Genomic DNA, 72,089 nt, shown 5'->3' on the forward strand with positions numbered 1-72,089 from the left:
ATCTTGTGGTCTATTATATAATTGGAAATGATTGATTATGATAAACTAATGAACTCACCAACATTTTAGTTGACACTTTAAAGCATGTTTATTCTCAGGTATTAAAGAAATCTTTCGCTGTGCATTAGCTCATTTTAAAGATATTACTTGGAGTCATTTATGGCATATTTCGAAAGACGTTGTATTCGAGTCGTTGAGTTCATCAAGATTATTATTTAGTCAATTATAGTTGGATGTATTATGAAATGGTATGCATGCCGTCAACGTAAAGAAAGCTTGTCTTTGAAAAACTAATGCAATGTTTGTAGAATGTATCATATAGAGGTCAAATACCTCGCGATTTAACCATATGTTATTGTATTCATCCTTATGGATTAGAACGGGTCGCTTCAGTATTCATATTTAATGTAGCGTTGTGTATTTACAGAGGGGAAAACGGACCGTGTGTTAAGCACCGTTGTAAGTGTCTTCATCTTCAGTGTTTTTTAAAAAGTATCCGTTTCGAACGTAGTTAGTTTCTTTTTGTTGATAAAATTATTTCGAGTCTAACAGTGCTGTCAGAAAAATTTAACTCGCGTCGAGGAGGAAGATACGGGTTGTCGTTGTGTTTAACGTTTTTTAAAAAGTGCCCGTTTCGAACGTGGTTAGTTTCGTTTTGTTCATAAAATTATTTCGAGTCTGACGCTGCCATCGAAAAAATTTAACACGTGCCGAGTGGGAAGATACGGGTTGTCGTTGTGTTTAGCGTTTTTTCGAGAAGTGTCCGTTTCGCGTATAGTTAGTCCCGTTGGGTTCGAAAGATTTTTCCGAGTTGAACGGTGGTCTCTGAAAATTTTAACTCGCACCCAGCGAAAAGATAGGGCCCGTTATAAATTTGGGTGGAATTAGTTTCTTATATTTTAATTAAATTATATATTTACACTTTTTACTTCTAAAAAGTGTAAAGTTGAAGGGCTGTTGTTGGAATTGAGGCGAAGTTGAGGGGCCGGTTGTAATGTGAACTTAAAGTCAAAACTACACTCAAATATAACTAAAACTACAACATTTCTAATCACTTTTAGTATATAAGGTTAAACTTTTAGTATATAAGGTTAATAATTAATTAATAATTAATACTCAATAATCGTTATCTTTATATATATATATATATATATATATATATATATATATATATATATATATATATATATATATATATATATATATATATATATATATATATATATATATATATATATATATATATATATATATATATATATATATATTACCATCAATTCCTTTTAATATATCAATTTAATATATTTTAATTTTCAAACTTTTTTTTTTTTTTTGAAAGGCAAGGTATAAAATGATATTCTAGGGTATATACCTGATTTTTGGAGTGATTCCGGAAACATTTTACCAACCCGTATTTCAGGATTTCGGGATGGTTTAAGGATCAGGTCCATGTAATGCGATTCGACTTTTTGCCCGAAAGCGTGTGTGAGCGTGGAAAATAATTAGGTGGGTGGTTATTTTCTCGTTAATTATTTCAAATACTTGTTTTTCAAAACAAAAAAGACAAAAAAAAAAAAAAAAAAAAAAAAAAAAAAAAAAAACACAGATGTACATCAGTTAAATTTATTTTTTTAATTTACCAAATAAACTTTTATTTTACTTTAATGTAAACTGTAAAAAGAAAATATAATGAAAATCATACTCCGTATGCAGTAACGATATGTGATGACATTATGGTTATTGTTATAATTCAGTACGCTTATAACTACCTTTAGTGGTTTGATTCTTGATGTTATAATTCAGTAGGCTAATAACTACCTTTAGTGGTTTGATTCTTGATTAAGAATGCTAATAATGAAGTGTAAGAACAAAGATGATAATGGAGAGAAATAAAGAAACACTTTGTAAGTGTGAGAAAATGGTGCAAGTTTAATGCTTGCATTCATGGCTATTTATAGCAAAAATATCACAAGTTTAGGTAATACAATAATATTACTTTTGTGTATCAATAATTGACTATCCATTTATATATATATATTTATATATTATAACACTCCCCCTTGGATAGCAATTTTGTTTGTTGAAGATCAACTGTAAGTTACTGCCTCGTTAAAAACCATGCTAAAGAAAACCCAGTGGGAAAAAAACTTTAGCTAAGGGAAAAAGAGTGCAGCATGGAGTTGACTCCCCCTCAAGTAGACATCACTTCAGTTGTTACATCTTTTGAACATGTCTCATGCCAATGTTATGAACATGTGTTCTGAAAATAGCAGTTGGAAGTGCTTTCGTGAAAAGATCAGCAGAGTTTTTGCTGGATTGAACATATCTCATTTCAATCTCGTTGTCCTTAATGAGATTTTGAGTGTATGAGAAGAATCTAGGAGTTATGTGTTTGGTTCGGTCACTTTTGATATACCCTTCTTTCATCTGTGCTATGCAAGCTGCATTATCTTCATAGATAATTGTTGGACTTTTATCGCGTTCTAGTCTACAAGAATCAGTAATGATTTGTGTCATTGATCTCAACCAAAAACATTCCCGAGTAGCTTCATGTAATGCAATCACTTCGGCATGATTTGATGATGTAGCAACAAGTGTTTATTTTTAAGAACGCCATGATATTGCAGTACCTCCATTTAGGAATACATATCTAGTTTGAGATTTAGCTTTATGTGGATCAGATAAATAACCTGCATCAGCATAACCAACCAAATCTTGTTTTGATTCGTTAGAATAAAATAATCCTAAATCAGTAGTTCCTCGAAGGTATCAAAATATGTGTTTGATCTCATTCCAGTGTCTTTTGGTAGGAGCAGAGCTGAACCTTGCCAACAAATTAACTGCAAAAGAAATGTCAGGTCTTGTACAATTTGTAAGATACATAAGAGCTCCAATTGCACTAAGATATGGTACTTCTGGTCCAAGAATATCTTCATGATCTTCACATGGATGAAATGGATCAGTTTCAACATTGAGTGATCTAACAACCATAGGAGTACTTAATGGTTTTGCCTTGTCCATATTGAAATGTTTCAGAATCTTTTCAGTATATGTTGTTTGATGTACAAGTAAACCATTAGGCATATGCTCAATTTGTAAACCAAGGCAATACTTGGTTTTTCCGAGATCTTTCATTTCAAATTCTTTCTTTAGAAGTTGAATGGCTTCATGGATCTCTTTATTTGTACCTATGATGTTAAGATCATCAACATAAACAGCTATGATCACATATCCGGATGTTGTTTTCTTAATGAAAACACAAGGACAAGTAAGGTTATTTGTATACCCTTTGCTTATCAAGTAATCACTTAATCGGTTATACCACATACGTCCCGATTGTTTTAACCCATATAAAGATCTTTGTAATTTAATCGAATGCATTTCTTTGGGTTTTGCATTTGATGCTTCTGGTACCTTAAATCCTTCTGGTATCTTCATATATATATCACTATCAAGTGATCCATATAGATAAGCAGTCACAACATCCATGAGATGCATTTCTAAATTTTTAGAAACTGCCAAGTTGATTAAGTATCTAAAAGTAATTGCATCCATAACAGGGGAATAAGTTTCTTCATAATCAATTCCCGGTCTTTGAGAAAAACCTTGAGCTACAAGTCTAGCTTTATACCTTGTAACTTCATTTTTCTCATTTCTTTTTCGGACAAAAATCCATCTGTATCCTAGGTTTCACATCTTTAGGAGTGAGAATGATGGATCCGAAAACTTTTCTTTTATCGAGTGATTCTAATTCAGCTTGTATTGCTTCTTACCATTGAGCCCAATCATGTCTATTTTGACATTCAACCATAGATGTTGGTTCTGGATCATCATCATTATTCATGATGTCATATGCAACATTAAATGAAAATTTCTCATCAAGATTTTTCATTTCATTTCGGTTCCATAATATTTTTGAATGTGCATAATTGATTGCAATTTCTGTATTGACATCATCAATTTCCTCTGCAGTAGGAGTACTGATTTGTGGTTCTTCTTGAACACTTTCTTTTACCTTATTATCAGCTAATTTTCTTTTTCGAGGATTTTTATCTTTGGAACCAACTGGTCTCCCACGTTTCAGACGTGGCATAGATTCTTGAGTGACTACATTATCAGTTTTCCGATTTGGAATCTCAACTCGAGCTGGAGTATTAACTGCTGGTATATATGATTTAGTCACCCTTTTTGTATCTGTGAATGCATCAGGCATTTGATTTGCAAGTTCTTGTATATGCATTATCTTTTGAACTTCTGTCTCGCATTCTTTTGTGCGAGGATCAAGATACTTTAATTGAGGTTCACACCATGAAACATCATTTTCTTTATTTTTTATTTCTCCCCCTAATCTAGGAAACAATGTTTCATTAAAATGACAATCAGCAAAACGTGCTGTAAAAACATCACCTGTCATAGGTTCAATATACCTTATGATTGAAGATGTTTCATATCCAACATATATTCCCAACCTCCTTTGAGGACCCATTTTTGTACGTTGTGGTGGCGCAATTGGAACATATACTGCACAACCAAATGTTCTAAGGTGGGAAATATTTGGCTCTTGACCAAAAGCAAGTTGTAGGGGGGAATATTTATGACTTGCACTTGGTCTGATGCGAATCAATGCAGCAGCATGTAAAATTGCATGACCCCATATAGATACAGGGAGTTTTGTTCTCATTATCAATGGTCTAGCGATTAACTGTAAACGTTTAATCAATGACTCGGCTAAACCATTTTGTGTATGCACATGAGCAACAGAATGTTCAACAACAATTCCTATAGACATGCAATAGTCATTAAATGCTTGAGATGTAAATTCACCAGCATTATCAAGTATCACCCTTTTAATGGTGTAATCAGGAAAATGAGCTCTCAATTTAATAATTTGGGCAAGAAATTTTGCAAATGCCACATTACGGCTTAATAACAGACAAACATGAGACCATCTGCTAGATGCGTCTATTAGAACCATGAAATATCTAAATGGTCCACATGGTGGATGAATTGGTCCACATATATCACCTTGAATTCTTTCAAGAAACATTGGTGATTCTTTCTCAACCTTAAGTGGTGCGGGTCTAGTTATCAATTTTCCAAGAGAGCAAGATGTATATGGAACCATTGTATCATGATGGATTTTTCTATCCTTTAGTGGATGTCCATGAGTACATTCAATAATCCTTTTCATTATTGTTGATCCTGGATGGCCTAATCTGTTATGCCATAAACTGAATACACCAGGATCAATATATTTTTCGTTAACTACCATATGTATTTCTGGTACATTTATATGTGTATAATGTAATCCAGAACTAAGTCTTGGCAGTTTTTCAACCACATGACTCTTGTCAGTGATACTTAAATATTTCTCATTTTCTGTTGTCACTGACTGATAATCATACCCGTTAAGGTATATGTCGAAGAAACTCAATAAATTTCTGCTTGACTTGGGAGAAAATAAGGCATCATTTATTAAAAATTTTGTACCATTTGGTAGTATGAAATTTGCCTTTCCTATCCCTTTTATCAAGTTAGCAGGTCCTGATATTGTATGTATAGTTCCTTCCGTTGGTTTTAGATCAATAAAATATTTCTCGAATTTAAGTATAGTGTGTGTAGTTCCACTGTCTGCTATACAGAGATCTCCACCACTTGATTGATGTTGTATTCCAGTAAAATTCATATTGAACTTCATATATAAGAAATAAATAGTGAGTACATTAATATTACACAATATTTTACACGCAAATAGATAGTACTGAAACATTTAGCAAACATAATGACAAAGACAGACGATATTAAATCGTTTATTTTTCGAAAGACACACAACTTAAACATTCAAGAAATCTTCATATAAATCAGATGGTTTCTCAGTGACTGTTGGATCGACGTTATCCACAAAGTTTACTTCCTTTTCTTTATCTTTCAGCGAATCCTGATACATATTAACAAGATGTTTAGATGTTCGGCAAGTATTAGCCCAGTGGCCCATTCTACCACATATGTAGCAAGATTCTTCAGAATTTTTAGAAGAATTTTCTTCAACATCTTGTTTAGTGGGCTTGTTTTGTGGTTGATATTTATATTTTCGTGGATTATTATTTCTTTGACCACCACGGCCACGACCACGACCACGTCCTCGCCCATTACCATTACCATAAGGATGGTTTCTACCATAGTTATGGCTTTTGGCATGATGATGGTGATGGTTATTATAACCACGACCTTGCCCGCGTCCTTGTCCCTGTTTATAATTATTTGCAGTATTTGCTTCAGGGATTGCAAGTGTACCAGTAGGACGGGATTGCTGATTTTTCATTAATTGCTCATCATTTTGCTCTGCAACTAAGAGATATGAATTAAGTTCAGGATATGTTTTGAACTTTAGCATTCTCAAATTTCTTTGCACTGTGATGTTTGCAGCATTCATTGTGGAGAAAGTTTTCTCCATCATGTCTGCATCACTTATTTCATGTCTACAGAATTTAAGTTGTGAACATGTATTATACAGAGCTGAGCTATATTCATTTACTTTCTTAAAGTCTTGGAACCTTAATGTTCTCCATTGTTCCATAGCAGCTGGAAGTAAAATTTCTCTTTGATTATTGAATCTGCTTTTGAGACCTTCCCATAAAACATGGGGATCTTCTACAGTCACATAATTATTTTGTAAGCATTCATCAATATGTTGATGAATAAAGCAACATGTCATTGCTTGTTCTTTTTCAGAACAAGTGTTGTTTTCATTTATGGCTTTAAGAATGCCCATTGATTTAAGATGCATTTTTACTTTTATAACCCATGGCATGTAGTTGTTCTAAAGGAGTAAATTTAAGCTTTTTCAGATTCGACATTTTCTATTAAAACAAACAACATGATAAATTATAGTCACTTTATATTCATAAGTATATAAACATTAAACATAAATTTAATATAACATAAATGATAAGTAGGTGACAGTGTCGACCATATGTAAGCAATCATTAATAAATGTTATATAACATAAATATAAATATTAGTAAACATAAATGATAATTAGGCGACAGTGTCGGTCATATAAATGTTAGATAATAGAAATATAAATGTTAGTAACATAAATGATAATTAAGCGACAGTGTCGGCCATATAAATGTTAGATAATTGAAATATAAATGTTAGTAACATAAATGATAATTAGAAGACAGTGTCGACCATATATTATTCAGGTGGTATAACCGACCATATATCTTTTAGGTGGCAGAGCTAACCATAATTAGTATTAAGATTATCGTGCTGATAACGTGTTATAATTCAGTAGGCTTATAACTACCTTTAGTGGTTTGATTCTTGATGTTATAATTCAGTAGGCTTATAACTACCTTTAGTGGTTTGATTCTTGATTAAGAATGCTAATAATGAAGTGTAAGAACAAAGATGATAATGGAGAGAAAGAAAGAAACACTTTGTAAGTGTGAGAAAATGGTGCAAGTTTATGCTTGCATTCATGGCTATTTATAGCAAAAATATCACAAGTTTAGGTAATACAATAATATTACTTTTGTGTATCAATAATTGACTATCCATTTATATATATATTTATATATTATAACAGTTATTAGATTTAAATTTATTAATTGGGCAGGGCTAGGGAGGGTATGAAGGGATTAAGCCTTGTGTAATAAGTTTTCTTGATATAATTTAAAAAGGATATTTTTTTTTTTTAAAGCAAGCAATTTTATTAATAATCAAATGAAAGACTACACGAAGAGTACATAATTACAAAACAATAAGAAATCTCGATAAAGGTTGCAAAGAGAGCAACCGTAAAGCTAAAACTAACACGAGAGATAGACGCTCGGACTACTTAGCAAAGTAAGCCAATCGAACTTTTTTCCTTTAGCTCTAAGGGAAATCCATTCAAAAGACTCGAAACATTAAAGTGCTTATAGTATTTGGAGATCTCGAAACATTAAAATAATAATAATAATAATAATATAATATAATAATAAATATACAATAATAATATAATATTAATAATAAATATACAATAATAATTAATAAAATAAGTCTAATAATAATAATAATAATAATAATAATAATAATAATAATATATAATATTAATAAATATATAATAATAATTAATAAAATAAATAATATACTCCTTCCGTCTCAATTTAGTAGTCGCTAGAGAAAAAACACGCATTAAATACCACTAACTTCATTTTTCCACTAATAAAATATCTTCTCCTCACAATAACCTAGTCCTAATTGATTGAAATAAAAAGTAGAGTATTAAATTGGGACATCTAGAAATATGACATATTAAATTGGGAAGGTGATCCTCACACAGTCACACATCACTTTTTGATCCATATACACCTAATTACCTATTTTATCCCTAATTATATTATATTTATAATAATAATATACGTTCAACTCGCTAGAGACATAATTGTGATTTTATGAGCCAAAAGTATACATGGATCAAAAAATAATATATCTCGTTAAATTGAGACTCTGTACCCAAAAATATATATATATATATATATATATATATATATATATATATATATATATATATATATATATATAATAGTAGTAATAACTAATAACTATAACTATAACTAATAAGAAAACGAAAAAAATACGGAGTGAATAAAATTGGAAGCGCTAAAATGGCGGTTGTCCTCTCCTTTCAAACAATATGAGATGAGATATGAGATTGAGATCGGGATCGAGAACAGTGTCATCAATCATCATCACTTCACTTGTAGTTAATCAATCAGCTTTAATTTATCATTCATATATTGTCCTTATCCTACTACTGATAATAATTGTTTAATTAATTGAACCAACAAAGTATATTAGTATATACTATCAATGACTCGAAGCAGAAGCGACCACTCTTACCATGTGGAAGACATAGAAAGTGGCGTCGTGATCACAGAAGATGATGATGATGTAGATGGCTTTGATGATCCTTTTGACATCACAACTACTAAGAATGCCTCTACTCAAAGCCTTAGACGCTGGAGGGTATCTTTTATTTTGAATTTTGTTTTCTTATCAAAATCGGAAACTACCCTTGATAAGCGGCTAAACGGGTGGGTTATCCGTGACCGCTGTGAGATGTTTGAACCTGAGACCTCTAATGATAGAAATTAGAAGCTTATTTTCTATTTACTATTATGTAAAATGTAAAATGTAAAATTGTTGACCGAATTAATGATGGAGCATGTCGTCCTTTACAGCAAGCTGCCCTTGTGCTTAATGCTTCCCGCCGCTTCAGATACACTTTAGACTTGAGAAAGAATGCAGAGCAAGAAAAACGGAGAAGGATCATCAGGTCGCAATCTCAAGTCATAAGGGTAACTTTGCTTATACATATCTGTATATATCTCTGTTTGTGTGTGTGTGTTTGTATATTTGTGCTCATTTGATTTGACCTGACTATATATGTATCAAATCAATTTTTTGTTACTATATGTTTGTGTTCTAGGCTGCATTGCTATTCAAATTGGCTGGGGAACGACCACTTGGTAAGTCCCCTTCTGGCGTTATGATATATTCTAATTCAATAGTATTCCTTTAAATTAACAAGTTACTCTAATTAATTTGTATGTAACACAAGGCATGCAAGTGTTTACATAAATACATAAAAAAAAAAATTCTATGATTTGTTGATAGGGACCACAATTGCTCCTCCGACTCCAAGTGGTGGTTATGGTATTGCTGCTGAACAACTTGTTTCAATGACAAGGGATCATAATATAACTGCTCTTCATCAATATGGCGGGGCAAGTTACTTTTGTCCCTACTATAACTACAACACTATATGTATGTTCCTCCGGCTATTTCATTTTTGGGTTTGGTTGTATAACCAGCCCTATATATCTTGTTATATTTCAGGTGAAAGGATTATCTGAGATGTTGAACACTGACCTAGACAAGGGAATACCAGCTGGGGATGATACCGAGTTAACAAACCGGAGGAATACCTTTGGATCGAATACCTATCCTGTCAAACAAGGACGAAGCTTCTTGGTACCTATATATACATCTCTACTGCAACCTAGCTAGTTAGCTATTTACTACTGTATTATTTGCTCATATAGCTTCATTTAGTTGAAATAATATATGGTTAATTTACTCGCAGAGGTTCCTTTGGGAAGCTTGGCAAGATTTGACCCTTATTATATTAATTATAGCTGCTGCAGTATCACTTGTGTTAGGGATAATGACTGAGGTAAGTTAATTAGTTTTAACAGTTAGCTTCTAATGGCTTCACTTATTTACGTTGTTGTGTAGGGGAATTTATTATGTATTGATTAATAATATTCTGTTTGAATTGTTGTGCTTTTCTGTGTAGGGTTTAGAAGAAGGATGGTTAGACGGAGGAAGCATTACATTTGCTGTTCTTCTAGTTATATTTGTGACTGGTAATTAAGGCATCTGACGTTTTCTCCCACATTTTAGACTGTACTTGTAGATAGACTGACTCACTCTCTTAAGATATATATTGTCTCCGCAAATACAAATGGTTCTGTGTGAACTTCGACAGCAACCAGTGATTATAAACAATCCCTACAGTTTCAGAATCTAAATGCAGAAAAGCGAAATATACAGTTAGAGGTTTGTGTGCTAATAATGAATCAACATTTAAGTTGTTCTACTTCTAGTTGTGTTTTTTTTCTACTTTACTGTCTTGTATACAAATTCAATCAGGTAACAAGAGATGGTAGAAGAGAGAAGGTTTCAATATATGATGTTGTTGTAGGTGATGTAATACCTCTTAATATAGGGGATCAGGTAGCTTTTCATTAAACTTATATTTTCGTACTTTGAGTTGTTTTTATTTATTTGCTACTAGTTACTGTCTTTAATTGCTCGATTTTATTGGTATGCCTTATATAGGTTCCTGCTGATGGTCTCCTTATAAAGGGTCACTCTCTGGCCATTGATGAGTCTAGCATGACTGGGGAAAGCAAAATTGTAAGCTGGATACACCCGGCCACTTGATAAGCAATTTTACATTAGATTAAATTGTTTTGTTAAAATTAAATATGAATTCACTTCTTAGGTGCGCAAAGATCAAAAAACACCCTTTCTGATGTCCGGCTGTAAGGTAGCAGATGGTGCTGGAACTATGCTGGTACTAATAAACATGATATATTACTTTCTTGATGATATATGTTATACTTTCAAATATCTTTTATGTTATGTAGATTATTATTATTATGACAAATGGTGGGATCCGTTCACTACGTTTCCTGCCAACTTCACCCTATTCTTTTTTAGTTTTAATTTCCAGCACGGGTCTTTAATCTATATATCATGATACTTTAGTTTTTTTTTTTTTTTTTAACTCTGGTTACAATATATCGGTTACATTTTCTGAACGAAGCTCAATAAGATCAAATAAGGTTGCATTGATGATTAATGATTCTTCTTCTTAAAAGTAGCTTGAACATGCATGTAGTAGGAGAATTGAATCTGAACTAAGTACTCAACTAATTGTTGTATTTGAACAGTATGTTTCTGAAATTATCTTTTAGAGAACTATAACCTTTACACATTACTTATATATATCATCTTTAATTCTTTCGATTGTTAGGTGACTAGTGTGGGAATAAATACCGAATGGGGATTGTTGATGGCAAGCATATCTGAAGATACTGGTGAAGAAACCCCCTTGCAGGTTTATGGTCTCACTTCATCACGTACATCATTATTATTCATACTATAATTATATATATTGTCACTCATTTCAGATATGATATGGTGGATATATAGGTACGCTTGAATGGTATTGCAACATTTATAGGTGTAGTTGGGCTCTCAGTTGCATTACTTGTGCTGGTTGTCCTTCTGATTAGGTAATTTATGTTTTGCAACACCAGTTATTGTGATTTTCAAAATTAATAGACTTATAACTTACATATATTTCTATTTGATGTGGAGTGATATAGGTTTTTCACCGGTAACTCAAAAAACCCTGATGGAACTATCCAATATGTCCGTGGAACGACAAGTGCGAGTGAAGCAATTAATGATGTCATTAAGATTTTCACTGCTGCTGTAATTATCTTATCTCAATTGCCTCCATTATTGGTTTTGTTTTCCTAAACTAATGACTCAACTTTTTAGGTCACAATTGTAGTTGTTGCAGTTCCTGAAGGGCTTCCATTGGCTGTAACACTGACGTGAGTATAACATAACGTTTAAAATATTTTAGAAACCGGCCTATGTTTGAATTTAAAGTTTTCAAACTTGTACAGATTAGCATACTCGATGAAGAAGATGATGGCAGACAAAGCTCTGGTACATATTTTTCTTGTTGTCCCAAGTTTTAACTTGATAATTCTTTAAACAATTACTCCGTATAATGTTGTCAACTGTAGGTTCGTAGACTTTCAGCTTGTGAAACCATGGGGTCGGCAACTACTATCTGCAGTGATAAAACAGGAACTTTAACTCTGAATCAGGTTGGTTTTATGTTATTTAGGTAGTTTCCACGTATACTTTTTTCTTTTTTGTATGAGTAACGTTAGAATTAGACGTGACTTGTGACAGATGACTGTTGTTGAGGCCTATATTGGGCAAAAGAAAGTTGACCCCTGTGAAGATGGGTTGCAATATCATACAACAGTTGCCTCTTTGTTAAATGAAGGAATTGCAAACAACACAGCAGGAAGTGTTTTTTCTTCCAAGGTACTCTTTCTATCTCTAATGGAGGGGTTAATTGTATTTGAGGATTTCTGTTACTATTGACACTCTAGTTACACAAATTATTATGTACCTTTGAAGGAAGGGTCTTTAATCTCAACATATTCAAAAGTTTAGGATGATCTTTTGGTGGAAATTAAGGATGTAAATGTTATTTTCTTTTGGACTCTCGGGCTTAAATTAGTTAGCAGATATATTTATTTATAAAGATGTATGTATGTATGTGCTATTTTTCATTCTTTAATTACAGTTACCATCATGTATATGTGGATAGGATGGTGCATGCATAGAGCTTTCTGGATCTCCAACCGAAAAAGCCATTCTTCAATGGGGTCTCAAGGTCCATCATTTAATTAAAATTTCACCTTTTTCCTTCAGTTTTATTTGTGTTTTTCTTATGTTGATCAAAATTACCGACAATATAAAGCAGATTGGGATGAACTTTGATGTTGTGAGATCACAGTCAACCCTGCTACACGTCTCTCCTTTTAACTCTTCAAAGAAGCGAGGTGGCGTTGCGTTACGAGGGGTAATAACCTAGTTACATACATAGGTTTTTTTGTTACTCATCGGCAGGCACTTCATTCAAATTCACACAGCTAACTTAAGGGGTTGGTGTATCTTGCTTCGTAAACTAGGCGGTGGTTATCAAAGTATGGCTTATTACAATTTCCTAGAGCAACCATGATGATTACTCTGGGTTTATAACAGTATTATTTGACGTTGCAATCAAAAATTTATATGTTTACATCTGGTTTTGTTTAAAATGGCTCGCTTTTAATTATACCATGCAAACAGGTCAGGTTGGGTCGGTTTGGGTAACTGGTCAAAACGGTTTTGGGTCGAAATGGTTCATGGGTCAAACCGGTAAAAATTTTAAACGGGTCCAAGTCGGTTTGGGTAACAGGTCGAAACGGGTAATGAGTCGAATACGTCCAAACAGGCCATATACTTTTACATTCGATTTTTTACATTTATTATATTGTTTTAGTTGTTATTAATTATTATTAATATTTATTATATATATAAGAAATATTAATATACATAATAATTGATATAGCCATTAATGCTTTCATAAATGATTGACAGATGAAACTTGTTATGCTCGACTCATTTGACCCATTAGACCCTTGCCTATTTATTGAACTTTAGAATTTGATACCCAATTGACCGGTTCTTTTATATTTTGTATAAGACCTAATAGGTTGGAGAAAAACTCATTGGACCTTTTTTTTAACTTTTGGTTTACATTGTGAGGCCTAATTTTTTTCAAGACCCAATTGACCCCAAAGCTTGACCCATTTGACCCAAAATTGAGAGTATGCGTCTCAATTGCCTGGTATACTTTTAAATAAGTAAAAATATATATAACTTGTAACTTGTAGTCATTAATGGCAGGGTGATTCTCAAGTTCGAATACATTGGAAGGGAGCAGCTGAAATAATGTTAGCTTCTTGTAAAGAATATATTGATGTCGATGGTTCCTTACTGCCCATTCACAAGGATATGGTCAGTAAGTAGTTTGACTATTTGCACAATGGAATATCTACTTGCACATATTTACCGTTTAAACCATCATCATCAATATTAATTCTCATGTTAACATCTTGGGGGTGACCAACTAGAAATGGTCTGAATTGATCACGAGGATACCCTAGTTAGGTCGCATAAATCTGGGGTAAAAAATCACCTTAATTCCTCGACAGAGAAAAATCTAATATGTTTATTCGCTTGCAAATATACTCTTAGCCATTTCTCACTATAACAAGGTCGACACCTTGAATGTGAACTCAGATAACAATCTTGTTGGAAATAGGAGGTTATGTGTATATTATTTGTGGAAGAGATGATTGATGATTTAGATGTTTGATTGATCTTGAAAGCTTTGTTTATTACTTAATTGCTTATTGAATTTGCTTGATTACAAATGAGGGGTGAAGCCCTCTATTTATACTACACAATGGACTCCTCTAGAACACTTCACCATCCACTAATATCTAGATATTTCCTAAGTATTCTCATGATAATTCTAGACTTAGATATTTTATAAGATTTTTCTACACACTTTGACTACTACATATTCCATGAGGTTTCTAGATAATGAGCTACAATCTTGATCCATATACTTATATACTTGCAAGCCCAAATCCAAAACGCATAGCCCAAAAACAAGTTTAGTTTCCAACAGCCCCCCTTAAACTTGATTTTGTCACTCCGAGCATATTCCGTAATCTCTGAAATGTCTCGTGTTTTAGGGGCTTTGTGAAAATATCAGCAACTTGGTCAAATGACTTCGCGTACTTTATCTACACCTCTTTATTTGTGACGTACTCCCTGATGAAATGGTATTTCGTATCGATGTGCTTGCTTCGATCATGGAAGACTGGATTCTTTGCTAGAGCAATCGCAGACTTGTTATCCACATATATCTCCGTAGCTTCCTTTTGGAAAAACTTAAGCTCATTTAGTAACTTCCTGAGCCATATTGCATGACAGGTGCACGATGTTGCTGCTACAAACTCTGCTTCACACGTTGACAGAGTCACAATGGGTTGCTTCTTCGAGCTCCATATGAACGCCGTATCTCCCATATAGAACACGAAACCACTCGTACTCTTACGATCATCTATGTCTCCAGCCCAATCACTATCACTGTATCCAACTAGCTTGAAGTGATCAGAAGGCGGATAAAACAGGCCATAGTCAATCGTACCTTTGATGTAGCGAAGTATCCTCTTGGCCGCCTTCAAGTGATTTATTGTAAGTGCTTCCATGTATTGACTTACTAGTCCAACTCCGTAGAGAATATCTGGCCTCGTGCAGGTTAGGTACCTCAGACTTCCAACCAAACTCTTGTATTGTGTTGGGTCCACCAAGTATCCTTCATCATCTTTTGACAATTTGAGATTGCAATCCACCGGTGTGTTCATTGACTTGCAGTCATTCATCTTAAACTTCTTGAGCACCTCATTCGCATAACCTTCTTGGGATATGAATATTCCTTCTTTCTTTTGTTTTACCTCGATCCCAAGATAGTAAGCCATAAGACCAATGTCGGTCATCTCGAACTCCCGAACCATTGCTTTCTTGAACTCCTCAAACATTTTGGGATTACTACCGGTGAATATCAAGTCATCCACGTATAGGCACACAATCATAACATCTCCATCATTGCTAACTTTGGTGTAGAGGGCATGCTCATGGGGGCATTTCGTAAAGTCATTCTGCTGGAAATACTTGTCTATCCTGCTATTCCATGCCCGAGGTGCTTGCTTCAACCCGTATAAGGTCTTTTTCAATTTTAGCACCTTATTCTCTTGGCCTTTCACGATGTATCCCAAAGGTTGTTCTATATAGACTTCTTCTTCTAAGTGGCCATTAAGGAACGCGGATTTGACATCCATTTGATAAATCTTCCAATTATGTTGAGCCGCAAGTGAGATTATCAATCTTATAGTTTCTAGACGAGCGACGGGAGCAAATACCTCGTCATAGTCTATGCCGGCTCGTTGACTATATCCCTTCGCCACCAACCTTGCCTTATATCTTTCAACTTCACCTTTGGAATTCTTCTTGGCCTTGTACACCCATTTTACACCAATAGCCTTATGTCCCTTTGGTAGTGTGGCAAGATCCCACGTATTATTCTTCTCGATTGCTTGAATCTCTTCGTCCATAGCACATTTCCACTTTTGGCTTTTTGTTGCGTCTTCATAACTTATTGGCTCACAATCGGCAAGAAGGCAGAACAATGATAGATCCTCCATAGGCTGGGTTACCTCGTACAAGTCCCTAATGCTCCTTGTGTGATGTTGTAGCCTACTTGATTCTCCTCCTGATGTTGGTGTCACTTCATTAGGTGTAGTGGTTGGAGTACGTGGAGAGTGCGGAGATGGTGTACTAGAAGGTTCTTGAACTTCTAGATATTCTTCGTTCCTTGCAGTACTCTCGAATGGATAAGGGAGAAAGTCGTAGTTCTCCTCTTTAGGAACATTCCAATCCCATGTTTCTTCTTCATCGAACACCACATCTCGACTTGAGATTACTTTACCGGTCTTGGGATTGTATAACTTGTAACCCTTCGAACTTGAGTCATAGCCCACGAATATGAGTTTCTCGCTTTTATCATCGAGCTTCGTCCTCTTCTGATCTGGTACATGAGCATATGCCACACTTCCGAACACTCGAAGGTGTGAGATGCCGGGCTTCCTTCCACTCCAAGCTTCAATGGGCGTTTTGTTCTTGACGCTTCTAGTGGGCGAGCGATTTGCTAGATAGATCGCACAGTCCACTGCCTCAGCCCAAAACTCCTTAGGCATCCTTTTGCTCTTTAACATACTCCGAGCCATATCAAGAATGGTCCTATTTTTTCTTTCCGCAACACCATTTTGCTGAGGTGAATACAGAAGGGTTAGAGGACGTCGTAACCCATTGTTGTCGCAAAATTCCTTAAATTCCTTGGATGTGAACTCTCCTCCACGATCGGATCTCAACGCCTTTATGGTGAGACCACTTTGATTCTCCACAAATGCTTTAAACTTCTTGAACATTCCAAAAGCTTTCGACTTCTCTTTTAGAAAATAGACCCATGTCTTTCGACTAAAATCATCAATGAATAGAAGAAAATATCTATTTTTACCAAACGACGGTGGGCTGATGGGTCCACACACATCCGTGTGAATAAGTTCTAGAGGTTTCTTCGCTCTACTAGAAGCTTCTGTTGGAAAACTGTTTCGGAAGTGCTTTCCTAGAAGACATCCTTCACATATTTGATCCGGATGATTAATTGGAGGCAAACCCTTCACCATTCCTTTACTTGATAATAATTTTAAGCCACCAAAATTTAAGTGCCCGTATCTCATGTGCCAAAGCCAAGAATTATCTTTGAAACATGCTTTTAAACATCTTGGAATGTCATGTTGAATATTTAGCATGAACATCCTATTCGTTGACATTGGCACCGTAGCAATCAAACCTCCCTTTTGGTCTCTTAAAGAAAGGGTACGATTTATCATGTGAATATCTTAGCCTTTCTCCAAGAGTTGTCCAATACTCAGTATATTCGTCTTCATATTGGGCACATAATACAAGTTAGAGATAAATTGATGCCTTCCATTTTTCAAGCGGATGAGAATCTTACCTTTGCCTTTAACCGGGACTTTAGAGGAATCTCCGAAGGTGATATTTCCACTAATTACCTCGTCTAACTCCACAAACATGTTTTTGTCACCGCACATATGGTTGCTTGCACCCGTGTTGAGATACCATAAATTTGATTCTCTGTTATCTTCACCTTTGCATGCTAGTAACAAAGTGTTTTCCACGGCTTCAGTATCTTCTTGTGCAAAATTTGCTCTTTCTTGCACGTAATTGTTTGACTTCTCGCATTCCGAAGCATAGTGGCCAAATTTATGACAATTATAGCATTTGGTTTGAGAATTGTCATACATTGGCCTTCTACTTGTGTAGCCTCTCCCGCGACCTCTTGTCGGGTGAAAATCTTGACTTCTTTCTTCATTTTTGTAAGAACTATAACCTCCACGTTTGATATATCCTTGCCCTCGTCCTCGGCCACGTACTTGACCACGACCTCGTTGACTCGTTTGATGAGTCTTTTCACTGTTCTCTTCCTTGAAAGAGAGTTTTGCTTGTAAAGCTTGATCCAAAGGCTCTTTACTTTTCTTATTAAACCTCTCTTCATGGGCTTGTAGTGAACCAATGAGTTCATCGATAGTCATTGATTCTAGATCTTTAGATTCTTCGATGGCTACGACTATATAGTCGAATTTTGAATCTAAAGATCTAAGAATCTTCTCAATGACTCTTACATCACTTAGAGTTTCACCATTCCTCTTTAATTGATTGACAACCGCCAAGACTCTTGTAAAATAATCAGAAATTGATTCTGAGTCTTTCTTATTTAAGGATTCGAACTCACCTCGTAGTGTTTGTAGTCGAACCTTTTTCACCTTATCAACTCCCTTATAAGAATTCTCCAAGATCTCCCATGCTTTCTTGGTGGTGGTTGCACTTGCAATTTTCTCAAAAGCTCCATCATCTACACTTTGTTGGATGATGGAAAGAGCCTTTTGATCGTTCGTCTTCATTAATTTTTTCTCCTTGCTGAGAGGACCTTTTTCTGCAGGTTCCTCATAGCCTTCCTCCACAATCTCCCATAAGTCTTGTCCACCTAGGAAGGTCTTCATTTGGATGCTCCATCGATCATAATTATCCTTTGTGAGGCGAGGAAACGTGATGACATTGTTGGCCATCATCTTGTCGAACCAAGCTCTTGATACCAATTTGTTGGAAATAGGAGGTTATGTGTATATTATTTGTGGAAGAGAGGATTGATGATTTAGATGTTTGATTGATCTTGAAAGCTTTGTTTATTACTTAATTGCTTATTGAATTTGCTTGATTACAAATGAGGGGTGAAGCCCTCTATTTATACTACACAATGGACTATTCTAAAACACTTCACCATCCACTAATATCTAGATATTTCTGAAGTATTCTCATGATAATTCTAGACTTAGATATTTTATAAGATTTTTCTACACACTTTGACTACTACATATTCCATGAGGTTTCTAGATAATGGGCTACAATCTTGATCCATATACTTGTATACTTGCAAGCCCAAATCCAAAACGCATAGCCAAAAACAAGTTTAGTTTCCAACAAATCTTTATATACCAACAATTCATTTGATGATTATCGAATACACATGTGTACGTAAATTAGGCTTCTGTATGTGAGTATGTATATATATACCTATATAGTTATAGAATTACTTTGGTACTTTGTTACTAAATTGTTAAGAAGGCAGTCATTATTCAAAGTTGACATAGTATATTGCTGAAGAATTCTGAATAATATTCACATATGTCATATACAGGAATATTTTATGAAAGCTATAGAGGAGATGGCTGCAAGGAGCTTGCGGTGTGTTGCTATTGCGTACAGAAACTACGAATTACATAATGTTCCTGTTGATGAAATGCACCAGACAGAATGGTATATACCTGAAGATGATCTTGTTATGCTTGCCATTGTGGGTATAAAGGTACCCATGTCTACTGCTTTAACATTATAACTTTTTAATTGGTGATTATATATTACATTTTTCGTATACCAATCAGTGAAGCTAAAGAGATGTGCCGAGTATAAGAATAGGTGTATATATATACGAATAGCTACAATTCTTATTTACAATAAATTAAAAATCCGTCACAAACTCTTGTTATTTATCAATGGTTTTGTAAGGAATCAAAATTCGTCATTAGTAATCTGTTGGATACATATACTTATAAGTCTATGGCTAATTGGCTATATATATATATATATATATATATATATATATATATATATATATATATATATATATATATATATATATATATATATATATATATATATATATATATATATATAGGGGCAGGATCAATGGGGAAGTAACCAATCGGGGGGAAGCGGGGGGAAGAAAAAAAAAAAAAATTTTTGTTTTTTTTGAAATTTTTTTTTCCGGCATCAAGATCACACGAAAATATGAACATTTAGAAGAGACACTTCGTGATGAATGTTATTATTTAGGCGGGAAAACGATCGACAAAAATAACATTCAAGATAATATTGTTCGTGAAAAATATGAACGTTTTTTTTTCATGTTTTGTGAAGTAAAATTTAGCCCGATTTAGAGTTTAGGGTTTAGGGTTTAGGGTTTGGTGTTTTGGGTTTATGAAACTCTAAACCGTTCGTGTTAAAAACTCAATCTAAATCCTAAATCTAAACCCTAAATCTAAACCCTAAACCCTAAATTTCTAAACCCTAATATCTAAACCCTATAAAACCTAATATCTAAACCCTAATATCTAAACCCCAATAGCTAAAACCTCAAAATACGCTCGAAAAACACGATAATTGTTATATATTACTTCTTTGAGCGTTTTCCCGCCAAAATAAAAACATTTATCACAAAGTGTCTCTACTAAATGTTCATATTTTCATCTCATCTATAATGTTCGTGAACAAAGTTTTTTCAAAAAACGAAAAAAAAAATAAGTTTTTGCTTCCTCCGCTTCCCCCGAATGGTTACTTCCCTCTTGATCCTACTATACATTGCCTTGGTGCAGGATCCTTGTCGGCCAGGTGTGAAAAATGCTGTAAGAGTATGTACCGATGCCGGTGTGAAGGTTGTGACTATTCCTCTTTTTCTACCATGTGTGTGTGTGTTATAATCTTTAGTGGTTAACTTGTTTTGTCAAACTTGCTATTTACTACTATAATAGACAATTTGCTCTTGGTTTAGCATATGCTGCTTAATTTTTTCTTTGAACAATTATAATATTAATGTAGATATGATGACATGTATTCATTTACTTTATGAGACAATAATAACATAGTAAAATGACAAATGATGGATGTTGTGCAAATGATAATTAGGTACGGATGGTTACTGGGGATAATATAGAAACAGCAAAAGCAATTGCCATGGAGTGCGGTATACTTGATTTAGGTGAAGATGCTACAGAGCCGAATGTTATCGAGGGAAAGACATTCCGTGAGTATTCTGAGAAAGAAAGAGAACATGCTTCCAAACTGATATCGGTGCGTTTGGTTCAATATATATATGTTGATACAAATTATGAGGTTGAGTAGTTAGTGAAGCATGAGAGGTGAATTATGGATTTATAATATGTGTATGTATGTATAGGTGATGGGAAGGTCTTCCCCGAGTGATAAGCTATTGCTTGTGCAAACGCTTCGTAAGCTTGGGGAAGTTGTTGCAGTTACCGGAGATGGAACAAATGATGCTCCTGCACTTCATGAGGTTTCTTTCTTTCAATTCATCTACCTTCTATTTCTGCTTCTACTGTTACAGTTTTTTTCTTTGTTAAACTACTTAACTCGCAGACTTGGATGTGCAAAAAAACTAAGAGGATTTATCATGCCCTTATTATATGGAAACACAACACAATGGAATCTTTGAGAGATCAACGTTTATTATTAAAAAAAAAAAAAAAAAAAAAAAAAAAAAAAAAAAAAAAAAAAGGATAATAAAATTAAAATAAAAGAACTGAACCCTTGTAAGAGGTCCAGGGTTCGAACCTAGCTTCTGAATGACCAAATTAAACATGGACTGAAATAGGCTCCATTGAGGTCAGCCCAAAGGGAAGGTTTTACCGACCCGATCCGGGACTAAGATCCGGCCCGCCTGCCCCTCGGGATGGTTTAAGGGTTCGGATCCCTGTGATTGTGGTTCGGGTTTCCTGCCCGAACGTGTGTGTGTACGCAAATGATGACTAGGCTTCGGTCCGGACTGATGCAATCTTGCCTTTAAAAAAAAAAAAAAAATCTGAGAATAGAATAGAATAAATAAGGAACAAAGAAAGGTAAAATTTCACATGTCTAGTTAAGTACTGCCCTTATGCTGTCTTGGTTTATCTTTGAGGGGTCCCACTATCTATTGTCAGAATCTCCTACCATGCTCCCTTCTTTGCTTGGTTTGACTTTTTTTTTTTTTTTTTTTTTTTTTTTTTTTTTTTTTTTATGTATGTGTTTGCATATATAGTATGGAATTTTCATAGTTTTTTCTTCCAGTGTACATGTTTGTATTCTTACCTTCATTTTTAATTTAGGCTGATATTGGTCTTGCCATGGGCATTCAAGGAACTGAAGTTGCAAAAGAAAGCTCGGACGTCATCATTTTGGATGATAATTTTGCTTCAGTTGTAAAGGTTTGAATAAAATATTACTTACCCTTAGTCAGTAAATCAAGATTCCTTGGTGCAAACTCATCTTATATGGGAGCCCAGTTACTATCAATCAAGATTCCTTGGTGCAAACTCATCTTCAGCACGTCATTTATTTAGACGGGCTATTTTTTTTTTTATTTTTTTTTTGTTTGTTTGAAAAGAGACGGGCGGTTACATTGGTTTGGATACATTTGAATTAGTTCCATTTTGGAACCTATTTTAATAGTCATCGGCAAATCATGATAGGTTGTTCGTTGGGGTCGTTCTGTTTATGCAAATATTCAGAAGTTTATCCAGTTCCAGCTTACAGTTAATGTTGCAGCACTCGTGATAAATGTTGTAGCAGCAATATCCTCTGGAGATGTACCTCTCAAAACTGTGCAGGTTTCATATTCCTCTATGTGTGTGTGTGTGTGTGTGTGTGTGTGTGTGTGTGTGTAATGACATGAGACATGACCTTAGTGTTGAAACAATTATGGGTGCAGCTTCTTTGGGTTAATCTGATAATGGACACCCTTGGAGCATTGGCATTAGCAACTGAACCTCCAACAGATCATCTGATGCACAGATCTCCTGTTAGCCGAAGGTTAAGACTCATCTGCTATTCTGCTAATGCATATATATGTTTCATAAACTCATATTTTATTATATGATAGCTGTCATAATTATATTTAAATGCATTCAATTCTGTGATGTTGAGCAATCCTTCATATTGATCAATGTTCAGGGAACCTCTTGTGACTAATATCATGTGGAGGAACTTGCTGATACAGGTACATATATAATGCGAGGATCGTGGCCAAACAGAAATAACAATCTGATAGAAAATAACACCACAATGAACAAAAGCCAGCGGCTTATTATTTCACGTAACAATATTTATCAAAACATCAAACTAAAGTTCCAGGCTAGTAAACAATATTTAAATATTGAAAACAACTAAAGAGATAAAGATAAAACTTGAATAAGCATAAATAACTCTTAATGTTGGTTTATTTTGGCTAGTAGAAGATATGTTTATCCCACATTGGTGGGAGGAAGAACTTGGAAGGAGGTGACTTGGTTATAAAAGGAGTGTTAAGCCTCACTTCCAAATTGCACCAATCAATACACTTTATTTGATTATTTCTTTCTTTCTTACCCTTGTTTGAGAGTTGTATTAGTTAAATATTTGAAGAGTGTAGTTGGCTTAAGAGAGTCGTCTATATCATTGTAACAATTTGTGATATAGTGTATTTTCTCTCTTTGGGGGCCGGTGGTTTTTCTCCTGTTTTGGAGTTTCCACGTTAAATCTTGTGTTGTGTATTGTTCTTATTTCTTTACTATTATTGTTGGGCTGGGTGGTGGGAATTAGTGAGACCGTAATTTCCCAACAACTGGTATCAGAGTGTCAGGTTTGACGGGGGTCTCGGTTATAGGAGTCGGAGTATGCTCTGTGGTTGCCACGGGAGTGGATCGTCCACATCAGAAACGAGTTCTATTGATCGTATAGGGTATCTGGTTAGACAATATTTTTTCTGATTCGTAGTAATAGTTGGATTTGTTAGTGGCGAGTTGTGGATTTCCGATTTAAAGGGTCCTGGCTACCTGCTACATCTTTTGGCTATTCGAAACGTGAGCAAAATCAGAGAAAGTGTTGTTTATAGGATACGTATATGATGTCGAAGTTCAGTCCAATGAGGTTTGATGTAGAGAAATTTGATGGGATGATCAATTTTGGCTTATGGCAGGTTCAAGTCAAGGATGTGTTGATTCAGTCCGGTTTACACAAGGCTTTGAAGGGTAAACCCACCCTTGTTCCTGGCAGTGATTCTAGCAGTAAGTTCGATGAAGAAGAATGGGATGATATGGATTTGAGGGCAGCAAGTAAGATTCGTTTGTGTCTTGCAAAGAACGTGCTTGCAAATGTGCACGGGTTATCAACGGCAAAGGAGCTTTGGGTTAAACTAGAGCAGTTGTACCAGGGCAAGGGCATCTCAAATCGGTTGTGTCTTAAAGAACAATTTCATACTCTGCGTATGGATGGGGGTTCAAAGATTTCAGATCATCTAAGTATTCTTAACGGTATTGTTTCAGAACTAGAGGCTATTGGAGTTAAAACGGATGATGAAGATAAAGCTTTGAGGTTGATATTATCTTTATCATCGTCTTATGAACACATGAAACCTATTTTGATGTATGGGAAGAAAACTCTGAAGTTTGAAGACGTTACTAGCAAGCTCCTATCCGAGGAGAAAAGACTGGAAGGTAACGGGGTCTCGTCATCAGGAGATACGATAGTGTTGTGTTCGGATAAGCAGAAGAGAAACTCTAGAAAGAATCTGACATGCTGGAAGTGCGGGAAGACTGGACATGTAAGGGTTAATTGTCCCGGTAGAGCTAGTCCGGCAAATGGCTCCAAAGACGCTAACATTGTCTCCGTTGTTACGGAGAGTGACGAATTCCTCTGAAGTCACGTCATCCTCATGATGTGTCCGCGCCACCGTGGAAAGGGATGTTTGTTAGCGGTTCCACAATTACACATGGGCATTGGTTTGGCGTTGATGCAGGCTGTGTGGTGGAAACTGATGTTGTAGCTGATGGGACTTTAGGGAAAGCCAAACAAGGAAGTTGCACCATAAAGTTTCAGCTGGTTGTTCAACAACATGTGCCGAGGTGAAATGCTTGGAATGTGATATTCTAAGTGCTATACTCTTAATGGTGGAGTATGATAATTCTTGTTAAGAGTTATGATTGTCTGTGATGACAATGATTGTCGGTTTAGACAATGTTCGATGAAGATGCAAGTTTTGTCTCTTGGGAGATAATGGCAACGGCATGAAGATGAGGATCTTGAAGTTGTCGTCGAGGAAGCGTCTACATCGGTTATCCTTGCAATGTGGAAGCATGGTTATCTTCTTCTATCCAAAAGGTGGAGATTTGTTGGTTTATTTTAGCTAGTAGAAGATATGTTTATCCCACATTGGTGGGAGAAAGAACTTGGAAGGAGGTGACTTGGTTATAAAAGGAGTGTTAAGCCTCACTTCCAAATTGCACCAATCAATACACTTTAAGTATTTGATTATTTCTTTCTTTCTTACCCTTGTTTGAGAGTTGTATTAGTTAAATATTTGAATAGTGTAGTTGGCTTAAGAGAGTCGTCTATATCATTGTAACAATTTGTGATATAGTGTATTTTCTCTCTTTGGGGCCGGTGTTTTTTCTCCTGTTTTGGAGTTTCCACGTTAAATCTTGTGTTGTGTATTGTTCTTATTTCTTTACTATTATTGTTGGGCTGGGTGGTGGGAATTAGTGAGACCGTAATTTCCCAACACTTAACTCATTCAAACTCCAAAAGCATCGGAGCTACCCTTGACCTCTTTTAATTTTGTTCTTTCCAACTTTAATTCTCCCGAAATAGACTTCCAAATTAGTGGGCTGAATATGAACTTGGCCCAACTCAGTATTAGACACATACCCAACAGCATTATGGCCCAAATATGCACCATTCTTCCCTTCTTCAGAAAGACTCGTCCTCGAGTCTACAACATCAAAGACGGAAATTAACGCATTTTGGCGACTCTCTTTAGCTACCATGAAAGAATAATCTTGAAATTTGGTTTTCACATCAACATCAACATCTTCACAAGTGAAAGTTATAACATCTTCATTATACATGTAGGTGCCTTTATTAGTAACAACCTCAAAAATACTTTCATCCTCGGCTTCAATAAAAAAAAAAGATTTCTCCCCATCAGTATCATAAATGGGTTCGGTATCATAGATGGATTCTCCATCCTCGCCATCTGTATCATAGATAATTTCTGAATCGATTCTTTCTGAATCGTACTGCGCAGGGAATCGTTTGTTGGTTCAGTTCCAACTCGGCGATTCGCTTATATAATCGTTCAATTTCTGCATCTCGAGGATCTTCGTTGCCTCTTTCGGCGTGTCTACGATTATCCCCATCGCTGCCTCGATCAGCGATTCTGCAATAGTCTCCTCGATAACCTTCACGAAACATTGTTTGGCCAAAACCTGAGCTCTGGATACCAAATAATGCGAGGATCGTGGCCAAACAGAAATAACAATCTGATAGAAAATAACACCACAATGAACAAAAGCCAGCGGCTTATTATTTCACGTAACAATATTTATCAAAACATCAAACTAAAGTTCCAGGCTAGTAAACAATATTTAAATATTGAAAACAACTAAAGAGATAAAGATAAAACTAGTTTGAATAAGCATAAATAACTCTTAACTCATTCAAACTCCAAAAGCATCGGAGCTACCCTTGACCTCTTTTAATTTTGTTCTTTCCAACTTTAATTCTCCCGAAATAGACTTCCAAATTAGTGGGCTGAATATGAACTTGGCCCAACTCAGTATTAGACACATACCCAACAGCATTATGGCCCAAATATGCATCAATATATATGCATGTATATATTAATGATTAATGATGTCATGATCATCTTTTTTTTTTTCTTATATTACAATAGTAAGTAACAACGAAAATGGTTCATGCAGGCCGTATATCAAGTTGCAGTTCTCCTAGTCTTAAACTTCCGTGGAACAAACATTCTGAAATTAAAGAACGATGAAAGGGAAAATGCTATGAAGAATACTTTGATCTTCAATGCGTTTGTCCTGTGTCAAGTATGTAATTTATTACCATATATCATAAGGATAAGAATAATGATGACAAACAAATATTATTTATTATTTCATATTTGTTTGCTTGTTACAATTTGATTTCTTCTTCAGATATTTAACGAGTTCAATGCACGAAAACCAGAAGAGATCAATGTCTTTTCAGGGGTAACTAAAAACCATATATTTATGGGGATAATAGGAACAACATTTCTGCTTCAGGTAATGTTTGTTTTGTATTGTATTAGAAAAAGTAGAGTTTTAATTAATCAGGGAACCATAAAAAGATGGTCAGATTGATTTGGTTTACAGGTTCTTAATTTTAGTTGGTTTGGTGTGTTTGGTTATTTTACTTTGGGAGCAAAACCAAAAACCGAATTGAAAACTGAATTCATGTGGCAAAAACAGACACAACCAAAAATCGAATTCAATTCGCTTTCAGTTATAACAAAGAAAAACAATACAATTAAAATTTCATCAAAAACACCCTTGAGCATACAAAAGCTACAAGATATGAACCATTATATGATACAAACTACATAAATATAAATATAACGACTAATAAGTGTTAGGGAGTACTTTCTAATCAAAGGGTCACGTAATAACCCGATTAGACCAATTACATTTAAGTAAACTATTTGTCCTCTCCGAATAACACCGGACAAGAAAATGACCCCTCCATTTACCCATTTATTAATTGATCCGTGTTTGGAAGAGATGGTTAATCAATTAATTAGGGTGTTGTGAAAATTGCAGGTGATGATAATTCAGTTTCTTGGCAAGTTCACATCAACAGTTAGACTTGGTTTGAATTTATGGGCAGTCTCTATCCTTATTGCCATTTTCAGGTTCCTTTATCATCTTGTTATTTTAGTATTACAGTATTAATTTATAATTAATACGTAGTAATTAATTAATAAATAATAATTAATGGATGGATTCATAATTACTAAATAATCATAATACTAACAAATAATGACAGTTGTCCTCTTGCCGTTTTGGGAAAGCTGATTCCAGTTCCACAGACTCCCTTAGCCAGAATGCTGAGCAAACCGTATCAGCGTTGTATTGCTGCTCGTAATCGATGATAATGAACCAATATCATTGTTTTTTTTTTTTTTTAAAATTTCAGTCGTTAGCTGTTACGTGAACCAGTCATTTGTTTTTTAGAGTAAAGAAAATATTACTGTACGTGAAATTATGATCCGGCCCCACCCCTTCATTAGCAAACACAAGTTGCAAAACAGATAGCTACACTATAGTATATTCTATCAGCCAGCCATTAGCAATTAAACACAAACTGCTAAAACGAAATAAACAGAATCTAGGAACATACATACATACATACATGCAAGTAGGCGTGTGATACAAAATCTACATGCGTATGCTTTTGCTTTTGATCTGAGCAGCGTTTGAATCTTGAAGACGTTTTACTACCTCCCTCATCGAGGGTCTTTTAGTTGGTTCCCATTCCGTACATCTCAAAGCCACCAATAACACATTTGTAACTTGTTCCCTTATAATGCTGCCAATGCTAGCGTCATCATCATCATCATCATCAAATTCATGTAATAGCCCTTCATCTACAATCATCTCAATTTGATGTGATTCACTCCATGTCGACCTAACCCATGACACAATGTCCACATTTTCCATGAACAAAGGATCTATAACCTTTTGTCTAGTTATCAACTCCAGCAACACAACTCCATAACTATACACATCTGACTCCATGCTTTTTGAGCTTGTGAATGCATTCTCTGCAATGCAATGCAATATAAACACAAAAACAAACATCATTTTCAACTCTGTAACTACTATACATGGACTATATGAAGAAAAAGAAAAAAAAACCATATATATGATATATGATATATATAGTACATACCTGGAGCAATGTATCCTATTGTGCCCATAAGTGTGCTGGTTGGTAATGCAGCAGTAGACTGATCGAGGAGCTTTGCGATCCCAAAGTCGGAAATATGAGGCTCCATGTCACTATCCAAAAGAATATTCATAGGTTTTATATCTCTGTGCACAATAGCAGGATCACAGTCAAAATGAAGATAAGCCAAACCCTGTGCTGCTCCTAATGCTATCTTGTACCGAATATTCCAATTTAAGATTAATGGCGGACTTCTTTCGTACAGAATATCATACAAGCTACCATTTTCCATATACTTGTACAAAATTAAACCATAATCCTTGTTTATCAACACATCTTCTATCGTCAAAAGATTCCTATGCCTCACCTTCCCAACTGTCTCAACTTCCCTTTTCCTCTTCACCTTTGATTCCTCCAAATACAAGTTTTTTCACCGCGTAAACCCTACCATGACCCAACAAAGCCTTGTACACCGTGCCGTGGGCCCCTCTCCCGATAATATACTTTTCATTTAAATTCTCTGTAGCTTCTAATACTTTTATGAGCAATGATGAACCACACACTTCAGCAAGCATGTCCATTTCCTGTTTTTGTTTCCTGCGACAGAGAGCTACAATATAAAGTACTAGGAAGACAGCCGCCACAAACAGACACGCTCCGATAACAATCATTACATATTGCTGTTTGTTTAGTCGTTTCTGATTTGTTGACCGGGGGACAACACAAGGCTTGATAATGCTGTTTTTGATACAAGAAAGACCACAATCAGCACAAAGGCCTGGATTACCGAAAAAGGATGAGTTGGATATGTTGGGAGAAGTCAACAATGGTTCAGGTATTGGGCCTGTGAAATGATTATAAGAGACATTTAAGGTGACAAGTCCATGGGTGTCACCGAGTGATGCTAAATTCCCAGTCAGATTGTTGCACGAGATATCTAAATGTTCGAGCATTACCATCTTCTCAAAATGAAAAGGAATGTTACCGATGAGCCTGTTTTTAGAGAGATTCAACGTATTCAAACTTTCGAGCTCTACTATTGACAAGGGAATATTTCCACCCAATAAATTCCCACCAAGTTGTAGATTTATTAGATCTTTGAGTTGATTTACATAAAGTGGAACTTCACCAGAAAACTGATTATCACTTAGACTTGAAGTTTCCAACCGAGTCAATCTCCAAAATGTGGGTGGAATCGATCCACTAAGAGAATTATGACTTGCATCAAGTTCCAACAACCTGTTACAGTTGCATAGCTGAGGTGGCAAAGCACCTTCCAATTCATTGTAAGAAATATTCAAAGATTCAAGCTTCACAAGATTTCCCAACTCCGGTGGTACGTTACCGGAAAGTTTATTCACGGAAATATCAATTTCTGTGATATTGGTAAGCTTTGAAATGCTACCTGGAATTTCTCCGGTGAAACCGTTGTTCCTAAGGTTCATGTAAATCATGTTTTGGTTCTCCACAAACTCTGGAACAACACCTGTGAGGTTATTATGTTGTAAAATCAACCTCGAAAGACTAGAACAACGTCCAACACCATTCGGGATACCACCTTCAAGATTATTAAAACCCAAAAGTAGCCTTTGCAGTTGCTTTCTGAAACAAAGGTGGGGAGGAATTTTCCCAGTGAAAGAATTATTGGTGAAATCGATTACCGTCAAACTACTATTCATTCCTAAACCCTGAGGTATAACTCCATTGAAGAGATTGTTATACAATGTGATCTCTATCAATTGCTTCATTTCAGATATCTCACTAGGCAACTCCCCAAAAAAATTATTGTTATAAATGTGAAGCTTCTTTAAGCCATTAAGCCTCCAAATTCCAATAGGGATCTCTCCTGTTAAACGATTGTCAAATACTTGAAATATTAGCAATTCACTTAATTTCCCAAGGTCGTTTGGCAAACTTCCCTCGAGTAGGTTAGTTTGAAGTTCTAGACTAATCAAGGATTTGCAATTGCCGAGCTCGGGTGGTATTGTTCCCGAGAAACGATTAATCGAGAGGTGAAGGGTGGTCAACGAAGTGAGTTTTCCAATAGAAGAAGGAATGGGCCCACTTAAGCCACAATTGACAGCAGCAAATTGGTTTAAGTTGCTACAAGTTCCAATTGAATCAGGAAGGACACCGTGGAAGTGGTTGAAAGAGATATCCAAATAAACCAACTCCTTACAATTATCAAATTGAATGATACCGCCCTCTAAACTGTTGTTATTTACATCAAACGTAGTCAATTGAGTAAGATCGTTTAGACTATCAGGCAATGTACCAGTCAACCGATTGTTACCAAGCATGAGTGTCTGCAGACTAGTGCAGTTACCCCAGGACGATGGAATAGAGCCCGATAGTTGATTGTCATTTAACTCCAGATCAACTAGCTCAATCATGTTTCCTATGGTAGATGGAATCGGGCCAATAAGTTGATTAAAGCTGAGATAAAGAGTATCCAACTGGGAACTGTGAAAAGAGGATTCGGGTATAGAACCGTAAAGGTTATTCTTATACAAGCTTAAAAGTCTTAGGTTTTGTAAACTAAAAAGGCTTTGTGGTATTGTCCCTATGAGGTAGTTAGAAGAAAAATCAAGTTCCTCAAGATGAGTACAATTCCCAATTTGCCAGGGGATGGTACCAGTGAGGTTATTGCTACTAAGATTTATTTGTTTCAGATGGGTCAAGTTTCCTATAGTTTGGGGTATGGTTCCAGATAGATTATTAAAACTGAAATCAATATATCTAAGATGTTTCAAGTTACCAATCTCTGAACCTATAACACCAGATATAAGAAAAGTGGACAAGTTGAGAGCAACCACATGATTAATAAGTGGTGATTTACAATGAACACCAACCCATGAACAAGGTGTGGTTGTTGTTGTTGAATTGAAGATCCATGTAGAAGAAAGGGATGGAGGTATTGATGTCCAGTGGGTCATGAGTGATAATAAGGTTAACCCATCATCAGAGGAAGCAGACACAAAGAAGCAAGATGGATAAGCTACAACTAGTAGTACTAGTCCTAATAAGAAATACAAAACCCAACAAGGTCTTATTCCCATTCTCATTCCCATTATGAATTACTAATATGAATTAAAGATTATTATCTATAACTATCTTGAGTTGTAGTTTAAGGCTGGTAGCAAGAGAAGGGTGGTATTGAACATTTGTTACAAAGCTAAAATGGGATAAAAAAGATTGGAACTTGACTCAAGAAGGAACTATTGAACTCACTTGTTCAGTTTGATAACAATCATCATCATCAGCAGCAGCAGCAGCAGCAGCAGCAAACTATCTATACTATGTAGAGAAAGAATAGTAAACAATTGATGTTTAAACCGTATAATAGAAAAATATAAATAAACCTTTATATTAAAAACAACGCAAACAAGAGAGATGGAGATAAAGGGACAAGAAGGAATGGTACAATGTTTTTTAAGAATTCAATTCAACGCGGTTTCGTCGGTCAGTGTTCACAGCTCTGCGGGTGGCTAACCGGTGAGTGAGCAGTAAGCATCAACTAATAATGGGATTTTGCCACATTTCATCCTTGGCATAGAGATATGTGCAATATTCTCTTCATGACCCCACTGTAGTTAAACTTGCAAATGGTGGAATGATTTGTACTCAACTTCTTTTTCTTCCTACACAACCAAACTATAAAATTTTAGACCATTATATCTTTTCTTAATAAAGTAGAAAAGGTTAAAATAGTCTATAAATTTAGTTTAGATGTGTATGAAAAAAAAATAGTTGTGTAAAAATTATTGCTCTTACCATTGTATACTTGCCTCAATGTTATCTTCGTACCTTGTGTGTGGGATTTGAGGTTTAGGTCATTGCTTCGAGTCTCGCTCTGCTCATCATATTAATCAATTTGTCTGAAAGATGGAGCTCCAAATTGACCTCAAGGGGATTTTCTCCCGGATCCATTCAGGATTCAAACCCGGTCCGCTTGCCCCTCGGGATAGTTTAAGGATCGGGCTCCAGCAATGTGATTCGGGTTTCCTCCCGAAGGCGCGTGTGTGCGTCGCAAATGAGAGTATTCGATGCCAACTACATGCCTTTCAAAGAAAAAAAATTATTGCTCTTTCAAATACGTAGTATTAGTGTTGATATATCCACTTACAATTTTGATAGATCCATTTTTATAATGCATAATCGTTTATAGAGTACAATTGTTAGATACATGATAATGAGTGAATTTATAAAAAGGGTAAGTGATATATATCACTACCTATTATCTATATCTATTAGATTATTCCTAACTATAACGTCTTTTTCAATTAACACATTGTTACATGGCTTCACATCATCGTTTTCTTTTCATCATCTTTTTATCACTAACTATCACATATCACTCTCGCCCATCACACTCTTTCTCAAACACTATAAATTACGAAGTAATTAATTGAACCATGATACAAATCTAAAAGCGAAGTGTACCAGTGATATTTCCTAATTCCTTCGTGATACATTATGTTTGAATTAGACTAAGTGTATGACTAGCTAAAAGTGACGACACATTAGCATGATACTCTCAATGGTGCCAAATTTAGTGAGTGAAATTCAGAGTGTATCAACGAAACCATTGAAAGAGTATTTTTCACATTATAATTTATAATATATCTCCTTCATGATTTAAAAATTCACTATTCATTTTGAAATTGTAAGAAATTAATTGTCAAAACTCAAAAGTATCAAACATGAAAAGTAAATTTAATCAATTTTACCATATTATCTATAGCTCATATATAAATTGCAGATAATGATGTTAATTAAATGATTAAAGATTAAACAATTATTGTGTATTGCGTTATTCCTTATTATCACTACCATCACCCTATCACTAGCGCAATATGATGGAGAAGAAAATTGTTGGCGTGGTTGATCTCATCATGAAAAGATATTTGTGTGTGAAGGAGACGTGTACCATTCAAAACCCATTTTTCCTTTTTTACCGTTAGAAAAAAGAAAAAATATCACAAAAATCCCTCAGCACACTCTATCAGACCATTTTTAACAATTATGGACAAAAGTGGCGTGTTAAGGGGTAGGGGTGGGGTGTTTGGCGGACGTGCTGCTAAATTGGTAAATAATTGGTGACGTGTTGATTGGTGTGTTGTGGGTACGGGTGGGTTTTAATTTCTTTTTCATTTTTCTTATTATATAAGTGATGTTAGTTTTTATTTTGTAGTTATTATATTATTTTGTATTTATAAAAACAAATTATATTAATAAAACACACTTAAGTTAAAAATAATAATACGGTTACATTATTCAAAAAGTCCTAAAAATAGAAAATTACAATAATTAAAAGTTCTAAACTTACTTTATCTTTAAAAAAGTTCTAGAAAATGAAAAATACAATAATATAAATATAAAAATACTCGCCGTCCTCATCCAACAACTGAATTAAGTCGTTGTACTCTTCGAACAAGTTCTTCTTCATCTTAATGCAATGTTTCATTTCCTTCGGGTTCGCTCTGTTTGAGATGTCCAAGGACGACAAAAATTTTGTAGCTTCGAGTGCGGCTTTCATATGTTCCGCCTTGGTGATTGTGGCCATTTGTTGAAGTTTTTTTTTTTTTTACAACTTCGGTCTTGTACGTGTGAACTTCTTGAACTAACTCCTCAAATTTTGGAGTTTATTTTAGAAAATGACCATTTGTTATTAATGTTATCAAAAACGACCATTCATTCGGGTAAACTTTTTGAATTAACCTGGAGTTTACAGTTCATCGGCGCCGATTAAAATGTTATTAAAAATGACCATTCATTTGAGTTTGTCATTGTTGAGTGTTGTTTTAGAAAATATTGAAGAATAAAAAAGTGAGTGAAAATATAGATGAGATTGTGTAGAAAATGTGTTGAATGGATTGTATTTTTATAGGTAAAATTGTATATGTTTATTTTTAAAATTATTGTATTTATTGTATACACATATTATCCACTATAATTTTTTAATCTATATTTATTTGGGTCAAACATCTTTGTTCAGCAACCAACCAAAACCGAACACGTAGCCCAAACTCCTCAACACGCAACTCAACTTTCTCGTGCAACCAACGAGCCCGCTCAGCAATTGCCCACCAGCACGCTTGCTAGGGGCTTGCTTGAGCGTGTTGGCTTGAAAATGGGTCCGAACACATCTTGTAATTCATGGTAGCATCCCATCATCCTCATTATTATACATAAAACTCCATGAAACCCCGCATCACACAATGACCATTAAAAAAAAAAAAGTCAGACTACTACAGTACTACGTAATAATTACATTTCCTTAAGTTGTTTATAACTAAATTGAGACAGGGACTATTACATACTCCGCAACACATGTTATGGCACATCCAAACACGTACAATAATATCCAAACACGTACAATAAATGAATGATCACTGTTTGACTTTTGAGCATGAAACTATGAATGGTCCGGTCGTGTTCAAATGGGAATTCATTTTGAGTATGAAACCATGAATTGTCTTTGTTGAGACTTGTGTTGCAACTTGAAATGGGAAACCTACTTTGCTGCTTTCCACTAATTACCTTTTTGCTAGACATTTCTGTCAACAAAAATAGAAGGCGATGATCGTGATTAATTAACTAAGTGTACATTAACAACTCATTTGTTCTACAGTTCTACTAGTAATAATAATAATAATGAAACTGCTTTAAAAATGGGAGCAATTATTACGATATAAAAATGATGGGTAAGCTACCACACCACTAGAAACTACCGACAATTTCACTTCACAACTTAATCATTTTAAGACGAATGCTACACATCATTATTCATTAATGTGAGGCGATTTGGTTACTACTTCAAGATAATTTTCTTAAAAAGAGGGAAAAATAAAGAGAGAATGATAATTCTGTAGACCGTAGCTAACCGAGACTTTTCTATTCGATAATTATCTTAAGGCTGCATTCTCAAGATTTTTTTAGAGAAGAAAGAAAAGGAGACAAAAGGATAAGTTATTAATTAACCATTCTTGAGTTTTTTTTAATAGAAGAAAGGAGAGGGGAAGAAAGGGTTAGGGATGATAGCATATATGGTTTTTGTTGTGATTACAATCAGCCCATTTTTGGGGTGATTGTAAAGGAAAAGGCATCTTCTTGTATCAAAAAGTAGATATCCATAATTTTATTTTATATTTTAATTTAATATTTACTCCGTATTACTCTTCTTATTTATACATCAAATAGTACTCTCCTTTTTCAAATTGCAGGTTACGATACAACCTTATTTCCATTCTTCAATCAATGATCAACACATAGTATATCACTATATCAGTTGATTCAAAAGAAAATGAATAAAATTAATCACAGCTTAGTAAATCTTAAATATCAGATCACTTTAGTATACAGTGGAATGAAATATATTTGTATTATGTTTTGATTCGATTTAAAACACTTTTTGATTCTGTGTTTTTAAAGCAAGAAATACAATTATACGGAGCATCAATTATCGAAATTACAATGTCGTGAACTTGCTGTAAGGAGCAGAAGTCACAATACAGCAGCAACGATTATATACACCCACGATTAATTCTAATTCTTTGTTTGTTAATTGTTTTCTTTTCCTTTCTTTCGGTTCCCTTTTAACTCGAGAATATGTGTAAAATAATTTAGACTACATTCTTTTCCTTCCTTTTATTCTCTTTCAATTTCCATTCCATCCTTTTCCACCCAAAAAAATCTCGAGAATACAGCCTAATGGACAGCAATTGGTTTTATCATTATTAACACGTTTTTAGTGAAAAATGCCTAGTTTCACTTTCATGAATACGGAGCAGTAAATTTGATCAAGCCGTGAAAACGATTTTTAGAATATTCTTGAGTAACAAAATTAAGAAACACCAAGGGCATGATAAAAGCCATTAAAAAAAAAAAAAAAAAAAACATAAATCAACAACTAATAAGACTTGACAAAAGCTTGAGCTCAATTCCAAACTCATACAAAAGTCATCTAAAAATGCATTCTTCCTTTAGAATGTTCTTTTCTACAGATGAATGCAAGGCATCCCTTAACAAAGGCTCTGTTCTGGATGGTTTTCTCGTAACTTTTGGGACCAAAACTATTGCCAAGCCAAAAACATCAACAAGCCAGAAGAGGATGTTGTACAAAAACACAACAGTGTTGCACTTTTATGATCATGCATTCTGCATCAGTGTCATATTTAATCAATAATTACAAAGTACAAGGGTCAGATTTTCATACCATCTGAAACATCAGCTTTCTCCTGACAGTTCTCCAGTATCATTACAAGCTACGCTATCCCACAGGTTCAAACTTAAATTTCTTTACTAAACATCATCGCTTAATCTGTTGAGCAATCTTTCCATGATCGGGTAGGTAGACCTTGGAGTGACATCTTTCATTTTCTTCACTACATCAGACAGGTTTTATCTTTAGCTCGTTTTACTAAAACACTGCTTTACAGATACAATAGTTAGCACCAATGGCTAAACAAACAAACAAACTCATACCTTCTAGTCAAATTGATTTCTTCTTTCTTTTTTACAATCTAAATGTATCTTCAAATTAGTTTTGGCCTTTGAATGAGAATATAAACAGCAACCTACATTCCACCAGCAAACACAAGTAGCGATTACTAAATGCTAGATGGTCCTACTACAAAAATAACGATTACAAATAAATGCCAAAACTAGATAGTGATAACTAATTATACTGGCAAGTCTCAAGTACCACTCAAGTGATTTGAGTTGCAACATAAAGAAATCACAGTATGAATAAATAATTCATAAAAAAAAGAACAATAACAATAGAAATAAACAAAGGCTTTATGACCACTTACGGAACCTAGGGCCCCCTCATTGCTATTTACAGGGACCTTGCACCAATTCAAGCGAATTCAAATGTCCTACATCCATTAACCAGAAGGAAGCCCAAACTCAAAGCCAGTGTCTAAGCCTTAGCAGACTGAAAGCCAGATAAGCGGAATGGGAGTAAAGCCCGACAAACCAATCTCAATAGACAATAGTAAGCATTGGGCGGGCAATAGGGAGGACGGTCTCTGGATCGATTTCTGTTGGCCAAGGAATAGTGTATTCTCAGAGCACGTTGTGTGAAGAACTATTCTATGCCGTGACCAAGGATGCACAACAAACATAGTAAAACACTTCTCAGATCTAGCCAACTTCAACCTGCAGACCTAACATCTAAAGCAGATGTTTGACCTAGGACGTTTAAATAGACATTGTTACCTGAAACTGAAAGCAGTTAAGTCTTTGATCCTGTCCAAAGGAGACTGAAATTTTACCCCCAACAACTTTAGCAGAATCATTTAGAAGAAACTCCAAGGTACATGCTTTAATCCCTGAATGTTAGATGGTTATTGTCAGCTTGACAATTAGCTTTGCAAGAGACCATATTATGGCCTTGGTAATAGTAAGTATATTATTTAAAGTCTGATTCTTGTAGCATTTTATGTACTGTAAACTCATGGCATGAGATGCATATTTTGCAGTGAGATGAAATGATTCCCTCCCTTGTACATCATATAATCCTATTCCATTTTTTTCAATTTATTCTTTTTTGGCACACAAACTACAACCACGTAATGACATGTATACCTCATTAATGGAGGTGAACTTGAGTAATGAAATCTGATGGAATAGATTATAAGCATAATTATGAAAACAATATAGTATAAGCACAAAACTGAATAAAACTACAAGCTGATGCAGCAATATTATCATATCCATCCTGAATAGTTCAACATAACATTATGAGATGATGCTTAAAATGCATGATGTCTTGAATACACTATTATATGTCTAGATGATGATATGCACAAGAACCCTCCACAATGAGATGCAAGTGATGCAAATGCATTGATCAAGACTTGACATAATGGATGCATGCCCAGCAGCAAGCAAAATGCACCCTATGAATATTCTTTTATGTGAGATCATAGAGAACAGAATACATCCCCTTCCAGTTACTGGTAGTTAATAGCTGCCGGTGATCCATTTGAGCCAGAGTATCCACCATCCTTCCTTTTCCCAAACGGGTTCTTCGAATATGTTTTCTCAAGTTAAGGAGAAAAAAAAAAAAACATCTGAAAGAAGAACACACTCAATTGACAAATACATGCATGTAAGCGACTTCCAATATTGTGTCTATACATCTATAAAGATACTGAAGGAGTAATAATATGATAAACCAACTTGAAGCAATACATTACTTGGTTGCAAAAGTAAATACCGACCCTGAAAAGTATACAAATAACTAATGTGGCTACTAAAACGCCACATTAACAATCACAACATATATAGAAGGTAATATAAGACAGAAAGCATGTTAACAAATAAAATGACACAAAAGAAGGAACCGAAATGCATAAGGATATTGTATTCGCATGCCAACGGAGCCAGAACTAGAGATAACAGCCCCCTGAAAGCTATGGTGCACATTTGTTGCACTGTTCACGTCCTGTTGAAATCAACATAACATAACATAACACAACTTACACAAGAATAACTAGAATATAGATTTACATGGAAAGGGTAATGAAAAGCAAACATCATCTTTAAACAAAAAAAAAAAAAAAAAAAAGAAGATATCCCAACAGAGTCTTACCTCAAATTCAATAAAGCAAACAGTGTGCCTTTCCTGCCGTAATACCTTCATTTGCTTAAAACCATGCTGCCTGCAAGAAAATAAAGCCAGTCACTAATGGTATCAGCAAACAGGCTAAACAAAAGGATGCAAATCTTTCTTTTGAGTATTATTGGAGAGGTTTATTACATGCTAAAAAGGCCTCTCAACTCTTCTTCGTTTATGTTCTCTCCAAGATTTCCAATAAACAAGGTATTGCAAGGAGGATTATCTTTCGTGTTCTACAATTAAAAATAATACAGAAAATGAGAACTGCAAGTTCTGAACAAAATCGTTAAAAACATGTAGATACAAGGGGCATGTAAAGTGAAAACAAAATAAGCGAAGCAAACAGGAAAATAATGAATAGCTAGTAAGAGAACAAGATATGAACCATCCCACAAAACAAAGAATAAAACAGAATCATAAAATGAAATTGCAGTGCTGTACCAAAGGTAATTCCTTTTCAAGTATATGATTAAAACCAATTACGAAAATCAACCTAAATCTGATGTACAATACACTTGTCATTGTGGCAATGTGCTGAAAGAAGGCTACAACTCATGATTGGCCGAACAAGTCATGAAGAAATATTCAAACAGCCAAAAGAATGAAAAGGTTGTTCTGAGCATATTTAGTTATGCATTGTCAGTTTATAGGTATCATGAATGCAAGAGAAGTAATACTTCACGTATAACTACATAAGAAACGAATAATGGGAAATGAAAATAATGCTGAGCATCACCTGAACTGGCATATAGTTGCTAGGTGCAGGAGCAGGAGTAGTAGGAAGAGGTGGAGGAGCAGCCATAGGTACTTGAGACACGGAATAGCCTCCATAAGGGTCATATGGTGGTAGTGGAGGGGCCATATACCTAACAATAAGGAATATAAAAAAAAAAAAAAAAGGGATTAGTGAGAAAACATGCGAGTACAAACTACAAAACTAGCTCCAAAAGGATCCCACTTTCGTATGAAATATATATGCATGTATACAAACAGAAGCAATTAAAAGAATTTTCAATAAGATGTAAGAAAGACTAACCCATGAGGACCCCAAACAGGAGGAGGTGGAGTATGAAAGGGAGATGGAGTTGAGAAAGCAGTGTGTGTATAATCTCCGCCTGTTCGCAAGCGTTTACTTTGATCAAATGGAGAATGAGGATCAGATGCTATTCCTGTAAAGAAATAATTTTAGTAAAGTTATGTAGATAGAAGATGAATGAATACACAGAAAAGTAGAAACTGACCACGTTTGACAAACAGATTTTTCTTTGCCATTTCTGTGTGAAGAACTGACTTAGATTCTGCATCAAAAACCATATCCTAAACCATAGCAATCAATTAAGTGAGTGAGTGATTCATGTAATGCAGGCAGTATATGTATTATTATGAGTATGAATATATTATGAAAAAGAAAAGGAGGGGACCTGAAGAGCATCTCTAGCTTGAATAGCAAAATGTGGAGCAGAGAAAAGAGCAAAACCCAAAGGAACTTCTCCTTTAAAGTTAATCTGAGAAGCTTCGTAACCTGGTAACCATCTCAGCAAATTCGGTAATTCTCTTTCCTTTACGTCTTCAGGTAGACCAGATATGAAGATAGTCCTAACCTCTTCACCACCACCACCACCACTACCACCCATCATTATGTTATTACGATTGCTGTCTAATGACATCGGAGAATGTGGTGGTGCAGCTGCTACAACCACCGGTGGAGATGGACCACCTCCCACCGGGGCCCACTGTGGATGATGATGGTGATGATGATGCTGATGTGGATGATGGTATTGATGCATTCCATTACCAGACATCTCTCTCTGTGTAGCTGTAGCTGTAGCTGTAGCTGCTTTTTAACAAGATCGATCGGTGTACAGATGGATTTTCTGGCTGATATACCCAAATTACGAAACCCTAGAATTTACAACTGCTTGCCTTTGCCTGTCTCTTTTAATTTTCTTCTACTATTATTATTTTTATTCTATTCTATTTGCACGGTATGTCCTGCATTATCTTTATCTGTGCATTTCTAGTACTTCTATTTTCTCAATACCGAATGGAGTTATAAAACAAAAATGCTAAAACTACATCTTTCGGTCCTTACGATAATATTAACTAGAAAAAAATTCGACCGCGCGTTGCTGCGGTTGTATTCAACGTGAGGTCGAATTTGAATATACGTTATTTGGTACCTAATATATCTAGTATGTTAGGTTGTTTGTTGAACGTGTATGTATATGTATGAAATATAGCCCAAAATATATTTTTTTAACGATGTCCGTTTCACGTATAGTTAGTCGCGTTGTGTTCATAAAAGTATTTCGAGTTGAACGGTGGTTTCGAAAAAATTTAACTCACAACGAGCGAGAATATATGGCTCGTTATTTAGTGTTTTTTTAACGATGTCCGTTTCACGTATAGTTAGTCCCGTTGGGTTCATCAGATTTTTTCAAGTTGAACGGTGGTCTCGAAAAAATTTAACTTGCACCGAGCGAGAAGATAGAGCCCGTTATAATTTCGGGTGAAGTTAGTTTCTTTTATTTTAATAAAATTATATATATACAGTTTCTACCCTAAAAATTATAAACTTGAGGGTCGTTGTGTAAATTGAGCGGAAGTTGAGGGATTGTTTATAGTGTGAACGAAAACTCAAAAAAAAAATCAGATAAAACTTAAACTACAAAAGTTGGCATGACATTTAGTATATAGGGATAATAATAATAATAATAATAATAATAATAATAATAATAATAATAATAATAATAATAATAATAATAATAATAATATAATAATAATAATAATAATAATAATAATAATAATAATAATAATAATACATGTTTTGTCCTTTATACAAATTCATTATAACGATAGTGGTTTTTCTTCTGTAGTCATATTGCATAATCATCATTGTACAAATAAATATATTGTACAAATAAAAGGCTCAATATATTTATTCATGTTATAGTCGGGGCTCACGGGTTCAAGACTAGACAATATGATATCAATGCACACATCAAGTTTATGTGAAAAGAAATTTGCTCAAGAATTTCTTGCATTGTGCTATTTGTGATTCAGCTATATATCATTTTCCAAATTAGTTTCAATTTGAAATGGGGTTTTTTTCTTCATATAAGCTATTGTTAATTGTCTTGTGAATCAAATTTTACTTCTAACAATACAATAACGTCAACAATCGGTGATAGACTACATTCAGAAAACGTGTAATCAATCAATAAGTATGTTTCCGACAATGATTATACATTCGTATTGCCGGATTTTCTCATGTCATGTCATAGTGAACTTTTGTTACGATACCATTTTTATCATGTTTCAATTATGAAACATGTTAACATATTACAGATTTCTAATGGATATTCATTAACTTGTTTAACCGAATGGATGTAAATGTGATGAATGAACTGAAATTAAATGGTTAAATATACGAATATATACAATTATAAAAATTAAGTGGATACAAATACGAATATGGATCAAAATTAGATAAATACTCCGTAATATAGTTATAACATCACGTGATTCATTTCCTTCATGAAACCAAATCATCACCCAAAGGGTTATGTAGAAATCATGTCAAAACTCTTGAACTTAAACTCATCAATATATCACATCAGCTAAAAGTTCAAAAAATTAAACTTCTTTTTCATAAACATAAAGCAAGCCTGATAAGAAAGAAGCACTAAGCTCACACAAAGTCATGACAAAGTGTTATTAGACCACTTACACTAGAATGTAAATTTTTTTTTTCTGTCACGTCAACGTCACATCAGTGATAAAACTACAAGATTGAACCTAAGCAGAACCATGACAACATATGCACATAAATACACATAAACACCCATACACATCTTGTTCAACTCCAAACCCTTACGACATTCTTCAAGACTAAATCGTGCCCATGGTTTAGTCTTGAAGACTAGGCACTAAGAAGAAGACTAAGAGCACTGGGAGTGGTGACTGAGGTCACTTGGAATGTCAGGCGCGACTTGATGAGTCAGAAAAAATGGGGAGTGGTGACCTATGTCAGTTAGTGTGTTAGTTAGTGTGTTAAAATAATATTTTATTATATTTAATAAATTATCCTTTTGGAAAAAAAAAAAGCAAAAATAAAAAAAAAGTGGGTAACATCCGTCGCCTGGAGGACTGACCGAAGTGAAACGAAGGTGTGCGACGGATGTGGGGAGTGGGAAATTGGAGACGCAGGGGTGAGACGGGGAGGCGACTGACCTCCACTCCCAGCGCTCTAAACACACCATACTAGACCCAAAATTGGAAGGCATCAAACATCTACAGTGACAACTTATACAAATTCCAACCATGACTAATAAACACTTAATTATGCCCATTCAACAGGAGACTCAAAACACTAACATGTGACCATATTATGTATAAGATGTCTACTAAGTTAGCCATTAGGCCAAGTCTAGGTTGAACAAAAACACATAAGAAAGCATGCAAAAAGGGTTTGTCCCCATTCTAGCTTGATTTGGTGAGTTCAATACAATTCTTCGGATAGTTTGTAAATAAAACACATGGAGAACAATCACAAAGACAAAAACTTTAACCTCTTAGAACTAACTAGCTATACATGGGTAGTTTGCAAAACCTTGAACCTGCCTCAAGCCAATTACAGGGAGAATCTGAAGACAATACATTGGTTCGCTAGGCCTAGGACTCAGACTCTAATGCATTAAGTATGTAAGACTAACAAAGGCCGGGAGACTTGAACATACAAGTAGTAACAATAGCTGTTCAAAGAATGAATTAGTAGTGTATATTTATACATCAGCACAACCTGCAATCTATATATTGCAGAAACATCACCAGCAACAAGTGAGCAAGAGAATTCAAGCGCTTGACTTGCCCATTCTCTGTCTCAAAATCTGCATCCCCATGTACCTGCAGTAAATGCCAACAATTGTTATATTACATTATAGTGTTATACAAACAATGATGTGAATGCCAACTCATACGAAACAAAATGACATCACTGATTATTAGAACAACAAAATGGTTATTACCTGCCGAGCATCAAAAGAGTAGCCTGTGGGTTGGTCCCTGGTGAGATGGTAAATGTGGAACCATCAACCACACGAAGAGAACGAACACCCACAACCTTCAAATTGTGATCTACAACCCTCCCAACAACACAACCTCCATGGTAATGCCATATTGTGCTCACCGTTTGTCGACAGAATTCTCTCATCAAGATATTGTTTGACTGGTCAACCGGCAAGGCAGGACCCACAAATCTGAAGTCCGTTCCAGACCATTCCCAGAACTTAAAATCATCCATTGCTCGGCTTCTAAGCAAGTCTCCAATCTTTCTGGTCCCATTCACACATCTCTCAAGATCCACAGGGTTACTGAAATAGTTGAATCGCACAATGGGATTTGTCCTCACATCTGTTGATGCCAATCGAAGCATCCCAGAAGAGTGGGGCCCGATAATCTTCTCCATAATGCTAGCAACAGTAAGATACAACGGAGAAGACGAAGGCCTGAGGAAAACAGAGTATGCAGGGGATGAAAAAGGAAACACATTAGAGGCTGCTTCAAGATAAGCACCTGAATCTGTTATCCCCACAACCTGTATCAGAGAATGCTCCAGTGGAACTGGTGACACAATTGATATGCCATTTCTAGGGTTATCATACATATAATTCCCAACATATGCCGAGTGACGTACAACTGGTATCCCCCAAGAAGAAAGATAAGGTCGCGGCCCAATACCACTCAACATAAGCAACTGCGGTGTCCCAATCGCACCAGCACATAAAATCACCTCACCATCATCCTTTAACATAGCATGATGATATCCACCAAGAAGATCATGAAATACAACCCCAATAGCAGTCTGTCTAGACGTCAATGAATACGAAGGAGCGAATAAAACCCGATCAACGCTAGCGTGGATACCCACTTTGATATTCGCTGCAGTAGCCAAGTTTAAAAGATCAGCAGCACTATGTCTACGACCACTGCTATCAAATGTTGACCCGCCAATCTTGGTACCACGAGTATGATTAAACGTAAAACCGTTAAAAGGCTCCACACCAGCTTCCAACAACCCGTCACGAACTGCAGTTTGCCACGTCTGTAACTCAGGTTTAAAGACAATTGCTTTCTCAACCCATTCGTAAGAACGTTGGACCACATGGGAATCAAAATTAATACCAGATCTTTTGTAGAAATCTTCATCTGCTCGACTGTAAAACCCGGCATTAATGGCGCTACTGCCGCCAAGAACACGACCACGGGCATTAGGGACACCGTCTTCTGAAGTGAATGTTTGTGCAGGTGAGTCAAATTGGTCAAAGTGAGTGAGTAAAGGAAGAAAACCTTCACGAGTCATGACGTTAGGGTTTGTAAAAGGAACACCACCTCTTTCAAGAAGCAAGACTCGATATTTTTTTGATAATGTGGCTGCAAGTGGGCAACCAGCCGTACCACCACCCACTATTATGTAATCGTAAGTGTCATGTAACGGAAGTTGCGTTGCGTTTACTACGAATTCCATGTAAGCCGTACCTGTTGGATAACGATTCACGAAAATGATTTTTTTTAGTGATTCAAGAAAATGAAATCTATTAAAGAACACAACTTTGAGGAGATTTTACTTACGATTGCTTTGATGATCGGATTGGGCTAGCGTAGTATTCGCAATTAGAGTGATAATCGTTAGAAGGAAGAAGAAACCGCTTCTGATTGACGCCATTTTAATTTCTTTCTTGAAAATGGTGGGTTAGGGTTTTTGAGGGATTCTTGAAACAAGAAATCATAACTTTGGTGGATGAGTGAATTTGGGGTTGTTTATGGAAAATTGGGGTTTAGAATTATACCCGAATCAACGTTTATATTGATTATAATAATGAGTGTGAGTGTGCGATCTTCTTCAAGAAGAGAAGAAAGTGTTTTGTTTGAATCGGAGAAGACGGTCAATAAAGCTTCTTTGGGGGGAATTTTAATTTATTCATTTTTTTTTTTTAGAACGCGTATGGCAATCCAACGCCGTCTATTGGCCGTATCTCTTTCTAACGTAACGGTTACTGACGTCGACGGATGAAGCCGTTAATTGACGCCGTTAATTTATTATTCATAATGTTTTGAAAACGTGTGTTTAGTAGCACACATTTTGTTATAATAATAATAATAATATAGATATGGATAGTCAATTTTGGTGTATACATATAGTCAATTTTGGTACACAAAGTATGTATTTTTATATTGAGATTTTAGGCTATAAATACTCATGAATGCAAGCATTAAACTTGCACCATTTCTCACACTTACAAAGTGTTTCTTTCTTTCTCTCCATTATCATCTTTGTTCTTACACTTCATTATTAGTATTCTAAATCAAGAATCAAATCACTAAAGGTAGTTATAAGCCTACTGAATTATAACATCAAGAATCAAACCACTAAAGGTAGTTATAAGCCTACTGAATTATAACATCAAGAATCAAACCACTAAAGGTAGTTATAAGCCTACTGAATTATAACACGTTATCAGCACGATAATCTTAATACTAAATATGGTTGGCTCTGCCACCAAAATGATATATGGTCGGTTATACCACCAAAATGATATATGATCGGTTATACCACCAAAATGATATATGGTCGGTTATACCACCAAAATGATATATGGTCGGTTATACCACCAGAATGATATAGGTCGGTTATACCACCTGAAAAAATATATGGTCGACACTGTCGCCAAATTTTCATTTATGTTTACTAATATTTATATTTTTGTTATATAACATTTATTTATGATTGCTTACACATGGTCGACACTGTCACCTACTTATCATTTATGTTATATTAAATTTATGTTTAATGTTTATATACTTATGAATATAAATTGACTCTAATTTATCATGATGTTTGTTTTAATTTTTGATAATAGAAAATGTCGAATCTGGAAAAGCTTAAATTTACTCCTTTAGAATCAACTGGAAACAACTACATGCCATGGGTTATAAAAGTAAAAATGCATCTTAAATCAATGGGCATTCTTGAAACCATAAATGAAAACAACACTTGTTCTGAAAAAGAACAAGCTACGGCATGTTGCTTTATTCATCAACATATTGATGAATGCTTACAAAATAATTATGTGACTGTAGAAGATCCCCATGTTTTATGGGAAGGTCTCAAAAGCAGATTCAATAATCAAAGAGAAATTTTACTTCCAGCTGCAATGGAACAATGGAGAACATTAAGGTTCCAAGACTTTAAGAAAGTAAATGAATACAGCTCAGCTCTGTATAATACATGTTCACAACTTAAATTCTGTGGACATGAAATTAGTGATGCAGACATGATGGAGAAAACTTTCTCCACAATGAATGCTGCAAACATCACAGTGCAAAGAAATTTGAGAATGCTAAAGTTCAAAACATATCCTGAACTTAATTCATATCTCTTAGTTGCAGAGCAAAATGATGAGCTATTAATGAAAAATCAGCAATCCCGTCCTACTGGTACACTTGCAATCCCTGAAGCAAATACTGCAAATAATTATAAACAGGGACAAGGACGCGGGCAAGGTCGTGGTTATAATAACCATCACCATCATCATGCCAAAAGCCATAACTATGGTAGAAACCATCCTTATGGTAATGGTAATGGGCGTGGACGTGGTCGTGGTCGTGGCCGTGGTGGTCAAAGAAATAGTAATCCACGAAAATATAAATATCAACCACAAAACAAGCCCATTAAACAAGATGTTGAAGAAAATTCTTCTAAAAATTCTGAAGAATCTTGCTACAGATGTGGTAGAATGGGCCACTGGGCTAATACTTGCCGAACATCTAAACATCTTGTTAAGATGTATCAGGATTCGCTGAAAGGTAAAGAAAAGGAAGTAAATTTTGTGGATAATATTGATCCAACAGTCACTGAGAAACCATCTGATTTATATGAAGATTTCTTGAATGTTTAAGTTGTGTGTCTTTTGAAAAATAAACGATTTAATATCGTCTGTCTTTGTCATTATGTTTGCTAAATGTTTCAGTACTATCTATTTGCGTTTAAAATATTGTGTAATATTAATGTACTCACTATTTATTTCTTATATATGAAGTTCAATATGAATTTTGCTGGAATACAACATCAATCAAGTGGTGGAGATCTCTGTATAGCAGACAGTGGAACTACACACACTATACTTAAATCCGAGAAATATTTTATTGATCTAAAACCAACGGAAGGAACTATACATACAATATCAGGACCTGCTAACTTGATAAAAGGGATAGGAAAGGCAAATTTCATACTACCAAATGGTACAAAATTTTTAATAAATGATGCCTTATTTTCTCCCAAGTCAAGCAGAAATTTATTGAGTTTCTCCGACATATACCTTAACGGGTATGATTATCAGTCAGTGACAACAGAAAATGAGAAATATTTAAGTATCACTGACAAGAGTCATGTGGTTGAAAAACTACCAAGACTTAGTTCTGGATTACATTATACACATATAAATGTACCAGAAATACATATGATAGTTAACGAAAAATATATTGATCCTGGTGTATTCAGTTTATGGCATAACAGATTAGGCCATCCAGGATCAACAATGATGAAAAGGATTATTGAATGTACTCATGGACATCCACTAAAGGATAAAAAAATCCATCATGATACAATGGTTCCATGTACATCTTGCTCTCTTGGAAAATTGATAACTAGACCCTCACCACTTAAGGTTGAGAAAGAATCACCAATGTTTCTTGAAAGAATTCAAGGTGATATATGTGGACCAATTCATCCACCATGTGGACCATTTAGATATTTCATGGTTCTAATAGACGCATCTAGCAGATGGTCTCATGTTTGTCTGTTATCAAGCCGTAATGTGGCATTTGCAAAATTTCTTGCCCAAATTATTAAATTGAGAGCTCATTTTCCTGATTACACCATTAAAAGGGTGAGACTTGATAATGCTGGTGAATTTACATCTCAAGCATTTAATGACTATTGCATGTCTATAGGAATTGTTGTTGAACATTCTGTTGCTCATGTGCATACACAAAATGGTTTAGCCGAGTCATTGATTAAACGTTTACAGTTAATCGCTAGACCATTGATAATGAGAACAAAACTCCCTGTATCTATATGGGGTCATGCAATTTTACATGCTGCTGCATTGATTCGCATCAGACCAAGTGCAAGTCATAAATATTCCCCCCTACAACTTGCTTTTGGTCAAGAGCCAAATATTTCCCATCTTAGAACATTTGGTTGTGCAGTGTATGTTCCAATTGCGACACCACAACGTACAAAAATGGGTCCTCAAAGGAGGTTGGGAATATATGTTGGATATGAAACATCTTCAATATTAAGGTATATTGAACCTATGACAGGTGACGTTTTTACAGCACGTTTTGCTGATTGTCATTTTAATGAAACATTGTTCCCTAGATTAGGGGGAGAAATGAAAAATAAAGAAAATGATGTTTCATGGTGTGAACCTCAATTAAAGTATCTTGATCCTCGCACAAAAGAATGCGAGACAGAAGTTCAAAAGATAATGCATATACAAGAACTTGCAAATCAATTGCCTGATGCATTTACAGATACAAAAACGGTGACAAAATCATATATACCAGCAGTAAATACTCCAGCTCGAATTGAAATTCCAAAAGCTGGCAATAACGTCACTCATGAATCTTTGCCACGTCAGAAACGTGGAAGACCAATCGGTTCAAAGGATAAAAATCCTCGAAAAAGAAAATCAGCTGATAATGAAGTAAAAGAAAGTGTTCAAGAAGAACCACAAATCAGTACTCCTACTGCAGAGGAGATTGATGATGTCAATACAGAAATTGCAATCAATTATGCATATTCAAAAATATTATGGAACCGAAATGAAATGAAAAATCTTGATGAGAAATTTTCATTTAATGTTGCATATGACATCATGAATAATGATGATGATCCAGAACCAACATCTATGGTTGAATGTCAAAATAGACATGATTGGGCTCAATGGAAAGAAGCAATACGAGCTGAATTAGAATCACTCAATAAAAGAAAAGTTTTCGGATCCATCATTCTCACTCCTAAAGATGTGAAACCTGTAGGATACAGATGGATTTTTGTCCGAAAAAGAAATGAGAAAAATGAAGTTACAAGGTATAAAGCTAGACTTGTAGCTCAAGGTTTTTCTCAAAGACCGGGAATTGATTATGAAGAAACTTATTCTCCTGTTATGGATGCAATTACTTTTAGGTACTTAATCAGTCTGGCAGTTTCTAAAAATTTAGAAATGCATCTCATGGATGTTGTGACTGCTTATCTATATGGATCACTTGATAGTGATATATATATGAAGATACCTGAAGGATTTAAGGTACCAGAAGCATCAAATGCAAAACCCAAAGAAATGTATTCGATTAAATTACAAAGATCTTTATATGGGTTAAAACAATCGGGACGTATGTGGTATAACCGATTAAGTGATTACTTGATAAGCAAAGGGTATACAAATAATCTTACTTGCCCTTGTGTTTTCATTAAGAAAACAACATCCGGATATGTGATCATAGCTGTTTATGTTGATGATCTTAACATCATAGGTACAAATAAAGAGATCCATGAAGCCATTCAACTTCTAAAGAAAGAATTTGAAATGAAAGATCTCGGAAAAACCAAGTATTGCCTTGGTTTACAAATTGAGCATATGCCTAATGGTTTACTTGTACATCAAACAACATATACTGAAAAGATTTTGAAACGTTTCAATATGGACAAGGCAAAACCATTAAGTACTCCTATGGTTGTTAGATCACTCAATGTTGAAGCTGATCCATTTCGTCCATGTGAAGATCAAGAAGACATTCTTGGACCAGAAGTACCATATCTTAGTGCAATTGGAGCTCTTATGTATCTTACAAATTGTACAAGACCTGACATTTCTTTTGCAGTTAATTTGTTGGCAAGGTTCAGCTCTGCTCCTACCAAAAGACACTGGAATGGGATCAAACACATATTTCGATACCTTCGAGGAACTACTGATTTAGGATTATTTTATTCTAACGAATCAAAACAAGATTTGGTTGGTTATGCAGATGCAGGTTATTTATCTGATCCACATAAAGCTAAATCTCAAACTGGATATGTATTCCTAAATGGAGGTACTGCAATATCATGGCGTTCTCAAAAACAAAGACTTGTTGCTACATCGTCAAATCATGCCGAAGTGATTGCATTACATGAAGCTACTCGAGAATGTTTTTGGTTGAGATCAATGACACAACTCATTACTGATTCTTGTGGACTAGAACGCGATAAAAGTCCAACAACTATCTATGAAGATAATGCAGCTTGCATAGCACAGATGAAAGAAGGGTATATCAAAAGTGACCGAACAAAACACATACCACCTAGATTCTTCTCATACACTCAAAATCTCATTAAGGACAACCAGATTGAAATGAGATATGTGCAATCTAGCAAAAACTCTGCTGATCTTTTCACGAAAGCACTTCCAACTGCTATTTTCAGAACACACGTTCATAACATTGGCATGAGACATGTTCAAAAGATGTAACAGCTGAAGCGATGTCTACTTGAGGGGGAGTCAACTCCATGCTGCACTCTTTTTCCCTTAGCTAAAGTTTTTTCCCACTGGGTTTTCTTTAGCAAGGTTTTTAACGAGGCAGTAATTTATAGTTGATCTTCAACAAAATAAAATTGCTATCCAAGGGGGAGTGTTATAATAATAATAATAATATAGATATGGATAGTCAATTTTGGTGTATACATATAGTCAATTTTGGTACACAAAGTATGTATTTTTATATTGAGATTTTAGGCTATAAATACTCATGAATGCAAGCATTAAACTTGCACCATTTCTCACACTTACAAAGTGTTTCTTTCTTTCTCTCCATTATCATCTTTGTTCTTACACTTCATTATTAGTATTCTAAATCAAGAATCAAATCACTAAAGGTAGTTATAAGCCTACTGAATTATAACATCAAGAATCAAACCACTAAAGGTAGTTATAAGCCTACTGAATTATAACATCAAGAATCAAACCACTAAAGGTAGTTATAAGCCTACTGAATTATAACACATTTAACCAATTTTAAGTGTCTCATTTCAAGTATTTATTTTGTTTTCAACCACCGTTGCAAAACACCCCGTCTCGAGCTGTTGCGATGCCCGTTACGACGGTTTGGTGACTAGCTCGTCCCGTCTCGAAGAAAACCGTCTAATATGACACTCAACGGTCAAAATTCGGGTCAAAGTTGAAAAAAATCAGGTCAAAGTCTCTCAAAATTCGGAAAGCCATAAAGTCGGTAAAATCGATCAAATTTGTCGTATTTTAGTTTGAATTTTCTGTATTATATTAACGGTGATAGCGATTATGGGTACAAATTAATCAATTAAAGTTTTTTTGCTTTAATACACATATATACATTTATATGCTTATATATTTAAAAGTCAACTTTTGGTCAACGTCCGTCTCCACTCCTGTCTCGACCCCGTCTCGAACGTCTCGGCCTTTTTAAAACCCGACCGTCTCGACCCCGTCTCGCGTGTGTTTGCAACCTTGATTTCAATTAATTAAAAGTTGTTATTTTTTTTAGAAAAGCCAACTATATTTTACAAATCATCAAATATTGTACAAAAGCATGTGAGGCTCATGCTGCTTTTTTTTTTTTTGACAGCGATTGGGATCACCCGAGTGGGACTAAACCACCCGCTGCGATCATCTCCTGTTTCGACTATACCGATGCAGCGATAATAACCCCGCCTCATCATGCCCGGGAGGAAACCTTGAAACCGATCCAAGGAAACCTCATCATGGGTGGATACTTCATGGCAGAGATGAAATTGTGTTTTTTAATATGTAGCCAACGGGGGGCGAACTTCTGACATGTCCTAAAGGAAGCAGACCACCAACCGCTGGACCACATATTGTACATAAACACAAACATATCATGCACTTAGAAAGGTAAAAATCAACCCACTTAAAGTGGTAAAATCAACCCACTCCAGTTCTGTTTGAACACAAACCCATAATATAAACTAGGATTAAGAAGCCATTGTTGCCACTCGATTATTTTCGTTTTGTACCTTCTAGAGATCCACTCAAAACTCTTAATTTTTACTTCGTTAAAGATCATTGAAGCCGTCAAAACTTTGTTACGAAATGTATTTTCATTTCGATTTCTCGAAGCAAGTAACTACAAACACATTCGACTCCTTACCATATTTTATTTCTTTCCTTCGTTCCAATACTTTATCCGTCACCATTGAGAATATTGCCAACACTAAATTTAGAAAAGTTCTTGAATCCCCACCACCTATAAATCCTTTCCCACACCTCTTGACATTCTTGCAAAAAATATGACATGGTCAACCGTTTCTAGTGAGCCATCACATAAAGGACAACGAATCGAATCGAGGTCCAAACCTATTCTATCTAACTCAACATGAACCAGGAGCCGTTTCCTTTTTATTCTCCATGTTAGAATCCCAAGCGATATAGGAATCAAATTATTTACCATAGTCTCCTGATTATTTCTGTTGTCTTCAAGTAGTTGTTCGCCCAGCATATATATGTAACACCGTACTTTTTACATACATTTTTTTTTAAATACACTCACAGCGGAAGGCTTATTAATTTACATATCATATATAAGTACATACTTATATGATTACATAAAATCACAGGTGTTACGTTATTAATACAAGCCATTTAACCATATTGTTTAATACAAAACACATCAGAGTGACACTGTGTCAAACATCTGCAGCTTGCCCGACAAAACCCACCAAAAGCTGTTAATACACCTGCAGGACAAAACACTTTGGGGGAATTAGCATAACGCTAAGTGAATGACAATATCTAGGTGGACATCACTACAAGCATCAAGTACAGCTTATGTGACGATCGCTCCAAATCCATATGGACGAATACGTCATTCATCGATTTCATTGCGAGGTATTTGACCTCTATATGATACGTTTTATAAACATTGCATTCTTTGAAAAAGGTATATCATAATGAATATTTAAATCCAAGGTTTTCGACATCTGATGATTTCTACATATAGACAATCACCGTAAATAATAGTTTACAATAATACTTCCGTTGACAATGCAATCAAAATAGATACATGATGATGGTTTTGTGAATGCAACGTTTTCTTGAATAAAGTGTGACAACCCGGAAATTTCCAACCAAATTTAAACTTTAATCTTTATATGTTTCCGACACAATAAGCAATATTTGTTAAGTTAAATTTCAAGAATTTTAAACTATGTTCATACATTCATTCAACCTCGACCAAGTTCCAACGATTCACGAACCATTAAACGAATATGATTATATATGTATATGTGTATATATATTATAACTTGAAACGTAAACAAAATATTAGATTAAATACTTTATATGATTGTATCTGTTTCAAAATGTTTATCAATGGAATTAGAAGATAAGATCAAATGATTGAATTATCAGATATATTAAATTATGATTACAAGTCTCTGTTGAAAGGCCCACGTTGATTTGAGAAATCTTTCCATTTTAACAATATTCGGAAAATGGTAAAGTAATTTATAAATAAGAACAAATTGTCAATCATTGAGAACTAGACAAAGGATAGTGGAAGATTGAATCTCATAAAGACTCGATTGATCTATTTAGTTTCAAACGTACAAAAACGTTTTCAGTTTAAAAAGAACTTTATTATTAAAACGTATATAACTTTTATAAATATCTAGAACCACTTTTGACAACTCATTACTTAACTAGTATGATAAAGATAACGATATTTATATTTTATTTTATTAAATATATATAACGATTTAAATTAATATTATATATATTTATACGCGTATAATACGTACATAGTTTTACACTTTTACTATACTTAAACTTTACCTTTACTTTATTTTTACTTTACTTTAACTTTAATAATTCACTTTAATAATTCATACTTTAATAATTTATACTTTAATAATTCACTTTAATAATTCATACTTTAATAATTCACTTTAATAATTCATACTTTAATAATTCACTTTAATAATTCAAAAATCTATTATAAATAGAATTCAATAGGTTTCATTATTTCATAGAAATTTAAAAATATTTTTCTCTAAACTCTCTCAATCGATTTACATATATATATTTACTCCGTATTATTTCAAGTTATTATTAGTATACATAAAATATTACGACGGAGTGTTGTCCGAGTGAGTTCAAAATTGTTTTTCGAGTAGGATAGGATTAAGGAAATTATGGGTTATAGCTATGGAGGTGATTGAGTATGGTTCATGGGTATGCTCGTGAGGTCAATATAGTGTTTATCATTTCCGTTGCGTCTACGTACCTTTCCTGCAATATTGAATCTCAATATTGATACGTGAGTACTCATAATTTAACTTTTACATACTAATAGTGTATCCCTGACTAGTGCTCGAGTATTTAGGATTATGCATGCTTGTACTTTTGATATTGCCCTTAGACAGGTTAGGTTGAATCTTGAATTAGTTACACTTGCGGTTGAGATAAGGTATAAGATATGCATGTCCTTGGAAAGCTAGCGAAAAATTAAGAACTTTTCCTTTAGATATCGAATGGTTTCGATGAACGGATTAGAAGTTATAATCAATTGAATTTTCGATATTTTTATTAAAAATGATTATTATTATCGTCATTTTTATCGTCGTTCTAGTTTTATCTTATTATTATCATTATTATTATCTTTATCAATAAAAGGGATTTATCATTAAAAATTGTTTTTTTTATTACAATCGTTATTATCGTTAAAGTTATAATTAGTATTATTATTATTATTATCCAATTATCATTATTATTATTATTATTATTATTATTATTATTATTATTATTATTATTATTATTATTATTATTATTATTATTATTAGTATTATTATTATTATTATCATTATTAATATATATATATCATTATTTAAAAATGGTTATTGTTATTGTTATTATTATTATTACTATATTATCATTAAGATAATTATTAGTATTATCGTTAATAATATTATAGTAACTATCATTATTAATATTAGTGTAATTAAAATAAATAATTGTAACACCTAAATATTTTGATTACTATTATTATCATTATTATGAACACGATATAAAAGACGATTAAAAGCTATTAAACGAAACGATTAGGAAATAATGAGTAAGAGTATCATGATGAAATTAAAATATTATAAGACATTAATTTAGATAAAATTATCGTTCTTATTATTTTTATCATTACTATTATTATTAAAAGTATCGTTAGTATTAAAACTATCATTTTAACAAAAATTATCATTTTAATAGAAATGTCATTGTTACTATAAAATATCATTATTATTATTATTTTAAATAGAATTATTATTTTAAAGATAATATTAAAAATTATCGTAAATATTAAAGTTATCATAATTAGAATTATCGTTTTATCATAATGTCATCTTAGTAATTATAAATATTGATATTTTTATAATAATAATTATTATTACAATATAATACAACTTTTACTTACTATCATTATAGATATTATTTTATCAAATAAATATGTGATACAAACATATTTTACTACGTGTAATAACTTACTTTAATAATGCCTATCATATTATCTTTATGATATTAATTGAACCCTATAAATTTTATTACTTAATATATATAAAAGTATATTTTATTATATAAATTTAATATAAAATTTTATTTATTAATAAATAAATTATATTATTTACTCTAATAAATCTTTTAAAAATATTTAAAAATATAAAACGACGATATTTAAACTATATATTAATCATGTATAGATTTTTGGAAATTATTTTGAGTCAAATTTACTTTTGTTGACTTTTGCATATTAGTCTCGAGCATTAGGATTGTGGTACACTATGACTTGACCTAATTTGTTAGACAAATATTGACCAACATATAAATATATATAATTAATTTAGGTTCGTGAATCCGAGGCCAACCTTGCACTTGTTCAATGACGTTATATGTATTTTTACTACGAAATACAGTATGGTGAGTTTCATTTGCCTTTTTACCCTTTATATTTTTGGGCTGAGAATACATGCTCAACTTTTATAAATGTTTTACGAAATAGACACAAGTACGTGAAACTACATTCTACGGTTGAATTATTGAAATCGAATATGCCCCTTTTTATTAAGTCTGGTAATCTAAGAATTAGGGAACAGACACCCTAATTGACGCGAATCCTAAAGATAGATCTATTGGGCCTAACAAACCCCATCCAAAGTACCGGATGCTTTAGTACTTCGAAATTTATATCATGTCCGAAGGAGGATCCCGGAATGATAGGGGATATTCTTATATGTATCTAGTTAATGTCGGTTACCAGGTGTTCACCATATGAATGATTATTTTTGTCTCTATGCATGGGACGTATATTTATGAGAACTGAAAATGAAATTCATGTGGTCTATTAAAATGATGGAAATAAATGATTATGATAAACTAATGAACTCACCAACCTTTTGGTTGACACTTTAAAGCATGTTTATTCTCAGATGTTAAAGAAATCTTCCGCTGTGCATTTGCTCATTTTAAAGATATTACTTGGAGTCTTTCATAGCATATTTCGAAGAACGTTGCATTCGAGTCATTGAGTTCATCAAAGATTATTATTAAATCAATTTATAGTTGGATAGTGGATATTATGAAATGGTATGCATGCCTGTCAATTTTCGATGTAAAGAAAGTTTGTCTTTTAAAAACGAATGCAATGTTTGTAAAATGTATCATATAGAGGTCAAATACCTCGCAATGTAATCAACTATTGTGAATCGTTTATAATGTATATGAACGGGTCCTTTCAGTTGGTATCAGAGCGGTGGTCTTAGCGAACCAGGTCTGCATTAGTGTGTCTAACTGATAAGTCGATAGGATGCATTAGTGAGTCTGGACTTCGACCGTATCTACATGTCAAAAGTTTTTCTTATCATTTTGTGTCAAAAATTGACTACTTATCATCCTCAGGAAATTACCTGCTTATCATTTTTAGTCTAAGACACGTCTTGCTGTATTGATTGCATGAATAGTGTATAGACAAAAATTCATATCTTAGCATATCTGCTAAATCATATCTTATTGTATCTGTTACTTTAAACTTTTCCTGACATATCCCGCAAAGTCCTCCGTAATCTACGAAATCTTTTGATCTATATATATATATATATATATATATATATATATATATATATATATATATATATATATATATATATTCTATGTAATTAGAATACCATCCGTTAGCCAAAATCATTTCATATCGGAAAAAAAATCCTTTATCCAATCGTACGAAATGGAATTCGTCATCAGTTCAAGTCACTCAGATTCCGAAATGGAATCCCATTCAAGCTCCGAAAGCAGTGTGACCGGAATAGATCAACCAATCAGTCATCACCTATTCTGGATGAATTGGGGATGGGTTCGTAGCCTCCTCAATCATTGGAGACAAGAAGAAGGTGATCCCTTCCATCCACCACATTGCCCTCTTGATGAAGAACCTGAAGCACTTACCGGCGAACCTGTCCGAAACACCATTTTCTCGCTCATTTCCAGAGTATCTCGTCACGATTATATATTACATCAAATTTTAGATTTTATTTATCCGCTCGTCCGAACCGACAATCACCCCGGTGTAATAGAAGAAGTCAACGAGCTTCGCGCTCGGGTAGTGGCTTTGGAGAATATGGTGCAGAGATTACAAACACCAGCAGCAGCATAACCAGTACCACCATCATCAACGCCAACAGTACCATTACCACCTCCAACCACAACCGCGTCGTAAACCTCAACTTCACAATCTGTCCCACAAGCATCAACGTCATACGCACCATAGATACCAAGGAGTACCAACAACAATAACTGACGAAGTATTAATTCATAACTTCATTGGAGAAACATTCCGCGGCGATTATGTAATCTCTAAAGTCTTAGAGATTATCTAATCTAGCCCTAACCATAAATCAGTTAAGCGAACCAAAATGATGGAAGGAAGAGTAGAAACCCTGACAAAAATGGTGTGTGATTAACAAGCTAAACTTGCTTTACCAACAACATCAATAGTACCATCAGCGTTACCAGCATCATCAGTACAGTCAACATCCGAATCAACAACACCGATAACATCACAAACTCCGTCAGTTCAAGAATCACTGTGGACATCATTACGAATCAATAACGTTTATATTGTATCAACGAGTTATGAAGAATTAACTCATTTCCTCTGAAGAAATTATATGTATATTATTTATATATATATATATATATATATATATATATATATATATATATATTGAAATAAATCTTTCAGTGCTAAGCTATTGTGTGTGAATCTTAACTACTCGGTTAATTCATATTACAAATATGCAATAATGTACGTCCTTCGGCCGCAACTTAACCAGCGTTAACTACAATCTCTGTCGCAATTCAACAAATTCCAATTCATAATAAATCAAGTATATATTTGATTTTACACTTTCATCATCAATGTACCCGAAACTTTTCAGATAACATCATTCGTACTTTGCGAAATTCACAAGAATTCCACGAACCGAACACCATACATCAACAAATAACGAAGTATTGATTCATAATTTCAATGTCATTAAAGAAATACTGCGTAAAAGTTATGTACTTTTTAAAGCCTTTAGGGATTATTCAATTCTAGTTTCAACCGTAAATCAAATGAGTTTAATTTAACATTAACTCATTAAATCTATGTTACATCTGAAGAAAATATACATATATATATTTTCATAAAGACTGTAATAAAATTCTTTTGTACAAAATATTAATTGTGAAATTTTTTTTAACGGGTAGGTAATACCCGAGAGATATATAAATTCACAATTAATATGTTACATTCTTCGAATCTGATTCAGCAAATCATCCATTATACTCCCTACTTTCACAACAATATACATTCTTTTATAGAAATCAAAACAACCATACTCATTCAAAATTTAATTACAAATTCTGATTTTGAAATCTCAAAATTTAACTTGAGATATGACCAAAATCATCACTCTTAGATCCTTACATCTTTCACAAGCTATATTTTGACTTCAAAACTGTGTTAGAACATCAAATGTATGTTAATGATTACAATCTGTGTTCAAACCCTTCGAAAATTTCTGAAGACACTTCGAATGATGAGCAATCGAGATAATGATCCAACCACATGTTACCCACAGTTATGTACCCGAAAAACTCTTGAAACCAAAGTAAAAGTTTAAACAACGTATCCGCGTCAGATTCTTTGGCATTTATTAGCAAAAATAACTTTGCGACTCCTATTCAAAGTAGCCAGTTTTGTCACAGCTCCAGCAAGTCAACTTCGACTTTTCAGTCAGACTAACCTTATTATAACCTTGAGATATACACCATCGTTACCAGGGAACCTTTTACATTCCACCATATTATTAGCAGATGTACCAACAACTTCATTACCCTTTGACTTTAGCCTCTCCAAAAAGTCATCATAATTATTCATTGAAACCCCATCATTTACTCATTCGCATCTTGTAATGAGAATTGCCATACGAATCATTGGGAATTAGCAATCAGTATTTTGAAATCTTGCAGCATGTCTGCGCCAACAGTTATATGTGTATATATAACGTCTATCTTCTGGACTTAATTTGAATGTGAAGTTTCTGAAAAATACTCCGAACTACGAATTGGTTCTCCGAAAATGGAAAAAATGCTGATGAAGCAGCAAAAACTATAAACGACTTTAAATGGTAAAAGCTGGATGATAATGATGAAGTGTGCTGGCAAAGCGCAGAAAAAGAGAAGTTTTGGAACTGGAAAACGGATTGAGCAAAGTAGGAAGGGGGCTGTGGAAAAATTACAAAGACTGAACCTGACTTTAAAGGATCCAAATGATTCAGTACCTGCTGAAGTCATTAACGAATACCTTGCTCCTGACTCTAAACCCCTGCGGACAATATTCTTCATCATCCTCTGATATTAGAAATTCTAAAATATCATCATATCTTTCATTATAAATATCCTCCATATTTCTAAAGATATTTTCTTAATTTTTCTTATTTGAAATCATTTACCTCTTCGCGCTATCTGTATTACATCATAAAAGAAACTATTTTAGTTTCTAAATTCTTAAAGATTCAAGTTTAAAATAGGAATATTTTGAAGTAGTGTTGAGAACTGAAGCATGAATTAGTATAATATAATGACACTTGATCAATGTGATTATATTACAGTAAGTCATGCTGAGTTTCTAAATGGAACGTGATGATTCACAGATCATAACATCATCATGTGCCATGTTATACGACTCTTGTATTCTATTTAACCTCTAAAATATCAAGAAAATATTTCTTGATGATTCGGCCTTTTCCAAGGTATTCTAGTAATTTGACAAGTCAAGATCGTGCCATCACAATTTTCTTCCTAGAACATTAACAATGTTCATTCCGAAATTCATATCTGTGAATTCTGGACCATTACAAGCGGTGCTTAATCGCAAGAAGAAGAAACGAAAGGACAAAACTCCGAAATAGAAATTGGGGTATAAATTGCAGCAAATAAAAGAGAGCATTAACTGTGAATGATAATGATTATAGAAGACAGAAGCAAAGACTTTGAAATATAAGGGAACATATAAAGCCCAACGACAAACCAGAAATTATAAACCATATATCGATGCATATAGCAATATAAAGACACGGGAGAACTAGAAACACTATAAACCCAAGAGTATAGTAGAAGTAAATAGATTCTTCCGGCGGTAGATGAAAAAGAAGAATGACCGATATGAAAGTTAGAAGTATATCGAGAATCAGAGCTGGATGGAGCATATTGATGAATACTTTAAAATATGAGTTGAGGGGGAAAGAATAGAAGGTGATGAAACATGACTAGGAACTTAGAAATCAACAGATTTAACTCACACAATGGCAGAATAAGTGAATCAAACCCTCTAGTGAATAGGTTAAGTTTTTTTTTGATTAATTTAGTCACACCACAACTAAATCAAGTGTGATTAGATCAACACCTAGAGCTATTATTCACCACATGGGTGATTTGGACTGAGAGAGAATCGGAGGAGCTCACTAGATCTGAGTGTGTGTAACAAATAAGAGGCTTAAACTAAAATGAAGAACATAAGACTTTATATACCCCTGCTGTTGACTCACCCATACGATTCATTCATCACACGTACGAGTTGGCTTCATCAGCCGTACGGGTGATCACTCACTCGTGTCTTCTCATTTAGGTTGTAATTGTGACTTAGCTCAGCATCAACCGTGCGTATGAGCCTGTCAGCCGTACTAGTGAGGCTTCACTCGTACGTCTGACTAAGTCTAACATAGTCAAACATCTAAATCTCGTTCCTGCAGTTCCTGTAACCACATACAAACACAGGATAATAATGAGCAATCATGGTGGCCTGTAAACTGTTGTACCTGCAATGGACGTGGGTAGATGTCTGGGAACTTGCATAAAATGCATCAACAGAAGGTGTGAGTTGTAAGGAAATGAATGAGGTAAATTAATAAGAAAATCTCCGACAGAATAATTAAAATGGACGATCGCATTTAAAGCGGATCCTAATTTCCTTGATTACCGGAGAGTCAAATCTTATTAAGAAGATTTTCTTCAAATCCCTTGAAATCTGGGAATCAATCATATCTACGTCAAATGATAAGATGAATCTACACTTACTCATTTCACTCTTCTATGTTAGCTTCATTCGTACTCTTCATATAAATGGATTGTTTATTCAAATTATTCGCTGATGATAAAACTCTAATTTTCAGCCCGTATGTATCATGAAAACATACTTATTATCATTCACGACCTTTCCACTTAAATTTCGGGATGAAATTTCTTTAACGGGTAGGTACTGTGACAACCCGGAAATTTCCAACCAAATTTAAACTTTAATCTTTATATGTTTCCGACACAATAAGCAATATTTGTTAAGTTAAATTTCAAGAATTTTAAACTATGTTCATACATTCATTCAACCTCGACCAAGTTCCAACGATTCACGAACCATTAAACGAATATGATTATATATGTATATGTGTATATATATTATAACTTGAAACGTAAACAAAATATTAGATTAAATACTTTATATGATTGTATCTGTTTCAAAATGTTTATCAATGGAATTAGAAGATAAGATCAAATGATTGAATTATCAGATATATTAAATTATGATTACAAGTCTCTGTTGAAAGGCCCACGTTGATTTGAGAAATCTTTCCATTTTAACAATATTCGGAAAATGGTAAAGTAATTTATAAATAAGAACAAATTGTCAATCATTGAGAACTAGACAAAGGATAGTGGAAGATTGAATCTCATAAAGAATCGATTGATCTATTTAGTTTCAAACGTACAAAAACGTTTTCAGTTTAAAAAGAACTTTATTATTAAAACGTATATAACTTTTATAAATATCTAGAACCACTTTTGACAACTCATTACTTAACTAGTATGATAAAGATAACGATATTTATATTTTATTTTATTAAATATATATAACGATTTAAATTAATATTATATATATTTATACGCGTATAATACGTACATAGTTTTACACGTTTACTATACTTAAACTTTACCTTTACTTTATTTTTACTTTACTTTAACTTTAATAATTCACTTTAATAATTCATACTTTAATAATTTATACTTTAATAATTCACTTTAATAATTCATACTTTAATAATTCACTTTAATAATTCATACTTTAATAATTCACTTTAATAATTCATACTTTAATAATTCACTTTAATAATTCAAAAATCTATTATAAATAGAATTCAATAGGTTTCATTATTTCATAGAAATTTGAAAATATTTTTCTCTAAACTCTCTCAATCGATTTACATATATATATTTACTTCGTATTATTTCAAGATATTATTAGTATACATAAAATATTACGACGGAGTGTTGTCCGAGTGAGTTCGAAATTGTTTTTCGAGTAGGATAGGATTAAGGAAATTATGGGTTATAGCTATGGAGGTGATTGAGTATGGTTCATGGGTATGCTCGTGAGGTCAATATAGTGTTTATCATTTCCGTTGCGTCTACGTACCTTTCCTGCAATATTGAATCTCAATATTGATACGTGAGTACTCATAATTTAACTTTTACATACTAATAGTTTATCCCTGACTAGTGCTCGAGTATTTAGGATTATGCATGCTTGTACTTTTGATATTGCCCTTAGACAGGTTAGGTTGAATCTTGAATTAGTTACACTTGCGGTTGAGATAAGGTATAAGATATGCATGTCCTTGGAAAGCTAGCGAAAAATTAAGAACTTTTCCTTTAGATATCGAATGGTTTCGATGAACGGATTAGAAGTTATAATCAATTGAATTTTCGATATTTTTATTAAAAATGATTATTATTATCGTCATTTTTATCGTCGTTCTAGTTTTATCTTATTATTATCATTATTATTATCTTTATCAATAAAAGGGATTTATCATTAAAAATTGTTTTTTTTATTACTATCGTTATTATCGTTAAAGTTATAATTAGTATTATTATTATTATTATCCAATTATCATTATTATTATTATTATTATTATTAGTATTATTATTATTATCATTATTAATATATATATATCATTATTTAAAAATGGTTATTGTTATTGTTATTATTATTATTACTATATTATCATTAAGATAATTATTAGTATTATCGTTAATAATATTATAGTAACTATCATTATTAATATTAGTGTAATTAAAACAAATAATTGTAACACCTAAATATTTTGATTACTATTATTATCATTATTATGAACACGATATAAAAGACGATTAAAAGCTATTAAACGAAACGATTAGGAAATAATGAGTAAGAGTATCATGATGAAATTAAAATATTATAAGACATTAATTTAGATAAAATTATCGTTCTTATTATTTTTATCATTACTATTATTATTAAAAGTATCGTTAGTATTAAAACTATCATTTTAACAAAAATTATCATTTTAATAGAAATGTCATTGTTACTATAAAATATCATTATTATTATTATTTTAAATAGAATTATTATTTTAAAGATAATATTAAAAATTATCGTAAATATTAAAGTTATCATAATTAGAATTATCGTTTTATCATAATGTCATCTTAGTAATTATAAATATTGATATTTTTATAATAATAATTATTATTACAATATAATACAACTTTTACTTACTATCATTATAGATATTATTTTATCAAATAAATATGTGATACAAACATATTTTACTACGTGTAATAACTTACTTTAATAATACCTATCATATTATCTTTATGATATTAATTGAACCCTATAAATTTTATTACTTAATATATATAAAAGTATATTTTATTATATAAATTTAATATAAAATTTTATTTATTAATAAATAAATTATATTATTTACTCTAATAAATCTTTTAAAAATATTTAAAAATATAAAACGACGATATTTAAACTATATATTAATCATGTATAGATTTTTGGAAATTATTTTGAGTCAAATTTACTTTTGTTGACTTTTGCATATTAGTCTCGAGCATTAGGATTGTGGTACACTATGACTTGACCTAATTTGTTAGACAAATATTGACCAACATATAAATATATATAATTAATTTAGGTTCGTGAATCCGAGGCCAACCTTGCACTTGTTCAATGACGTTATATGTATTTTTACTACGAAATACAGTATGGTGAGTTTCATTTGCCTTTTTACCCTTTATATTTTTGGGCTGAGAATACATGCTCAACTTTTATAAATGTTTTACGAAATAGACACAAGTACGTGAAACTACATTCTATGGTTGAATTATCGAAATCGAATATGCCCCTTTTTATTAAGTCTGGTAATCTAAGAATTAGGGAACAGACACCCTAATTGATGCGAATCCTAAAGATAGATCTATTGGGCCTAACAAACCCCATCCAAAGTACCAGATGCTTTAGTACTTCGAAATTTATATCATGTCCGAAGGAGGATCCCGGAATGATAGGGGATATTCTTATATGTATCTAGTTAATGTCGGTTACCAGGTGTTCACCATATGAATGATTATTTTTGTCTCTATGCATGGGACGTATATTTATGAGAACTGAAAATGAAATTCTTGTGGTCTATTAAAATGATGGAAATAAATGATTATGATAAACTAATGAACTCACCAACCTTTTGGTTGACACTTTAAAGCATGTTTATTCTCAGGTGTTAAAGAAATCTTCCGCTGTACATTTGCTCATTTTAAAGATATTACTTGGAGTCTTTCATAGCATATTTCGAAGAACGTTGCATTCGAGTCATTGAGTTCATCAAAGATTATTATTAAATCAATTTATAGTTGGATAGTGGATATTATGAAATGGTATGCATGCCTGTCATTTTTCGATGTAAAGAAAGTTTATCTTTTAAAAACGAATGCAATGTTTGTAAAATGTATCATATAGAGGTCAAATACCTCGCAATGTAATCAACTATTGTGAATCGTTTATAATGTATATGAACGGGTCCTTTCATAAAGCATGTATGACTCCATGCACAAAGCTTGTCTAACATATAAGCAAACAGCGGAAGACTTCTAGGGAACCTGAGAATAAACATGCTAACAAGTGTCAACACAAAGGTTGGTGAGTTCATAGTTTTAATGTGTCGTATAATCTGTATATAAAGGTGGATTACAAGATTTCAGTTGTTTCATCCAGAGACGTTTATCAAAATATTCTATGAAATTGAGCACCCTGGTAACTAAACTTAACGTATATATAATTTGTACTCTTTGTATAATCATCTTAATAATACACGCAAACCAACGTGTACGCTTCTCAAATAGCATACGCCCGTTAAAAGGCTAGCGCTCTAGCTCGGACGGGGATATCAAGCCCTATGGATCCATATACTACTACTCATGCCCACCAGTTCTTATAACTGGCAGTTACTAGTTACCAAAGCTAAGGGATTTTCGGTTCAAACTCAGTATAGAATTTAGTATGTGCTTGTATCCATTGCGTTTAAAATAAAGTGCATGTATTCTCAGCCCAAAAATATATAATGTAAAAGCATTTAAAAAGGGAGCAAATGAAACTCACCTTAGCAGTAAAGTCGTTCACCAAAATGTGACCGAAACTCGGAATACCAAATAACCGTAGATCTCAACCTAGAGAACATATGTTGGTCAATAAATGTCTATCAAGCTAGGTCTGGTCATAGTGTATCACAATCCTAATGCTCGAGACCGACATGTAAAAGTTAACAAAAGTCATCTCGAAAGTCAACCTGACCCAATATAATCTTTAAATCTATACATGTTTATTAACATATTATAAGTCTTGATAATTGAACGAATTTATAGTTTATCAAACTCAAAATATTGTTTATTTCAGGAGTTATATTTTATTTGACTTATCATGACAATCGAATATGATTTTCATATAGTTTTCCAATACTTGAAAAATCAAATTATAGTGTTTATAAAGCTTTAAAACTAGATAAGATAGTCAACTTTGACAATTGTTTAACAAGACGAGACGTGTCTTATATAGAAATTCATTTACTCGATTAGTAATATCTAAAAATCCAATTTATCAATCTCATAGACAAGTTATTTAAATATTAATTTATAGTTTCAAACACAATTTCAATTAACGTCATACATAATTCAGTTGACCATATCTTTTAATTCGTTTATCGAAATCACGCGATTTCTAAATAAAAAGTTAATAATTTTTCGCCAGCTTTCCAAAAACATGCATATCATATACTTTATATCCGTAGGATGTGTATCAATTTCGTGATTTATCATAAACTATCTAACGACAAAATTAAAGCATACTAGCATGCATAAACATATATACTCGAGCACTAGACATGGATACACTATTAATAAAGATATGAATGCTTACGTATCAATATTGTGATTCAATATTGCAGGAAAGTACGTAGACACAACGGAGATGATAAACACTAGGTTTGACTTGCGAACAATACCTATGTACATTACCCATAACCTTCGTAGTTATAACCCATAGTTTCCTTAGCTCTATCCCGCTTGAAAAGCTTGTTTGAAATAACTCGCTCATGACTTCGTCGTAGTATTTTATGTATAATAATACTACTAATAATAATATTAATACTCTTAATAATAATAATATAATTAATAATAATAATAATAATAATAATAATAATAATAATAATAATAATAATAATAATAATAATAATAATAATAATAATAATAATAATTTAAATATAAATATAGAGAGAGAGAGATACAGAGGGATGAAGAGTTGAGCAAAATGATCGCGTTTTATAGTACCTGATATGTTCCAGCCCTCCTTGCGATCGCATGGTTTTTGGGCATCATGGCCATGCGATCGCATGGCCCTCTGATCCAGCTAACATTCGTTTAACGTTTTGCTTGTCAACATAATATTATATAATATATATAATATATTTAATTTATATAATTAATTATATATTATATTAAATTCACGTGCATAGTTGACTTGTAATTTTCGTTCCGATGACTCGTACGTTGTCACTCGCCTTATGTCCAGGTTCCGGTTTCTCGAACGCAATTTCGTACGCTTAGAAAACTAGCACTTTTCGTTACGCGACGTGTACCTTTATCAAAAATTAAACTTAATCATTGATAAACTATGTCACTCAAAGTATAGCTTTAATCAATTAAGTGTTTTGGTTATTTGCTTCTATAAATCATCGTCTCGTAGTATATACATATACATATATACATTTTTATTTTGAAATAGTGTTTTACTGTAGCAAAGTTACCGTAGCAAAGTTTTTTTACTGTAGCAAATAGTGATTTTCGAAAACACTGTAGCTTTTCGGGTACTGTAGAAATTTGAAAATACTGTAGCAAATTAGTGTTTTACTGGTTCATCTTAAACGTTTTAGTTAACTTATCTAAATATCAATCGAATCAATAATAGAATGTTACTATCGTTTACTAAATAACTTGAAATCATATATATATATACACATTAAGTTATATATATATTGTTCGTGAATCTTCGAGAACAGTCAAAGAATAATTGATTACATGAATATAGTTCCAAAACTCAACATTACAGACTTTGCTTATCGTGTCGAAAAAATTAAATCATTTAAAGATAAAGTTTAAATTTGGTCAAAAATTTCCGGGTTGTCACAGCTTATAGGCACTGGTCACTAATCACTTAAAGTCATACACTAGAGGACCGACAACCCATAGCTGATCAAGCTGGAATATACCGATAGTCCACACTACTGAGTCACTAGTATAGTCTTCCAGACGTGACGCACTCATCATTCACACTATACCACTAATTAGTAACACTTGGACCCAATACTATCACCCTAAATACACAAGGTAAATAGCATTGACCTCTTACGTCGCACAAAACACCTCGACATTCACTGGGTGCGCACATAATCACATATAGTCACTGCACTGGTCACAGACTCATTACACAGTCTAATTATAAGCATGGCACAGATCACTATACTTTTCACTGTATAATCACATCCATAAAGATAATCACACTCACCTGAAAGCATAAGTACTCAGTTGTCTTATATCACCGAGCCTTCACCTTTTCGCTTGTCACCTGAGAATATCAGTTCTCTAGTTAGTACACTTTTCAATCAAATTACTCATTAGCATAAATATCACAGCAATACAGTAAATGGGTCAGGATTGCACTTGACCCAAACATACAAACACTGTCACTCGCACGGATGAGGTCTCACTTATGCGACTAACTATGCTCACTCAAACGGGTGAGTATCCCCACTCGCACAACTGACCTATCACTTAAACTAGTGATTATCAAACCTACTCACACGGTTTAGTGTCTCACTCGTGCGAATGGACACTTCACTCGCACGAGTGAGTGCCTCAGACGCACAGTTGAGCAAATACAGCAGCACAACTGTACTTCTAGCTTTTTACACCTAACCTAAATTTGATTTAGTATTTTAAAACCTTATCATTAGAAACCACACTTCAAGACGATTCCAACGATAGTTTATTCGTCAAAAACGGAGTTACGGTTTGAAAGTTACAGCCTTTTCAATTTTACCAAAAGCTGGCCATTGCTCACTCGCGCGGCTGAGACCTCAAACATACGGTTGAGCCATCAACCGTGTGGTTGAGCCCTCAGAATTGTGCTCAACTGCGTGGTTGAGCTGTCAAACGTGTGGGAGCTGTAGAACAGCTCCAGGTGAATCGTAGAACAGCTCCAGGTGAGCGGAAAGGTGAAGGCTCAGTGATATAAGACAACTGAGTACTTGTGCTTTCAGGTGAGTGGGATTATCTTTATGGATGTGATTATACAGTGAAAAGTATAGTGATCTGTGCCATGCTTATAATTAGACTGTGTAATGAGTCAGTGACTAGTGCAGTGACTATATGTGATTATGTGCGCACCCAGTGAACGTCGAGGTGTTTTGTGCGACGTAAGAGGTCAATGCTATTTACATTGTGTATTTAGGGTGATAGTATTGGGTCCAAGTGTTACTGATTAGTGGTATAGTGTGAATGACGAGTGCGTCACATCTGGAAGACAATACAAGTGACTCAGTAGTGTTGACTATCGGTATATTCCAGCTTAATCAGCTATGGGTTGTCGGTCCTCTTGTGTATGGCTTTAAGTGATTAGTGACCAGTGCCTATAAGCTATACTTGATGCTTGTAGTGATGTCCACCTAGATATTGTCATTCACTTAGCGTTATTTTAATTCCCCCACAGTGTTTTGCCCTGCAGGTGTGTATTAACAGCTTTTGGTGGGTTTTGCCGGGCAGCTGCAGATATTTGACACAGTGTCACTCTGATGTGTTTTGTATTAAACAATATGGTTAAATGGCTTGTATTAATAACATAACACCTGTGATTTTATGTAATCATATAAGTACGTACTTATATATGATATGTAAATTAATAAGCCTTCCGCTGTGAGTGTATTTAAAAAAATGTATGTAAAAAGTACGGTGTTACAAGTTGGTATCAGAGCATAGGTTTGGCAGTATGTGCACTGTGTACGTGACTTACTCCCAAACTTATGAATGTGTTGTGTCAAACATCCAAGTGGGGAATAAGTGAATGTAGAGATATGTTCCTAGGTAATTGTGCTTAGTGATATGTGCTAACAGGTTATCAACTAAGCTTTTGTGAGATGATGTGTTTGCAGACAGGTATGGCTGACCAAACCAGAAATAACGATGCCCCTTTGACTCCCGGACCCGGAATATTTAGAGCGCCATCAGTGGAGGATAGTCCAGAACGTGATCCAGATGATTATGTTCAACAGTTAGAAGGTCAGTTACAGGAAACTCGAGAAAAAGTGAAGGAACCAGAGGCCCAAATCAGGCATTCAACTGTGGTGTCTGAAGCAAGTGATCCACCGATA

At 33.9% G+C, this 72,089-nt stretch overlaps 3 protein-coding genes and 1 pseudogene across 9 annotated transcripts; 1 reads left to right on the forward strand and 3 right to left on the reverse strand.

Annotated features, from left to right (window-relative positions):
* Positions 1 to 3,932: 3,932 nt before the first annotated feature.
* On the forward strand, positions 3,933 to 28,189 carry LOC139866581 (calcium-transporting ATPase 9, plasma membrane-type; the record flags this gene model as incomplete). The annotated part of the gene is made up of 34 exons (XM_071854859.1): positions 3,933 to 3,983; positions 8,893 to 9,018; positions 9,234 to 9,350; positions 9,482 to 9,521; positions 9,670 to 9,779; positions 9,892 to 10,026; positions 10,139 to 10,228; positions 10,352 to 10,421; positions 10,544 to 10,614; positions 10,708 to 10,791; positions 10,897 to 10,974; positions 11,063 to 11,134; positions 11,597 to 11,680; positions 11,776 to 11,858; positions 11,952 to 12,060; positions 12,130 to 12,185; positions 12,261 to 12,303; positions 12,384 to 12,467; positions 12,556 to 12,693; positions 12,983 to 13,048; positions 13,139 to 13,237; positions 14,107 to 14,217; positions 19,610 to 19,777; positions 20,844 to 20,903; positions 21,154 to 21,318; positions 21,425 to 21,541; positions 22,350 to 22,448; positions 22,713 to 22,850; positions 22,952 to 23,052; positions 23,194 to 23,239; positions 26,979 to 27,107; positions 27,216 to 27,323; positions 27,858 to 27,949; positions 28,084 to 28,189. Coding segments are annotated over 34 exons (3,246 nt in total), but the record flags the coding sequence as incomplete, so codon positions are not given.
* Positions 28,190 to 28,309: 120 nt separating this feature from the next.
* Positions 28,310 to 32,211, reverse strand: LOC139865931 (uncharacterized; annotated as a pseudogene).
* Positions 32,212 to 35,362: 3,151 nt separating this feature from the next.
* LOC139866105 (cell wall integrity protein scw1) lies at positions 35,363 to 41,531 on the reverse strand. Of its 7 annotated transcripts, XM_071854244.1 has the most exons (13): positions 41,038 to 41,531; positions 40,858 to 40,933; positions 40,653 to 40,785; positions 40,353 to 40,482; positions 39,758 to 39,849; positions 39,590 to 39,659; positions 39,356 to 39,442; positions 38,212 to 39,029; positions 37,970 to 38,080; positions 37,803 to 37,868; positions 37,474 to 37,565; positions 37,205 to 37,373; positions 35,363 to 35,546 (listed from the first exon to the last, which is right to left on the reverse strand). In XM_071854244.1, exons 1-8 carry the CDS (start codon positions 41,416 to 41,418, stop codon positions 38,949 to 38,951), a joined length of 1,050 nt encoding a protein of 349 aa, XP_071710345.1. In that variant the 5' UTR covers positions 41,419 to 41,531; the 3' UTR covers positions 35,363 to 35,546; positions 37,205 to 37,373; positions 37,474 to 37,565; positions 37,803 to 37,868; positions 37,970 to 38,080; positions 38,212 to 38,948. The 7 variants fall into 7 exon arrangements, with proteins under 7 accessions (XP_071710345.1, XP_071710344.1, XP_071710342.1 ...); XM_071854243.1 differs by lacking the exon at positions 37,970 to 38,080 and having other exon boundaries at positions 37,803 to 37,927; XM_071854241.1 differs by having other exon boundaries at positions 37,803 to 38,033.
* A 2,661-nt stretch (positions 41,532 to 44,192) lies between these two features.
* Positions 44,193 to 46,352, reverse strand: LOC139867326 ((R)-mandelonitrile lyase-like). Its single transcript, XM_071855689.1, has 3 exons — positions 46,247 to 46,352; positions 44,644 to 46,153; positions 44,193 to 44,521 (listed from the first exon to the last, which is right to left on the reverse strand). Exons 1-3 carry the CDS (start codon positions 46,338 to 46,340, stop codon positions 44,470 to 44,472), a joined length of 1,656 nt encoding a protein of 551 aa, XP_071711790.1. The 5' UTR covers positions 46,341 to 46,352; the 3' UTR covers positions 44,193 to 44,469.
* Positions 46,353 to 72,089: the final 25,737 nt, after the last annotated feature.

Source organism: Rutidosis leptorrhynchoides, chromosome 9 (genome assembly GCF_046630445.1).
Source record: "Rutidosis leptorrhynchoides isolate AG116_Rl617_1_P2 chromosome 9, CSIRO_AGI_Rlap_v1, whole genome shotgun sequence".
NCBI lineage: Eukaryota > Viridiplantae > Streptophyta > Magnoliopsida > Asterales > Asteraceae > Rutidosis > Rutidosis leptorrhynchoides.

Bases quoted from the DNA above. Each gene is read 5' to 3' on its own strand.
- LOC139866105 (XM_071854245.1), bottom strand. From the start codon at position 41,418: ATGTCTGGTAATGGAATGCATCAATACCATCATCCACATCAGCATCAT. The intron at 39,443-39,589 runs GTAAGACTCTGT...TGATTTCAACAG, and splicing joins TTTGCTTTATTGAATTTGAG to GACGTGAACAGTGCAACAAA. The intron at 39,030-39,355 runs CCTTATGCATTT...GAGAAAACATAT, and splicing joins TTGGCATGCGAATACAATAT to TCGAAGAACCCGTTTGGGAA.
- LOC139867326 (XM_071855689.1), bottom strand. From the start codon at position 46,340: ATGGCGTCAATCAGAAGCGGTTTCTTCTTCCTTCTAACGATTATCACT. The intron at 46,154-46,246 runs GTAAGTAAAATC...GTTATCCAACAG, and splicing joins ATCCGATCATCAAAGCAATC to GTACGGCTTACATGGAATTC. The intron at 44,522-44,643 runs GTAATAACCATT...CATTTACTGCAG, and splicing joins ACTCTTTTGATGCTCGGCAG to GTACATGGGGATGCAGATTT.